Consider the following 71,838-nt stretch of genomic DNA (forward strand, 5'->3'; position numbering starts at 1 on the left):
ACCCGAATTGATGGAAGCTAACCCTGCATCTAATACACATAATCCGTCCGACTCTCTTTCGCCGTTAATAACTTGCAGCGAGAGCACTCCCGGCGCATCTCACTCTCTCATCACTTCGATCGATCAACTAAACATCTACTATCAAAAAGTATAAAGATTGCGCACAAAACTAGACGAGTTACGCCTCTCTGTCTATCTGAGCTTGATATGGATGTGTTTGCATCGTGCGTTAATCACTTCATTCCTACTGGTGTATCTCGTGAAAATGTTTCTCTGCTTGATGGAATGTCGGTAAACGGTTTGCCGCAATTATCTGGCATAAAAAATATACGCGGAAGTCAATTGGACCTTCTATTTGCCAATGCTGCCAATGCTATGCCTTCTTGGAGCGCTGCTCCCCCGTCATAGCTTCACCTGTTCCACTCGTCGCGCTAGACAATCATCATCCTGCTCATGAGACAAGTGTGCTCCTTACGCACTCTCGCCCTGCATCCTCTCAACGAATACCTACGGCTCGTATGTTCAATTTTAGGAAACTGGACTACCAAAAGCTTCATCATATTTTAGCCGGTACCGATTGGTGCTTTACTGATGATGACATAAATCAAGCTGTAGCAGCGTTTACTAATGTAATCACTTCCGCCTTCCCTTCCTGCTGTCCTCTCCTATCCTGTCTACCGATCCCGTCTTCGCTCCTTTTCCGTACCATAAACTCCTTCCTACTCCTTCGTGAATAATTGTATACTATAGTCAGTAAGCACTATTGCTGTAACCCAACGTGGCCGAGCAATTAATAAAATAAAACTAAATAAACTAAATAAATCTCTTTGTTCATTGTGCTATATTTGAAGGGCTTAAAACTGATAGATGACGATTCATGTTCATGAACTAGTAGTGGTCAAATGGTAATGGTGTAATGTTTGCACCATGGTCGACATGAGTTCAATTCCAGTTTTATTGTTTTCATCGATGATTTAAAGTTTTGATTTCTTTTTAAAACATGCAGCTCCAGTAACTTCAGGCCCCTTTACTCATTGTTAGAAATGCATGTTTAATAGTCAATCTATTATTTTTATTGTTTTATTTATTTCTTTTAATTCATTTAGTATCAGTACCCCTTCATACAACAAAACAAGCAAATAGCACGATCATGAATAATAATGTGGTGGCGCAACTGGCAAAGTGATTCGAAGTAGAATTAGCGATGTGGTTGGTAGCATCAAGGATGAAGCATGAGCATGAATTGGAATATGAGGGAAGGGAATGAATCCGAATGTTCATTTCTATTTTTAGCTCTTTTTTGCATGGGTTCATCCTTCACGTGTGTTCACTATCCTCGAAAATGATCTGTATTTCGCTGGTCTTGTATTCCCGAAAAGACCAGCGAAAACCAGCGTGGTCGGGAGCTTGGGTGGGCTGTCAAATCATCTGCGCCTCCGATCGCGCCTGCTGTTTCGCAGAGATACAGTATCGGACATTAAGATAGGACCCTGGTTTTTTCAACGCAGCGAGCACTTGTTTTACCACGTTACTTGTGTTTGTGTGTGTGTATGTGTGTGTGTGTGTGTGTGTGTGTGTGTGTGGGTGTGTGTGTGTGAGTGTGTGTAGTAGAAAGAGAGTGTGCTTTTCAATGTGTATTTGCAAGCGCGCGGGTTTGTGTCTGAAAAACGTAGCTTGCCATTATGTCATATTGCGTTGAAAGTATTCTGATAATGTGTGTTATCATGTGAAACAGCGTGCGTTTGCACTTGGATAAAAGCTAAAGTTTGCATCGACAGCAGCGCTTGTTCCTCGGACGAAAACGCCGGTGTGCTGATTGATGAATGTGCATGTGCAGCGATGCAAAATGGACACGCGCACAATAGCAATGAACTCGGCATTCCCTCACCCCAAGTGCCACAAAGCCACTAAACGACCACTAAACGGCTTCTAAACGACTCAAGCTCTCTACCTAAACGGAATATAGAAAGACTTCGTTTAGCAGACGGCAAACGACTCATGCATTCTAAAAATAGCAAAAAAGCTGGTGGCGCTCTCTGTTGGTGGGATACCCCAACCAGTGGAACTTCATCGCTTGGAGGAGAGCTTTCTCATTTCTTCTGTACTGTTGTATGGTTTCGCATTGAAGTTGTGCATCGCTAGAACTAGAACGGCGAAACGGCAAAAACACAGTGATCGCGAGGGCGGAGGTCATGCTTATTACATCAAAAACCTAACCCAAAACACAAAAAAACTACTAACAAATCTATCCAAAACGACATACTTGTGAAACAAACACACACACCAATACAAATTCAAACATGCATACACACACACATGTACACACACATATACACACATGCACACACACACAAACACAAACACACAAACCACACATAAACCTGTCCCAACGGGTGCATGCTGCGTTGAAAACACTAGGGTCCTATCATTCTGTCCGATACTGTGCCCTACTTCGGTATCCCTGAGATTTTCGCGGTAGTGCGAACCGATTGTTTTCACTTTTTCTGGTGAATTCGTTTGAAGAAACGTGTAGAGAAAAGAGTTTTGTACAGCAATTATCCGCAGTACGCGATACTCGATGTACGCGAATTCGCAGTACGCGATTCATCTACATTTGACAGCTCCATGTGTTTTTTTGCAAATATTTTTATTTTTTGAAATATTTAATGCTCTTTTCAAATTTCCTTAATGTTCTTAATGCATTTTGCATTAAATTTGTGCAAAAGATACATGTTTTATAACAAAAAACTTTTATGCAAAACTCTGTGGCGATATATTTCAACCCTCGAACCGGTAGTGTAAACCATTTTTCCATAGGAATCCGCTATACGCAAAAACTCGAGATACGCTATTGCACTCGGTCCCGTACGATAGCGTATATCGGATAATGACCGTAATTCATTTTGCATAAACTATGTGAAATAACCAATTTGATTCGCAAATTGATAAACAATATTTCTTCTTGGCACATTCAATCGTCACCAGACCTCGGATGGTTCCATACACGAACCGCGATTATCTCGCCTATCTGTCAGATCTTATAACAGAATTGACAGCTCAAGTCACCGTCCAAATATACATAGAGCGACAACGGCGCGACGAAAAATAGCTCAAAATTTCACTCGGTGTAGATCAAAGTAGCTCATTTGACTCTTCCACTTCTTCTTCTTCTTCTTGCTTTGCGAGGTTATATGCGGTTCGGCTTCAGAGTCCAGCTTCCTGGGCCCTCTTAAAACTAGTCCGCAACTGGTGGTTTTATTCACCAACCTCTATAAATAATAGGACCGGCAGCTTAGGCCATATGTCCTTTTTTCTGTCAATACAATTGTCTTACATGTAGGGTGTAATATTTCATCTTTTTCCTGTATTCGAATTCATCATTAGCTCATTGGCTTCTTATTATCCAATCACTTATTGCGTTGTTGCGTTATCTATTCTACAAAAATTCTCATTTTTTGTTATGCTTAAAGCTTTCCATGTGTATAATATCTAACCCAGATATTTTGATATGGAGATGCTCAAAATCCAAAAATTAATCCCAAGTGCCACAAATCCACTAAACGACCACTAAACGCCTTCTAAACGACTCAAGCTCTCTACCTAAACGGAATATAGAAAGACTTCGTTTAGCAGACGGCAAACGACTCATGCATTCTAAAAATAGCAAAAAAGCTGATGGCGCTATCTGTTGGTGGGATACCCCAACCAGTTGAGCTTCTTCGCTTGGAGGAGAGCTTTCTCATTTCTTCTGTACTGTTGTATGGTTTCGCATTGAAGTTATGCATCGCCAGAACTAGAACGGCGATACGATTGTTTAAATACTAAACTCAAATGGAAACCACCAGCACTGAAGCAAGTGAGATTTGAGTAATGGTCGTTGGTATTGATACCCAAGTATCTGACCACACGACCATTTATATTGATTTTTGCTCAGAAAGTTAGAAGGCTATATAGGTCATAATAAGAAGAAACTTGTCGAAACACATTTCAAGAAAAGGATAGCAATATAATGATGAGTTGTAATACGCCATCTATTGATCAAACCAATGAAGCTGTGGAGCTTTCATTTTTTTTCTATGGATATTCAATTTTCCAGTCGTTTAAGCTTAATCTGTGGCGCTTGGGATATGTGTCCAGTAATGAGTATTTTCACCTTGGCAAAGATACCCTACTATGCAGATTGTGTCTCGTTTATCTCGGATTTTTTCTGGTTATAATCTATTAATTATTATCACTTTTTTTTATTTTTTTTATTTTTTTTATATATATGTTTGCTCTCCTGGTGAAATCTATTTGAAGATTTGAAATTTATCATTCTCATCAGATTGATCAGATTCAGCATTTGTAATTATATATTCTTCCACAATTGTCGTGGCAAATTGTGGTGTCTCATTTGTATCTTGTACATAGATGGACTCGTTCCATCCGAACAGCTAGTTGGATACAGTGTCCATTTCGTGTATAATGTTGTTGTGGATAGATAAACACATAAACCTGTCCCACACACACACACACACACACACACACACACACACACACACACACACACACACACACACACACACACACACACACACACACACACACACACACACACACACACACACACACACACACACACACACACACACACACACACACACACACACACACACACACACACACACACACACACACACACACACACACACACACACACACACACACACACACACACACACACACACACACACACACACATACACACACACACACACACACACACACACACACACACACACACACACACACACACACACACACACACACACACACACACACACACTCTTCCACTTCTTCTTCTTCTTCTTGCTTTGCGAGGTTATATGCGGTTCGGCTTCAGAGTCCAGCTTCCTGGGCCCTCTTAAAACTAGTCCGCAACTGGTGGTTTTATTCACCAACCTCTATAAATAATAGGACCGGCAGCTTAGGCCATATGTCCTTTTTTCTGTCAATACAATTGTCTTACATGTAGGGTGTAATATTTCATCTTTTTCCTGTATTCGAATTCATCATTAGCTCATTGGCTTCTTATTATCCAATCACTTATTGCGTTGTTGCGTTATCTATTCTACAAAAATTCTCATTTTTTGTTATGCTTAAAGCTTTCCATGTGTATAATATCTAACCCAGATATTTTGATATGGAGATGCTCAAAATCCAAAAATTAATCCCAAGTGCCACAAATCCACTAAACGACCACTAAACGCCTTCTAAACGACTCAAGCTCTCTACCTAAACGGAATATAGAAAGACTTCGTTTAGCAGACGGCAAACGACTCATGCATTCTAAAAATAGCAAAAAAGCTGATGGCGCTATCTGTTGGTGGGATACCCCAACCAGTTGAGCTTCTTCGCTTGGAGGAGAGCTTTCTCATTTCTTCTGTACTGTTGTATGGTTTCGCATTGAAGTTATGCATCGCCAGAACTAGAACGGCGATACGATTGTTTAAATACTAAACTCAAATGGAAACCACCAGCACTGAAGCAAGTGAGATTTGAGTAATGGTCGTTGGTATTGATACCCAAGTATCTGACCACACGACCATTTATATTGATTTTTGCTCAGAAAGTTAGAAGGCTATATAGGTCATAATAAGAAGAAACTTGTCGAAACACATTTCAAGAAAAGGATAGCAATATAATGATGAGTTGTAATACGCCATCTATTGATCAAACCAATGAAGCTGTGGAGCTTTCATTTTTTTTCTATGGATATTCAATTTTCCAGTCGTTTAAGCTTAATCTGTGGCGCTTGGGATATGTGCCCAGTAATGAGTATTTTCACCTTGGCAAAGATACCCTACTATGCAGATTGTGTCTCGTTTATCTCGGATTTTTTCTGGTTATAATCTATTAATTATTATCACTTTTTTTTATTTTTTTTATTTTTTTTTATATATATGTTTGCTCTCCTGGTGAAATCTATTTGAAGATTTGAAATTTATCATTCTCATCAGATTGATCAGATTCAGCATTTGTAATTATATATTCTTCCACAATTGTCGTGGCAAATTGTGGTGTCTCATTTGTATCTTGTACATAGATGGACTCGTTCCATCCGAACAGCTAGTTGGATACAGTGTCCATTTCGTGTATAATGTTGTTGTGGATAGATAAACACATAAACCTGTCCCCCACACACACACACACACACACACACACACACACACACACACACACACACACACACACACACACACACACACACACACACACACACACACACACACACACACACACACACACACACACACACACACACACACACACACACACACACACACACACACACACACACACACACACACACACACACACACACACACACACACACACACACACACACACACACACACACACACACACACACACACACACACACACACACACACACACACACACACACACACACACACACACACACACACACACACACACACACACACACACACACACACACACACACACACACACACACACACACACACACACACACACACACACACACACACACACACACACACACACACACACACACACACACACACACACACACACACACACACACACACACACACACACACACATACACACACACACACACACATACACACACACACACACACACACACACACACACACACACACACACACACACACACACACACACACACACACACACACACACACACACACACACACACACACACACACACACACACACACACACACACACACACACACACACACACACACACACACACACACACACACACACACACACACACACACACACACACACACACACACACACACACACACACACACATAAACCTGTCCCAACAGGTGCATGCTGCGTTGAAAAAACCAGGGTCCTATCATTCTGTCCGATACTGTATTAACAGTTTACCGTCTTTCAGGCGATTTACCTGAGTCGGTTTACCGTTAATCGCATTGTCTAGTATTTTTGCTATCAGGAAAGGATTGACTCGGCTTAGGTCTTTGGTTGTTGCTTCCATTAGCAGGAATATTTCTTCTTCTGTGCATTCATTATCTAATGATATTATTTTGTTTCGTTTCCCTATTTTTCTCTTTGGTTCAGTCTCGAGTAACTCATAACAGTTTCCGTGGAGAATGCCCCCTCCTGGGTCATGGACTCCCATGTTCACGTTTTTTTCTCTCTCTCTGTCTTACTTATCACGACTTGTATCACTGGAACTCTATACAGGTGTCCCCCGAGATACGACTGTATTTGGGACCGAAAAAATGTCCCAAAGGAAGGCGTAACTCGAAATAGTCGTATGTCGAATATCTGTGAATATAAAGTTCATAACTGAAATTGAAGAGTCGGAATCTATGAAATCGTGTATTTTATTTAAAATAATGTACAATAATGTATTAGTTTCCACCAAAAGCCGTTTACACAATATAGATATTCAAGACCGGGGAGTTGCAGAATCTGTGGAAATGTATTTGTAACGATTATCAGCAAAGAAATTCAAAAAAAATACATCAATTTCGTCTCAATTACAACTTCTAAATGTCAAAATCAAAATCGTCGTATCTGCGAATCGTCGTAACTCGAGGGGGTCGTAACTCGGGGGACGACTGTATCCCACACACACACACGCTGAAATCGTCACTTTGAAAACCAAAAACACGTTGTTTCACCTCGGTGGTCGAACTTCGTATGCTCATTTGACTCAGTCAACCAACTTGTTTTTTATTTGAAACAACACAACAATAGGTTAAAATGTGTTCAAATCTAATTTTTTGTGTTTGGCATTAATCTGGCTTGTAAAAAAACTAGATAATTTGATTATTTCGGATGAAGCAAAATTGTCGCGCGCGACGAGTAGCTCTGTTTGCAAAATTGAGCTACTTTTTGCCGCGCGCGACGTTTTCACTGTATGTCTTTTTGGACGATCATACGCGATTTTCGCGATACCGCGACGATCTCGATTCGTCTATTTCCAGCCTTACAATCTGGTTGAAATGTTATTTTACTCTCTATTCAACACTTTGGCTTTTTTGTTTGTTTTGAATTGGCGGCCAACGCATTCCTTTGTTCCACTCCTTCTTTGTACACATATTATCTTTGTATCACGTTTTATGTTGTCCTTTAATTCTATTTTATTCAAATCATGCCAGCGATTGCGCCTTCCGTCGCATTTCGCAAGCACTCGTTGCATTTTCCTCGCAGTAGCACACCGAAAAAAGCTGTTTATTATGACGTTTCCCGTTTTTTTGACAACACCGAGCAGGCACACGAAAGGTTCAGCCCTGTTGTGAAGTTTGCAGGGCAAAAGTGTTTTCCCCCCGAAACACAGCGACAACACTGGCGCAGGCTGAACGCGAAGTTTATTTTGTATCAATATTTGGCTAGTCGATGCGACACATTTTTGTTGTTGTTTTCGTCTAGTGCTGGAAAGGCAGTGGAGGAAGACGGTGGGAAAATAGGGGTACCCTCCGGTCGCGCTTGCAAGCAAAATAAAGTCCATCCGGACGGATTCGTTACACGCAGCTGGTAAAAATAAGTTCCCTTGCTTCCAACAGCACAAGCAGCGACGAAAGTGAATCACCGAAGCGAACACACTCCGCCATTTTTCGGTGGGAAATCGCAGTGCAAAATCATAAGTATTGTTGGTTACGGCGTGATAAGCTGCGTGTATGTAAGAGTATTCAGTTCCTAGGGAGATCGAAGAGGCTTTTTTATTTTAGTTTTTGGTGTCCTAGTGGGGCCAGCGAAAATGGAGCACGGAGCTGTGTGTGCGTGTGTGTGTGGTGTATGTGTGTGTTTTCCCCCCGACTGTTGGCGCAAAACGCCCTGTTCCCAGCACACTATCAACGAAACATTTGAAATATAAAAAAATGTCCCAAAATACCGATCGTCAACCCCCTCCCAATCGGATCGTCAATCAAATATTTCCATCCGCATCAGGAGACATGAACGTGCGGACAGACTCTCTGTTCCTTCCGTGCCATTAGTGGCGCAATTTCCCTGCTGCCAATTCCGCATATTACCTCGATCAACGTAGGATAGACGCGTAGCAGCAATCCTTCTACGATATTTCGTTACATCACTCATCAACAAAGTGGCACAAGGGGCGGATGCAGCCTAACATTATGTTACACTGGCTGACGTTATAATCAAACAGCATTAACGCTCCTCCAATAAGCTAGAATAAAACGACCTCGGAAGTGTTGGGCCAATATTTAATAGTTTTTTTTCCTCTCTTCTTTTTGTAGATCTGTACCATCTGGAGGCTGGACCGTGCTGGTGTGGGCATTTTAGCTGAAATCGAACCAGAACTGTGTGCATCGGAACAGGTGGCCGCTGGACCAGCGCCCGTCAACGAGCAGTGGCGCACCGGGACCGGGAACCAATGTAAAGCGGATATCATCCCGCTCTGGAGCAAAGCATCTCGGCGCGGTACGGTTCGATGTGTATCGATTGGAGCAGCGAAAGAGAATGCTTCACCGGTGCCGTGGCAGATCGACGGTATCGTGGCCAAGGGCGCCCGTTGCGGCCATCTCTGCTGGACGCTGACACTCAATGACACGCACGCGCGCCTGTACTGCTGTTCGCGCGCCAAAGCATGTACGCATCCGGGAGCAGCAACTGCTTTGCGGATATAAGCAACTTCCAGGAGCTGCGCTTTACCGCGCCCGCCACCGTGCAGGAGCTTGACACGGTCGAGCTGAACGAGGCCGCCGATTCGCTGGCTGCCCATGTCTCCCTACATTTCTCCTCCCCGGGCACGTCCCCCAGGAGCAGCAGCACTAACCACACCAATGCCAATGCCAGCATCAACACGAGCGTCGCTCCAGCCAGCACCATCAACGGGTATCGGGTACCGGTGGACGATGTGGTGGCGGTTACCTGCTTACTGCCCGACAAGGCGATCGCGTACGAGCTGCCGAAATCACCGGATGACCAGCAGTACGAGCGGAGCTACACGCCGCCCGCCCACGACCTCGGGGCGTCGGACACCGGCGTCGGTCCGCCCGCGAAGCAGGCGAAAGGGCCGATCGGCCGCAAGCAGCACGGGGATGCACGAGTCTGCTGCTTTGCGCTGCCCGTCGCCGAGGAGCTGCTAGGCTCGGTCACCACCTTCTACCCGTCGGGCGATCCGGAGAACGGGCAGACGCTGCGCACGAGCGCCCGCGTCAAGTACAAGATGCGCATGGACTCGATACGCAGCAGCACGCCGCCGCTCGCCGAGCGGAAAGACCCGGCCAAGCCGCTCACCTCGACGCTCTCGAAAACACCCAGCCAGCCGAAGCAGATGCGCGTCGTGTGGAGCAACCACGACAAGAACCTGTTCTTCGAGGCGCTGAACGAGTACGGGAAGGACTTCGAGGCGATCCTGAACTATCTGAACACGAAGAAGCGCCGGAAGGATAATGGCGAGCAGCAGGTGTTCAAGTCGAAGGACGTCCGCAACCTGTACTACCAGTTCAACCAGAAGGTGATGAAGTACGTCCACTTCTCGGACGAGGTGCGGAAGGAGGTGCAGGAGCTGTACGCGCTGATCAACTACGGCGAGATGCGGCGGAAGGTGCCGTTCCAGAACAAGAAGTACTTCCACAAGCTGAAGGATCTGGTGTACAAAGGCTTCACGACGGTGCGCGAGAAGGGAAAGAACATACGCATCAAGACGCCGCCCTGTCGGGCGCTGCGCAAGCTGAACCAGCTAGAGGAGTGGCAGGAGGAGATCAAGCTGCCGGCGAAGGTGGACGTACTGCTGAAGCCCTCGTCGATGGAGGCGTGGGGCCGGGTGCAGTCACTCGCGCAGAATCCTCGCGTGCGCATCACCGTCACGATCCAGAAGCGGCTGTCCGCGTTGCTGCAGCTGTTTCAGCAGAAGTGGCGCGCCCAGGACGTCCGGCTGGTCGATCGGCTCGACGAGATGAAGCGGCTGTCCGGCACGGTGTCGTCCAAGATAATGCGTCAGCGGTTGCAGCACGAGATACAGCTGTTCTCGCAGGTGGAGATTGGTGCGGCCGGCGCACCGCTGTTACGCTTCGTGCCCGCCCAGAACGTCGTGATCCATCGGCCGATGATCAGCTTGACCGACTTCCAGAGCAACACCAGCATCTGTCTCAACTCGTACGAGCAGCGGATCGGCGTCGCGGTGCCGGGCGAGACACTCTGCACCGGGGAGAAGCTCGCGGGCGGGTGCAAGGAGCGGCTGCCGGCCACTGGACGGCGCCAGCGCACGGACAGCAGCTCGGAGAAGGTGGGCAACGAGAGCAAAAAGCTCAAGTACGATGACGGCGGGAAGGAGCCGGGCGACGAGAAGCCACCGTACGGGCTGGAGCTGCTGCCGCAGGACGGGCCGGCGTTTGCGGAGCACTTCAAGTCACCGAACGCTTCGAACGAGTCGACCGAAATGAAGGATTTCCTCGGGTACGATGGAGAACACTGCGGGCCGTCCCGGACGGCCGACTGTGACGTGCTGCTCGGGGCCGGGCGACAGAGCGACAACTCGAGCGATGGGTTCGCGCTGCTGGACGGGGAGCTGCTACCGGGCGCCCGCTACCACCAAGACACGGCGGAAAGCTCGGCTGGCGAGGAACCGGTAAAGATCTCGGTGGGTGAGGGTAGCGGGGCCGGCGGTACCGAGATGGGGAGCAGCAGCGGGCAGACGTGTGTTACGACTGTGACCGTCACCGCCACCACCACCACGACCGCAACCACCACCACTACTGTGACGCTGAAAAAGAAGAAAAAGTACCATCGGCGGAAGGGCGAGATGGGCAAGCCGAACGCCGCCACCCTGCCGTCGGCAAACCAGTTCCGGCCGCTCGTGTCGGAGGAACAGATGCAGCGGATACGGGACGGGTGGACGCTCGGGAGCGTGGGTGATTTGACGGTCGGCGATCTCTACATCATGTTCGGGGCGGAGATGAAGGTCGAGCTCGAGTACGACTGGGTGCGGGAGGAGACGGTCCAGCGGGCTGCTCCGGTGGTGCTGGGGCCGGAGATGAAGGAGTGTCTGGCATCGCAGGGCTTGTCGTCGGTCGAAGAGCGCGACTCGCCGAGGGAGCTGGTGGATGACAGTAAGCCCACGTGCGCACTAGCGGACCAGGAAGGCCGAGACCTTGAGCTCCCACCGAGCGCCGTGGACGAGGAGCTGCAAGAGGCGACGGTAAGTGTAAAGGAAGAGGTGAAGGAAACGCGAGGCTGCCCGGTCGACACGATCAGCCAGCGGCTGAAGCACCTGCTCTTTCTGGCCAGCCTGGCAAACAAGGACACAAAGAAGCGCACCGCCAACGGTGCAGCAGAGCGTAAACCAAAGGTACGTAACGGCTCGCGTGTTCGCAATCGTGCGCTGCAAGTTGCCACTGGAGCGGCGCAACGCTCGTTGCGACAAACTCGCCACGAGCAGCCTGCACTGTTTGGACTTTTGAGAGCGATTAATTAAAATTTCAATATCACTTACCAATTGCAGCGAGCGGAAGGCGACGGCGGCATCATATCGACGCAGGACGACTGTCTACAGTTCAAGCATCCGATGCTGCCCGTACGCAACCCCATCAACCATCTTGTGCCGGATCTTGTAAGTACTGTGTAGTTTCGCATCGACCGGCTTCCGCCTTGTGCTGCTCCGTCAGCATCTGACCGTTTTTTCCCCCGTTTTTCCCCTCGATTGCAGCACGTTCCACCCCGCTACAAGCAGTCGCGCTGGTGGCGTTCGCGCGTCAACCGCCAAACGCTTCACCCACTGCTACCGAACATGGTGCGAGTGACACCCTCCGCAACAGTTACCTCAGCATCCTCATCTTCGTCGGCGGCTGCTTCGCCGGGTAGTTCGCAGGCAGCGACCTCACATACAGCCTCGGTAGTTCCGGCTGCCCCGATAGTACCGGTTGACGCAGACGGAGTCGAAAGCAGCATTCCAGCTGAACCGTTGAAACAACAAGAGCAGCACCAGCAATGCGGGAAGCTGTCGCAGCAGCCTGCGCCGGAGCGCACCAACGTCGTCACCTTCGACGAGCTGACGCTACCGAACGACCTCACTAGCTACACGCATCCAACGTCTTCCATCACGCCAACCCCAGGCAGGAATTGTAGCAGCACCGTCCCACCAGACGGCGAACTAAACACCCCGGTCAAAAAGCTGACCGGCGAAGTGTTGCCGCCCGACCTAAGCCTCAGTCTGTTCGACCTCTCCCTACCCTCCACCTCCTGCTCGATGATGGCGAATCTGTTTCCCGATCTCGTGCCGTCGGGCAGTGGTGCTACCCCATCCGGAGAGGCCCTGGCCCCGGAGGCGGTCATTGACGAGAAAATGGTCGCGGCGAACCTGAGTGAACTGTCGCTGTCTGGGATATTCACCGGTCTCGAACCCTTCCCATCACCGGTTCGTCCACCAATCGATCCGGATGTAAGTTTTCAACTCGTCACGTGTGCGGGTTTGTGAGCAGCACTTGAATTACAGACCTCTCATGCTCCGTCTCTCTCTCTCTCTCTCTCTCTCTCTCTCCCTCTCTTCTCTCTCTCTCTCTCTCTCTCTCTCTCTCTCTCTCTCTCTCTCTCTCGCTCCCTCTCTCTATATCGCTCTCCCAGGTGGACATGACTATGATGAGCGAAAGTACCGTCGACTACATCGCACGCTTTCAGGATATTGCGGAAAAGTTTCGCACCGAGCAGCACCATCCCTAGTCTAGGGGGCGGAGGGTGGCAGTACATCGTGTGCGCGTATCGCCCATCAAGCATCTATTCCTCCCACTCAGCCGTGAATCTCACCGTGCAGTGATGCAGTGACCTGCGCGGGTGTGCGAAAATGCAGAAAACGAACAAAACGAAAAGCTGCCCCTATACATCCTACATGAAAAGGCCTGATTTAACGTAAACATGCCGGCACGAGGAGGCGTTTTGAAATCAGAGTAGCAGCGTGGAGGCTTCACCAGCGACATCGACAAAGTTTTGGGCCAAAAACGCAGCCAACAATTGCCTGTTTTTGTTTTTTTTTTATTTTATTTTGGTCTATCCTGAAAGCTTTATGTCTCATTTACTCTACAATTTTCAGATAGTATTGTGTGTTTAATTTTGCTTATTTAACACACTGGTTGGAAGGCCGAAGGATCCTAGGGTTGTTGCGCTATAAGCTACAGTGAAGGTCACCTAAAGTCGAACACCTCAATTTTCACCTTTTATATGACTTTGCGGCACCATGGACAGTTCTATAGACCACCGCCCAAACTAGTTGATGGACCTTTAATACCTGATATCAAATGGTTTAAGACCAATATGGTGGTCAATATTGGCATGCCACGTGGTCATTTTGCTATTAAATGAAGACTGTCCGGTTTTCAGTGGACCACATACATTTCATACCTTTTATCACATTTGTGAATAGTGTTACGAGATTTTAAAATATATTGGTCTGAGTTTTTGCATGTGCATAGCTCAAGAATGTCGTAAATGACGTGTGAAGAAAATTTTCGGATAAGTGGTCCAGGTGAATTGTGAAAACTTTGCGGCACAAGTCAGATAAAAGGTGAAAATATGAGGTGTCCGACTTTAGGTGGCCGCCACCGTATATGTTTTTATATTTCGTACCAAGCTTTATGTTGTCACCGTACTATTTGAACCATTGAAGGAAAGCAAAATCAAGATCGTAGTTATTAAGAGACATTAAGTCAACAAAAAAACTGTTTAGCACGATAATTAGTTGTAGAATTACGACCATAACGTTAGAAACAAATTAAGTTCTGTAGTATCGTATGTATAACCTTAATTTGCTTGATAGTGTTATTATCTTGTTGTTTAAAAGTTTTTTTTCCAATACGTTTCGGCTAGAAGAGAGGAACTTGTATATCACGAATTAGGATAGGGAGTAGGACTTTTGTGTAGCTAAAGGATTACCCAGCGCAGTCACGAATTCTTGCATTATTTAGCCATCATGTTTTTTTTTTTTGTTACATTTTTTGGTTTGTTTTTTCCCCTATTTTTCGGAAATAACGTTGGGTGAAAGAGACGACCTGTAGATCAGGACACAGGACAGAGAAATCGCACTATATACGTAGTTACACGATTGCTTAATACACAGTAACGAATTTAATACCAATGATATCTTCTTGAAGCGGTGGTGCGGGGAGGAATTGTGTCCCCCACCTGAAAGCTATACAAAAGTATTACCAATTAACAAAACAAACAAACAAACGTGGGACATTTCGAAACTGAGATGACCTAATTATATCAGGAGTGTGTAAAGCAATAGATTTAATAAGCTTTAACGGAATAACGGGGCGTCACACACATAAGTAGGCAACACGGGCAGTCGTGTACAACAGCGGAAGGCAGTTATTTGTTAGCTATCTACATTGGACGAAAACCCCTCAAACATTAAGCCATGTTATCTACGTTGTTGTATATTGAACAGAATGCAACAGAATGGCAACAGCTGCAGCACACACCTTGTTACCGTTTTGTCTTGTTCGCTTTATTTCGCCGGACGTCCAGTAGTTCAGCACACAGCGATAGAGGAAAGGGTTTGTCCCTTCTTTTTTTTCTTAAGAAGATAATTTATTTAACACGTTGACTGCGGCTCCCTCACTGCTTTGCAAGTACAATTTATAACATTGTTTGCAAGTATATTTCATTTGAAGAAGGAGAAAAAGCTAATTCAGACTGGTATTAGTATTGACTTATGAACCAAGGGTTAATGCATGAATCGGAACATGTATCATGTTGTCTCTGTGTCTATAAAATCTTAGAAGTGGAAAACCAAACCGTTTAGGTCATAATTGTGTTTATACGTGTCATCATGAGCATCTGAGCTTAAAATGAGTCAATTTTACGCTTCACTCATAAGCTGATAAGTTTCTCTAGTTGTGTGATATTGCTATCGATCGCTATGCTCACGGAAAATGTTGCTATCACAGAGGAATCCGGGGAGCATGTCGTTCAACGTGTTAAAGCTTCTGTCTTGAGTTTTCTTCATTGGGAGACTGTGTGTACAGCACGGTAAATTATTGACCTTGGTAGAGGATTCTTTTTCCTTCTGTTTTGACGATTAGATATGAGGAATAAGGACGGATTTATTTGTTTTATCACGATATAGGAAGGGTAATATACCCGGAACGAGATGGCAAAGATGTACAGAAAGATCCATTTAATGTGAACCGAATAAATACAACTTTAAAAAAATAATCCATTCCATCCTCTGATGCAACCAATCTGTTTGGCTGGTGAGTTGTAGTAGTGTTGGGTGAATCCGATTCAGATTTGTGAATCTCAATGAATCCTTGAAATGATTCACTAAATCTGAATCTCGGCTGCAAAGATTCATTAATTTCTAAACATTCATGAATCTCCAAAGATTAGTAAAACTTAAAAGAATGAACGAATCGTAAATCTCCAAAGATTCATAAACCTTAACCTTCTCATTATTTTTCTTCTTAGCGTAGCAACCTACGTAGTCATGCCAGCCTATACAGGCTTTCGACACTTCTTGCTCACATTTTGAAAAATTTGTCAGCATTTTGTCACTCCCATGGCCTTTCGCTTATACATCTCATGAATCCCTGGAAAGATATGAATTTTAATGAATTTAATCTTTGAAGATTCATTTATCTTTCGAGATTCGTGAGTCATTGGAGATTAATGAATCTTTCGAGATTGGTGAATCCTGGTAGATTCATGAATCTTTGAAGGGTCGGTCTAAATTCTAATTCACTGAAGATTCATATGAATGAAACTGAATGAAAGATTCAAGAAACCCAACACTAGTGAGTTGGGTTGGGCTGGTAATGGTGCATGGCGAATGGTCACTATAAAAGACGAAGAAGGAAATTGGGGTTTTTAAAAAGCATTTATAAGCATATTTAGCAAATGTTTTTTGTGTAATTTTTTTTTCCAGTTGGGAATGCTGTGTGAAGTTTTTTTCCCTCCTTCGTAAATTCGGGGAAATGAACTACAAAAAAAAAAACACTCACACCCTCGAGGCACGTTAACGACAGTATGTGTGTTGGTGATGGTTGCGCCGCGTAACGCGTACTATCTTATCGCCGCTATCTTTCCTATCGATATGTGTGTCTCGCTGCACTATCGTTCTCAAAAAAAAAAAACTAATACCACGATCCGCAAACCATTAAAAAAAAATGGCTGGAAGCGAGGAAGAGTGTCCAGGGGGGCGGTCGCACCGTATAGCGACACATATAGGACGGCGCGCGCGAGCACGAGACACATGTAGCGCAAAGAGCGCAAGCATGTGCGTGGGGCTTGCGTGTGTGCGCGAATGCGCGACCCTTCACGTACGTCGCGCATACACGGTGCCACGGACTGGTGTGGTGCGTGTGTTGGTCTGTGTGGTCGCCGGTCTCGATTTCTGCTCCGCTATTAGCGGCTTAGTGCTAACGGTGGTTCGTCTCGGTGTGGATCTCGGTACGGTCGGCTCGTGCAGCGTTTCTCGCCCTGGGGCAGGGGAGAGAGGGAGATGAAGGTCCCGATCACAACGGTGTACCACGGTTCGCGCAGTGCCCTATGAATCAACGCTTCACACCGCATCATCAATCAAACTTTTCCAAAACTCTTCCACTGTCGAGCGAATAGACTCTGCGTTGCAATCAAATGCTCCTGAGCGGCGGCGTAACGGCGCATCGTCCTGCAACGCACGCTTCTTCAGTATCCGTTCACCCCGACGCGCTAATCGAGCGATACAAGGTCCACGATGGTGAAGGACCGCCTGGCCGAGTTGAAAGGCGTAAGTGCAAAGAAAAAGCGAGAGCAGTGGGAGCGCCTGCAGTTTTGCGAACCGGTTCGTGTCCACCGTTCTACTCACCGGATGCATGCTCCCACTCCTCGTTACTGTTGAAACGTTTCTCAATTAGTGCCAATTAGTGTCCATCGGTCCCTGTGTGGTTCGCGACGGTGCGGTTTAGTTTGTTTTTTGTTTGTTTTTTTCCCCGCCATCTAGTTTACCGACAATTGAATCGCGAATGCTTCGAACGACGTTTTGTGCACTCCAGATATACACAGTTCAATCAGCTAATTTGCGGGTGGGCCTTGGGTTGTTCTCTGTTGTTTCATTTTAACACCGCAGAAAAGTAAGTACGCGAATCAAGGGCCGCAGGATTGGGCGTCCGAGGTGGCCATGCCGCTCACCAGGTCACAGGAGGAAATTTTTGAAAATCTGGAAAAGGTAGGCCTTACGCATAGCACCATCCCAACGGCGACGATGGAAGAAGAAAGTTACTAATCTTGTGAACTAATTGCTGTCACACACAGTTTGCACAGCTCACTGCCTGGATACAGACGATACGAGGCAACATTACAAAAATGCGGCAACAGATCGGGTCCTCCAAGTTCCACTACAACGACAAACGTAATAGTGATTGAAACGTGGCTTCAGAGCCATGCTTCACAAAAGACTAAAAATTGTCCCAATTCTCAACTATTTTTTCGGGGGTTTCTTTGCTACTTCCAACCCGCGCACGTACAGCCATCCGGGATCAGGTGGAGGAAAGACTGAAGGAAAACAATCAGCTCTGCCAGCGAATTTACACCACGATCCGACAGCTCGAGTCTGATCTCGGAGAGGACTGCATCCGAACCGGGGTGCTGTTTCGCATCAAGAACACACAGTTCCTGGTGATACGGGACGACTATCTCAGCGCGTACCGGGAGCACGAGGAGTTCGTGGCGTACTACGAGCAGCGCATCATGGCTCTGATGAAGCTGGAAGCAAAAGCAAGTAAGCATTCGTTTGCAACAGAGGGAGTGGAGCTATCAACCTTCATTGACCGACGGGCAATTCCAACTGTGTTATTGTAGTGAGCTACAACATCACGGACGATGAGGCGCTGGAGCAACTCACCGGCAATCAGATGTCGCCGTTCGTAGGCAATGTAAGCAGCAGACCTAGCATGTCCATTAGAGTATCCCTATTCAATTACTAGCAGTATCCGGTAAAGCATTCGATTTTTTGCTATCTCTTTTCTCAACCACTGCATCCAGCTGCTGGAGGAAACGGAACGGGAGCGGCAAAAGCTGCGCGACATCATGACCCGCCACAGCCAGCTGGAAGCGCTCGAGAAGTCCCTAGTGGAGGTGCGGGACATGTTCGTGCGTATCTCGAGCCTGGTGATGGAGCAAGGCAGCCTGGTGCAGGTGATCGAGTACCACGCGCAGCAGGCCACGCTCAACACCGATCACGGTGCGCACCAGCTGCAGAAGGCGCGCGAGTATAAGATTAAGGCGCTCAAAAAGCGCACCTGTCTGCTGATCTGGGTTAGTACCGCTCTCGCGGTGTTGCTGTTTTTGGTCATCGTTTTCTAGCCCAAAACCCGCCCGTCTGCCTTATTTACATGTCTACTTCTATAGTATCTTGCCCGATGGCATTGGTTTAGTCTTCTTTTCATCTCCACAGCTTTTGTGAGACAGAATTTATTCACAGTGGGACACAGTCACGTAGACAAACCCAGAGTTTTCCAAAAGCACATCGCAAACGCCAAACGAACGTGACGAACTGATTCCATTTTGACTTGCTGTGGTTGAACGTAGCACGAATTTAACGTGTGTGTTCTGCTTTACTTCTCCGATAGGGAATTCTCCGCCGAGGGGATGTTCTGCATTAAGGTGGTACAGATGAATTCAAAAAAGAAAAAAAAACGAGCGCATCTCGTTTTAACAGTCGTACTTTAATGTTACAATGAATGAACTATTTGATTCATTTTTCCTACTGTACATCATCTTCTATTTCAACATAAAAAACTCCCCAAAATTACATTGATCTTTAGATGCTTCATAAAAAATACAAAAAAAAAAAAAAAAAAAAAAAAAAAACAGAACAATCAGTCCTGCAATCCTCATTTTTTCGTAAAGTTGGAATCAAAAATAAACTATACACACTTTTGAGTACCGTATCGTAAAACGTGCGTCGCTAATACGCTTATGGTCCTTATGCACCCGAATCGCTCGACCAGTCAGCTTTGCGCGATCTTCCGCGACTAAACGTTCATCAGGTTTAAATCGGCCAGCGATACATCGGTCACAAGATTGCCGGCCGCGTCCTTCAGCTGGTCGGTTGCTTCGACCGACGACGAGGAGGACGGGTTATTGTTGAACATTTCGATCGGCAGCTCACCCTCCGGTATGACCTGCGGCACGATCTGGCGCGACTGCAGATGCCGCTCGAGCTCCTCCTTGGTGATCTCCATCGCTACCTCGTCAACCGACACGTCCAGGTCCGAGTTGGAGGTGGAGGTGGCCAACAGTTCGGTCGGCACCTGGGACATCATGGACAGCGGGAACTGGTACGCGCTGCTCGTCGCCGGCTGCTGCACGAACGAGGGCGACTGGAAAAGGATGTGCTGGGAGAGTTGCTGCAGCTCGAGCTGGTCGATCTGCTGCTGCCGGATCTGTTCCAGCGGGCTGTCGATGTACTGTTGGATCGGGCTGTAATTGTACTGCTGCTGTCCTTGCTGCTGTTGTTGCCCCTGCTGCTGTTGCTGCTGCTGTTGTTGTCCTTGTTGCTGTTGATGCTGCTGTTGCTGTCCTTGTTGCTGCTGCAGCTGTGGCTGCGGCTGTTGTAATAGTGGTTGTTGCTGTTGCATCAGCTGTAATTGTTGCTGTTGCTGAAGGATCTGCTGCTGCTGTGATTGCAGCAGCTGTTGTTGGGTTGGCATTAGCCCTTGCACTTGCACCTGCTGCTGCTGTGTCGTTTGCAATAGCTGCTGCGGCGGTTGCATCAACTGCTGGCGTTGGGTCTGCATTAGCGGTTGAGATTGTTGCAACGGCTGCTGCTGCTGGGCTGCCTGCAGCAGCTGCTGCGACTGTGGTATCTGTTTGATCAGATCCATGAGCTTGTCCTGCTGCATGTGCAACAGCAGCCGATCTTCTGGGGTTAGCTGGTCTAGCACATCCTGCGAACTTTGGGCGAGCTGTTGTGATTGCTGAAGCAGCTGTTGCTGTTGCAGCGGTTGCGGAAGGGACAACTGATGTGACAACTGCATCAGCTGCTGCTGCTGCTGCTGTTGTAGCTGCTGTTGCTGCAGTGCCAGCTGTTGTTGTAATTGCTGCTGATGTTGCTGCTGCTGCTGCTGCTGCTGCTGCTGCTGCTGCTGCTGCTGCTGTTGTTGTTGTTGTTGTTGCTGCTGCTGTTGCTGTTGCTGCTGTTGCTTTTTGGTAATCTTTTTGCCGCGACGCGCGGTAGTGACCGGTGGTTTCATTTGCGTGGACGTACTTTGCGAAGTGGACGGTTCGACCTTGCGCCGCTTGGGTTGTACCTCGACCCGGGCCGAGTCTTCCGACTCGACCGTTTCGTCGCTGTCGGACGATGACAGCACCTCCCGTTCGTACTCCGCCAGCCGGTCGAGCAGGAAGGACCGATCGCGCGTAATCTTCAGCAGCCGCTTCTGGTTGGCTCTCAGGTTGTTCTGAAAGAAAACATTCTCCTACGGACAGCGGTGAAGATGGGGGAAGGTAGCACATTCGATTAGTTCCCGTGTCTCGAGAAGCGCCATGTGCCTTCCGCTTACCTGTATCAGTATCTTCACTTTCTTCTTCAGGTCGCTGTACATCGTCCGGAAGTCGGTGACGAACGTGACTGACTCCTCGTCGTCGCTCTCGTCCTCGCCGCCGCTGCTCACGTCCACAGCCGAGGCCGATTCGGTAATCAGCGTGGGAAGCGGGCTGCCCCGCGGCGCCGCTGATTCCTCGCTCAGCATCGACATCAGCGGGTTCGGTGGCTGCGGTTCCTCGTTGAGCATCGACATGAGCGGGTTCCGTTGCTGTGCTTCCTCGTTCATCGTGCGGCAGTACCAGCCCTCCAACATACTAGCCGCAACTTCTCGAGCCAGGGGGGTAGGTAACAGTTAATATTGTTTATGTTATTGTTAATAACAGTTAATGTTCCGTCTTTTCCGGCCCGTAGCCAAAACAATGCGAACGATCTCTAGCACTGCTTTAACTGGGCATTTAGAAGCACTTTGCAATCGGAGTGAGTTAACCGATGCAGCTTTAGCGCGATTCAAATCGTTCTCGCTGCTGTTTTTTGCCTTACAATGCCCGGTGCTCGGGTGCGGGCCAATGACTGTGTCGGAACCAAAGTGGGTAGAAAGGAGGTGTCGTCATGTAGAACAATTGGGCATCGAGGCTTTAGAAAAAAGCACAAAACCAGGATCGACGGCAGTTGTCAAATGCGACGAATGTTGCTGGTATTTGGATATGATAAATGAATTGTTTTCGTTTGATAAACATTTGTTTAGCATTAAAAAAATGTATTTTGCATCCACACTCCATAAATCGGCATTTTACACGTTATATTGCAACTGCTGCCTGTAAGCAAATATCGACGGCTGTTGTCAAACTGAATCTCAAAATGGCAACATGCCCAAGGATAATGTATTTAGAAGGTTGATTTTTATCGCTTTTGCTGGACGACATTGTGGGGGACATCTGTCACTCTCTGCATACAAATTTCATTACCCCGCTCAAGGTGGATTAAAAATATCAGGTGGTGGATTAGGGCCTTTGAGGGGTCGCCATAGTTGAGGGACTTTACGTCATTTTAGAACCGTTGACCATTGGTTTCCGAACACAAAGCTTAGCAAATATAACAGATTTCTTTGTTATTATGTGCATTTTAGTGTGTCTATTGATTTTATCGAAAAAACGTAATATATTAACAAAAGATTTGATGATTTGTTTATGCACGAAATTTAAAATCATGCTAGCATGAGTTCTAATCTCAAGTAAATTGTCCATGCGACTCGTAGATAATGAGGAATTAATGTAAAAATTGAACAAAAATAATGATTTCTTAATTTTTATCATCAAAAATGTCGAAAACACAAAGAATTCTAGAATAAATTCACAGAATAACACAAAATAACACACTTTAATGTATGTTTCAATGTTAAATAAGAACTCACAAAGTCCAAAATATATTTTTAAAGAATATTTATTCGAAAAAATGGGGTAGATAAATTATATGAACAAATTTAATTAATGTAAACAAAGTTTGAATCCTGGGGACCTTACGTCAAGTGCCGAATTGTCAAAATGCACTAGAGTCCACCACCTGATATTTTTAAATCCACCTTGACCCCGCTCCAGCCCTCCCCGATTTTTATACCGGAGCCCCAGGAAGAGAAATGTCAAGTCGAGAAATGTCATTTTGCTCTGAACAACTTCACCTTGTCATTTATAACACCTTGAACATGCCAAACGCTAAGGCAGCGGTCTAATCTTGTTGCGCGCAACATTGTTGCTCGGCAACATATCGCTGAGGTGGTCTATGAATGTTGCTGGCAACATTTCGCTTTGACATTGTTTAGCGTAAAAAAATTGCCAATTAACAGCTCAGAGTTTATTTTTTATCATTCACTTATTGAATGAAGTTTTGAAAAAACAAAATATACACCAAAAAATGTATTATAAATGCTTAAAATCCAAATTTAGCGGATGTCAACAAAACGCACACTGCTGCTGTGTCATTTCATACACCCGATTACCATGGCCAAGGTAAATAGAAAATGTTGCCAGACAAAAATCAAATTGGTTTGATTTTGGCCGGCAACAAAGTTGCGCTAGCTGTCAAAATCCATACATTTTGCCAGCAACAATGTTGCGCGCAACAAGATTAGACCAGTGCCTAAGAAGACACCTCCTCTATATTCCACCAAGGTGGATTAAAAATATCAGGTGGTGGATTAGGGCCTTTGGGGGATCGCCATAGTTGAGGGACTTTACGTCATTTTAGAACCGTTAACCATTGGTTTCCGAACACAAAGCTTAGCAAATAGAACAGATTTCTTTATTATTATGTGCATTTTTGTGTGTCTATTGATTTTATCGAAAAAATGAGATATATTAACAAACGATTTGATGGTTTGTTTATGCACGAAATATAAAATCATGTGAGTATGAGTTCTAATCTCACGTAAATTGTCCATGCGGCTCGTAGATAAAAAGGAATCAATGTAAAAACCGTAATAAATAATTATTTCTTCATTTTTATCATCAAAAATGTTGAAGATACAATGAATTATAGAATAAATTCACGGAATAACACAAAATAACACACTTTAATCCATTTTTTAATGTAAAATAAGAACTCGCAAAGTCCAACATATATTTTTAAAGAATATTTAATCGAAAAAATGCGGTAGATAAATTATATGAACAAATTTAATAAATGTAAACAAAGTTTGAATCCTGGGGACCTTACGTCAAGTGACGAATTGTACACTACACGAATAAATACACTAGAGTCCACCACCTGATAATTTTAAATCCACCTTGCTTTTCCATCATTTGGTATTTTTAATCAACCTTGATGTCAAGTGACGAATTGTCAAAATGCTTTAACTTTCCCCACCTGATCTCCTTAATCCACCTTGGTAAGAACACACACGCGCACTGGCCTTGCGAGTTTCCCGCTGTAGTACGTATTTTTCACCGTTTTCATTTTCGCAAGTCTACCGATTAGTCATCAGTGGTGAAGCGTTGGGATAATAAAGAGAACCGATACAGAGCTCCCCCCCTCCCCGTCACATGTGTGAACATATCGTGAAATAGGGCAGGAACAGCGACACACAAGCAAAACGCACCCAAAACCGTGAACCTTAAAATCTTATCGATTTTTTTTTCTCCAATTCGTTTGACTTGCTTCTCCCGCTTCCACACTTCATCACCCTTACCATCTCATACCACATCCACACAGTGCATACGTCGGACGATAACCATTAGTGTGTACTGCTGGGCAACGGTGGCAACGACGGGAGTGCGCGCCTCGAGATCCCTTCATCGCATCATGCACTGTTCATTATTTCATAACATTGGCCACGATAACAATTACTCATCGCTGCTGCATTGTTGTGCGGAGGAGAAGGAGGTGCAGCTGATTCAATGTGTGGCCGAGCTCGTCAGCAGCGTGAACAGTTCGGTGGAGCTTGTTGCGAACCGTGTCGAAATCGACGACGCTAACCACTGTCTTATAAAAGGGAAGCGTTCCTGATCACGGCCACCCAATATAGAAACACTGGGGTGTTCCGGTTGCCAGCTCTAATAATAAGCGAGAGCGCGCGCACACGCTTCCTGTGCAAACCCACCCTCCCTCTCGAAACCATCCCCAGATCCTTTCCATAGCGTCCCCTTACTGGAGTTGGCGAGTGTTAGTTTCCGAATTGCTGAAACGAAGTGTGCGCTTGTGTGTGATTATTTGTAATTAATTCGCGTAAAAGGCTAAAACTCTGCCCAAGTCCATATCAGGGGAGAAAAATAAAAACGCTTTCCTCCGTATAGAGTGATATCAGTGAATTTGTGAATTTGTGTGTGTGTGTGTATGTTGTTTCCGGGAAAGCCTTTTTGTAGGTGGGTTAGAACACAGCTGCATCCGTTTTGCGGAAGGGTAGTTGAGTAGAGTATTCCGTTTTTCTCTCTTACCCCATCCCCAGCACTCCCGATCGTGGTTCCCCTTTGATGACACGTTTTTGTTTTCCCGTTGTGTGTCTTGTTTTGGCGCAGAATCAACCCCCTCCACATCTTCTTCCTTTGTTTTGCGGAAAATGCAATACCACCTTCCCACCTCCCTCTCAGCGCCCTTACTATCAACCTTTCACACATGAACTTTCATAGGACACGGCGAAGCACACACAGGTTTCCCGATTTTCCTCAACGTTCGTGCCCACGCTTGCTAACCTCAAATACTTGGCTCTGCTTGCCAATACCTTCTCTGTCTCTGCTTGCCAATTTCATGTGCCCCATATTCCCATCCGCAGCCCTAAAGAAAACTGAAGACGCGATTTGCACTTCTTCCAAGCCTTCCTTTCCCTTTTTGTCTTATGCTTCTGTTTCTCTCTTTGCGTTTCTTTTCCTCATCTCATCTGACGTATACGACGGGGTGTAATGAATTCCATGTGCCGCTTGAGCACTGTTTCTGCTACAACTTTGCCTAATGTTATGGTTTTCGTATTTATGTATCTTCTAGGAAAGCGAATAGGGAGTGATTTTCATCTTTCAAACTTAGACAGGAAGAAACTTCTCCATCTCAAGCTCTCGTCAATCAGCCACGAGTCGAGGAATTAAAATCACACCAGTACACGACAGACGTACGCAATCAACCATGCCACGAAATAAGAAAAAACACGCAGGTGTGTATTGGTTTCACAGCTCCCGATGTATTTGTAGTAGTTCTTTGTGAATTCACGAGGTCTCGCACACATTTACCAACGATGATGCTCCATTTCCCGCAAGGGTAGTGCGTGCGCTGCACCACCCCATACACATACTCACACGCACACACAGTCATACAACTGTGTCACTTCCAATGCGCGAAGAACGTTACGTCCTTGAGCACAAGCGTGATCCAGTGGTGGGAAGGTTTGTGGCTTACCTCGTTATGGAATGCAACCTAGTGACGTGCTCTTTGGAGCGCACCCACGACTCCGATCCGACTCCGGCTATTGTTAGTCCGATTTCGACTCCGGCAAAATCCGAACCTCTAGTTCTGCGCGGGGTCGGAGTCGTCCGGAGTCGCCCGGAGTTGTTCGCAGTCGTCCGCAGTCGTTTGGATGCGGAGTCGTCCGGAGTCGTCCGGAGTCGTTCAGAGTCGTTTGGAGTCGTCCGGAGTCGTTTAGTGTCGGAATCGTTCGGAGTCGTCCGGAGTCGCTCGGAGTTGTTTGGAGTCCGAGTCGTCCGGAGTAGCCTCCGACTCCAACATATTCTGGACGACTCCGAACGACTCCGGAAGAATCCGAATGATTCCGCATGACTCTGCGCGACTTCGGACAACTCCAGGTGACTCCGGAAAATGCTGGGCGGAATTATCTTGCGGAGTCGGTTCCGAAATTATCGGAGTCGGATCGGAGTCGACTCCGGATTTTTGAAAATTTTACCCATCACTAAATGCAAACCTTGCGAGGTGCTTGCGTGTGGATTTCGTGAGCTCCGCTTACTTCCTGACCGTTTAAAGCGCGATTTGAAAAGCGAGTTTTTTTTTTGTTTCAATGACCGCCAGTTACAAGAAACGTTACAAGAAACAAGTTAGATCAAGCAGGACTTTTTTTCCTTCAAAGCAGTATTTTTACCCCGAGAACAATACCGCTTGTCGTCCCAGAATATCGCATAACCAGAAAAAGCTTGAAAAAACCACAAATAAAAATATTTTCTCGTTGCCATAGCTCTACGCACACACCTGTTCTAATGGCGCATTAGTGTGTGTTGGTATGTGCAACATGGGGGGAGTTGTAACTACATAGCTGTTTTTCTATGCATCATTTCCCACTCTGGGAGAAGAGGGGGCCATTTTCGTACATCTGAGTTTATCCACTGTAAATAATTAAAAACAAAGAGAATGATTCTAATTTCGGAATCGCATGTCGTTTAGTTGAAGAAACGAAAAATTAAACCTATCATTCGTGATACACAGGCTTGTAACAGTTCGTTTGATTAGTTAAGATACAAGGTGATGTAATTTTTTAAATGATATGTATGAAGTATGAAAAAAGCATTCTTACATACTCAAATCAGAATCAAATGAAGTTTGTCTAAAAATATGAAAATTGTTGGGAATTGGGAGGGAAGAAAGGAATGGGTCACAAGGTGAGAGCGATGCAAGCAGTTTGCGTGATAAGATAAGTTCCGTACAACAGCTAAACACAGTGGCTGCGCACGCGCTTACAGTTGAAATTTAATACCTTCTACCTCTCTCTCTCTCTCTCTCTCTCTCTCTCTCTCTCTCTCTCTCTCTCTCTCTCTCTCTCTCTCTCTCTCTCTCTCTCTCTCTCTCTCTCTCTCTCTCTCTCTCACACACACACAAACTCTCTCTCTCTCTTTCTCTCTCTCTCTATCTATCTATCTATCTATATATCTCTCTCTCTCGCTTAATTTTCTTCCCCTTCATCTCAATAGCCGAGCAGAGCAATGATCTGTCCGACGACGAAACGTCGAACGATAATGCGAGTACGTACTCGTGCCATTCGGAGACGCAGCTAGGCGACGGTGGCGGTCCGAACGGTAGCGTCGAGTCTAGCGAACCGGGCGAATCGGCCGGTGTGGAGAAGTACGAGGAGAAGCTGCTGCAGGCGATCGAGAACGCGTCCGACAAGGCGCAGCAGACGCGCATCAATGCGTTCCAGACGATCAACGAGGTACTGGTGCACCACTACATCCCGGACTTTCTGGAGGACCGGAAGGTGACGGTGATGGACGCGGTGGAGAAGTCGCTCCGGCGCGGCAAGGGTGTGGAGCAGTCCTGGGCCGCCCGCATCATACCGCTGCTGGTGATCCAGATCGAGGCGCTCGAGGACATTGTCGAGCTGGTGACGGTGCTGAAGCCGGTCTTGCTGAGCACGGTCCAGGACGGGTCGGCGGCGTACGATGCGCGAGCCAAGTGCTGTGCGGCGCTCGGGCTGCTGTGCTTCGTCGGGGTGGACGATCTGGGTGAGATACTGCCATTGATGAAGGTGCTGCACAGCATTTTCGCTGGTAGCTTTCTGAAAGGCGACAACAGCCCGAGCGGTGCGAGCAGTGAGGCCGGTGCGCTGCACAGCGCAGCTCTGAGCGCGTGGTCGTTGCTGCTGACGCTGCTGCCGCCGGGCGAGTTTGTAGCACTGCTGGGCGGCAGTGCCGGTGCCGGTGTGGTACCGTCCGTCCGCCAGCTGGTCGGTATGATGCAGAGCCCGATATTGGAGGTACGCATGGTGGCCGGTGAAACGCTCGCGCTGATGTTCGAGCTCGGCCGGCATCATGACGACGAGTTCCTGGAGGAGGAGCTGCCCGACCTGATCGAGGCGACCCAGAAGCTGGCGACCGATGCCCACAAGTACCGGGCGAAGCGGGACCGCAAGGTGCAGCGAGCCACGTTCCGCGACGTACTACGGTATCTGGAGGAGGACATTTCGCCCGAAATCAGCATCAAGTTCGGGCGGCAGCTACTCGTGCTGGACACGTGGGCCATCCATCATCAGTACACTTGCCTGCGGACCGCGCTCGGGTTCGGCATGAATGTGCATCTGGCGGAAAACGCGTTCGTGCGCGAGGTGCTCCAGCTCGGCCCAAAGGTGGACGAACCGAGGCGCCCGTACCGGTCGGAGAAGGCGGAACAGCGGTTTATCAATGCGGCGGCGTTCAAGGCGCGCACGATTTCGCGCGGCAAGAATCGAGACAAGCGTTCGTTTGCACTTAACTAAAGCGGATAGCGCTGCGCTTGGACGTTTGCGCTGTTAAGGATTTTCTGGGAACGATTGCGCAGGATGTGCCACTTTAAAGCCGCACCTGTTGCTCTCTCTCTCTCCCTGCCTAATAATTGTCATAATTAACAGGGATTGGTGTTTGGAGGTAGCACACCGGGGATGGTCGTCCTCCGAAATGCCAACTCACCTAGATAATTGTTACGATGCCGTCACTGGACACACAATCAAGGGGTCGAACATTTGGCTTAGCTCGATTATTTTCTTTTAGTTTTTGCTATACTGTTGCAGGTAATAGGTTTAGTGGTTCATCTCGTCCCTCCTCATCCCGTCAGATTTACGAGTACCTTCGAACCCACGCGAAGGTGAAAAATAGCAAAGCTGTGAGCGGCGAGATTGTTAAGAAGGTGAAGTTGTGATTTTTGTTTTGTTAAAGATGTTTACCGATAGAAAAAAGGAAAAGCAACAGTGCTCATCGGTTGCCTACACCTTCGATGCGAATTGAAACATTTGCTCGTGGCCAAGTTGGCGGCTGTATATTTGCACTAAAAAAAAGAAAAAATAACTCCACCCTCCTCGTGGCTCCTTTCTGCATCACCAATCTCTTCCTCCACTAAACACTCCCGCACGCGTATGTGCTTTCCTTTGCCTCTTCACATATATTAGCCCGTTAAAGAAAATTAGCAAATTGACTAGATGCTAACACAGACGACTAGACGAGGCGATGTAGTTAGCGAGCGAGCGAAAACAAGAAGGTAACTTTTCCCACATCCGAATAAGCGTCCGTTGCAAGTTTTTCGTTAACGTGTGTGTGTGTTAGGAACAAAATGATAAAAATACAAGCAGCGACAGAAAGTGAGATGAAATATGTTCTCTAAAACATTTGTGTAAATAATCGATTCTAACGGTGGTAAATAGCAAAAAAAAAAAGAAAAAATAAAGATTATCAATGGCAGATGCGGGGCACTAGTCCAGGAGCAAAAGAAATGTGCACGCGCGTTTGTAGGACTCCTTGATAATTAAACAATTGAATCAATGCTAAAGCACGAAACGCTACAATAGGAAGAGAAGAGGGAACGACATTGCGAACCTACGATTTGAATATGTATCGGAAAATGCTCATTAAAATTTATCTTACGGGACGGATAAAAACCAAACCTTATTGTTTACATTGTAAATTTCTGTTGGAACAAAAAGAAACCGGAATGATGACCGTGAGAAGTTATAAAAAATCGTCTTAAAATGGTAATAAATTTGCCTAATGCTGCTGGCGGATGTGTTGCTCCGTCGCAGCGCCCAACGCCGGTGCTTTACACCGAGTCGGGTATATTTTTCCTTCGTCGACCGGAGAGTGCCTCCGACTATTAAGAAACGAGCGATTCTGAGGTTTGTGTTCGAATGCGCTTACTTTATTTAGGTTTTCATCTCTTATATGCTATTTAGTTGCTGACCGCATATAGGTCAGCTAACTATAACTATGACTATTTTGATAACAAGTTTTATTTATATTTAATGCGACATGTACATTGCGACATTGCGTAAGTTACTTCCTCGTTTGAACCGTGAGAATGGTTGACTACCTGTTTATGTTTGTTGCGTTTCTGAAGCGCGCGCTATTGCTTGAGGCGTGTTTTGCTTGAACTTTGTTTTAACTTGAGGTGTTTTATCTTGAAGTGTTTTACTTCGCTACATCCGCATATATGCTTTTACTTCATAATGAGGTCGTACGCAACATTGCCATTTAATCTTATTATTAAGATCTTATTATTTAATCTTATTATTTAACTAATTATGGCTATAACGAACACTATTTTTGCTCTAAAATAGACTATTTGCCTTCTTTAACCAAGGATTTTTTTTCAAACATGATTATTTGAAAACAGTTGTGCTTCATTAGTTCCGTGCTGGCCACTTCCGTTTATTAAACATCACTCTCTTAAAATGTGTTGCCAAGATGTTTGGTATCTCTTACCATTTTGCTAAGGGCAGCACAGTAGGATATTAGCGATTTTCAAGTACCTAACCATAATTTGATCTTAAAATCATCATTTTGGTGGAATACATTAGTTATTTAACGACTTCCCATCAAAATTCACCAACATTTCATCGAAATTATGCCTTTTTTTCGTAAGCCCATAATTGATACAGCTAACATTCGGTGCACCAAATATCGCAGTATACCATGGATGCTTTGTATACAACTGTCGTTTTGGCCGTAGTACGTAGTTTACAAGTGAACAAATCGGGTTTCTTGTTGTTATTTGCGCAATCTAAAGTGTTAATATGTGTTTTAAGCATCATTTTTTGTAAACTGTTATAAAATCGAATAAGTTTCATCAAAATAACGCAGTCTTGAATGACTTTCCTACGAAAAAAGTGCAATCTGAACGTCTCTCATGTTGTCATAATGCCAAGTGCGCTCTCGTTCTTCTCTGATCATTAATTAGGGCATTATTGGCCAGAAATATTCTCAAGATAGTTGGGAAATGGCTACGATTCTTCATTTAAACCAATTCAAACAGACACTGATTTGCGCTCTGTGTCTCGTGTCTCGAAACGGTAGCTGTCTTTGGTATAGCTTCCAAGCAGTGGCGGATCTAACGGTAGGCGGACTAGGCGGTCGCCTGGGGCCTCGCCGACTTAGGGGCCCCGTAGATCGCTAGTCTATAGTATAGGGCCCCCGGAAGGATGAACGTTGGGGCTCCGAGGCTGGCGAGTCATTTGCACACCCTCCCCCTCCGGCAGTAAAAAAAATTAGAGCTTGTGACGTATCGTAGGGGCCTCAAGTTTACTGTTCAATCTCCCAACCCAAGTGCCAGTACCACTCCCCCCAACAACATTTACAGGGGGCCTCAACTCCTCTTACCGCCTAGGGCCCCCGATACCCTTAATCCGCCACTGCTTCCAAGTGAAGCAATACGAAGGATTGTAAGGAGATATTAAATGTGTTTCAATACGGTATTACCAGTAGAATAAGATCCTAACATTTTAGGATTAGCCTCATCAATTGTTATTATTGTTTATTAATTCACTGGACAATATAAGTCCCGCAATTGTGCGATTAATTGAACGTGGATATCAATACAAAACGGAGATTTGAAATTGTTAATTTTACTTATTTAATTATGTTTGATCTATTTATTTGAAGTTAACTTATTACTACTTGATTTGAGTTAAAACAATGTCACAAATTGACTTTTCGTATAAATATCCATGAGATTTGGCTAACAACCACAATTGGTACAGCTATGGCGAATTGATAGGAACACTATACCCGTCCGGCAAAATGAGTGTATTTTTTGAGTGATTTGAGTACCGTCCCCCGTTAGCAGTTACTCTTGGAGGAATGAGTTACACCCTCGCGCGAGCCCTCCCCCTCCCCACCCGTAACGCACGGTGCGCTCTGCAGTTCTCAATGTGTTTGTGTTCTTTCGAGCCATGCTACCAACACATCAAAAGCTTGTTGTTTTTCGCTTTCTTTCATGCACTTATTCTAAAACTAAACACAAACACCGTCATTTTTTATTACATTAAACACTTTATTGAAACATAAAGTACACACTAAAGTACACATTTAGAATCCTTCATACTCACGAATGACGTCATACCGGGTCGAGCCAGGCTGCGGGAAACTTGTCGACAATCTGCGTTGACTCTGTTCAGCAAATTCTTACCTGTCTATCCACGCACTGCATGTGCGTCTGTGCACACTGTTTATTCACTTCACACTTTATCAAAACACACAGGCGCACGAAACTTTGAACGAAATGCGCACCAACGCACAAACACTGCGCGCGGGACTTAAAACAAAACACGCACAACCATCTCCGGCAAAGCGTCGCGCTGTACTGGTGGTGTTGTACGCGTAGGAAGGGGGGGACATACGGAGCGATGGTTCGATGCTGTAGTGTAAGCGAGACAACACGATGTGACGAGCAGATCCAAGTTGGTGAGCTCGCTGAAAGAAGACACACACACATTCACAGACGGCTCGTCAAAGCACGGTATTTGTATTGGTGTTAGTGAAGCGCGCGTGTAAAACAGAATGCGAACTCTCATCGCAGCGCGTTTCTCCTTGCTTCCTCAAGCTTCCTCATACCCCTCGGCCTGAATCACTCAAAATTTGGGGTCTCATTGTTTGCGTGGTAGCCATAGTTGGTAACCTGAGATGCAATTTTCAATCGAAATTTTCTATCATTTCGTTAAACACTGAGTCAAAATAAAAAAAAATAAAAATACTCTCGTGTTCGAAACATTATAGCCTTCAAGAAAATATATAAAGTTTAAAAATTTCACACAATACTTATTTTTACAGGAGTAACATCGGTATCTTGATGACATAATATAGCAGGGGCCTCCAAACTTTTCAGCTCGCGGGCCGCATTGCTTCAAAAATAACTATATTGAGGGCCATTGCCAAAGTCATCGTGGGCCGCATTATAAGCTCTTGTTGGCCGTAGTTTGGAGACCCCTGTAATATAGCAATAACTGGTACACTTACCCTAGTTAAAGTTTTGCTTTATCGAGTTTTTTTTTCTCTTTATGAGAATTCTGCTGTGGTGGATCGAGGGTAAAAGTTAAGATAAATCATCCTGACTTTCTACTTTTCTGTTGGTTGTCTTACTTTATTTTGCCATATTCAATTTTGATTTGCTTGCTCCGTGGTACAGTCGTTTACTAGCACGACTGTCCCGTAATGAGTCTAAGCCCCCATTCGTATAATATCCTACCATGGGTAATTGATAAGTTACTGATATCCTAGCCCAGCGGTCGGTAAACTTTTGAGGCTAAATTTAGTAAATGATCGAGATTGGAGGGTAAGAAGAATGCAGTTTTTGTTATTTTTGCACATAAATTATTACATTACGCAATTTTAGAAACATGGGGGCGGTCCTGTGACATAGTCGTCAACTCGAACGACACATTAATATGCCCGTCATGGGTTCAAGCCCCGACTGGGCAGTCCTCCCGTACTACGGACCCGTAGCAAGAATTGACTATCTGGCTGCGTGGTAATGAATTAAGTCTCGAAAGCCTCTATAGGCCGGCATGTCCGCGTAGGACGTTACGCCAAATAGACGAAGACGTAGAAGAAGAAATCAAATATGTAATTGAGTAATGATATCAAACAATGCGATGGATGATATTGATGTTTCATATCCAGTCCCTAGCCATGCCGCTTTTTAATTTTACATGATTGCATCATTGAGTACATCATCTAGAACCACTTAAAAAGACCACGAATGTCAAGATAAATAAACATTTTATATCGGCCAATACACCACCGAAAGCACTCTTAGTAGTTTTGTTTCAACCCGACTCCAAAGTAATTTAGATTATATTCCATTTTCCAGTGCATTGAAGTACACTGGAATCTATTGTATTTATAACTAACTCTTATCAACGCGAAAATAACAGTGTTTTATCATATTGTGCTCTATATTTCATTAAAACGGCTATTTAGTTCTGTCCGGAATTCGATGCAAAAGTTTTAAAATTGTTCTAAATTTCGGACATCCAAAGTAAATTGTTTTAGATTTCAAACCATTTTGTAAAAAAAGCAATTCGGGAAAGCCGCCATCCTTAATAAAATAAAACATTTTTTATAGTGAAATAACAAGAACAACGATACAGATAATAATAAAATAACGATATTTGAAGATAGATGTGACAAATACCTTGGTGACCACACGGAAAAGATCGGCAATTTCGGTCCAATGCATCTCCGAGTACAAGAAAAAACAGCACCCAAACCTCGTAAGTCCAACGTTCTGTTGTATGTGTGTGAAAGAGAGCATTTTTGACTAAATTTTAGGGCTGTCTGGAATTTGAATCAAAACGTGCGTAATGTGAAACATAACTGTTCGGAATATGAATCAAAATATTGTTGCAGTTTTTTTATGAGTTTTTGCAATGTTTCGAGTAAATTAATTGTATTTTTTTTCTTCAAATTAAGGAGGTTTGTGTCATTTATGTGAATTGAACATGGGTTTGGCTGATAAAATTTATATTATTTACATACCAAACATGTCTAAATTGTTGATTCATCATTCACCATCGATGATTCACCATTGGTTATGGTTATTTATAAAAACTAATTGTATTTTTATCATTTAAGGATCGGCAACAGAGAAGCAAAAGTGTGATCAGTCAAAAATAAAAAAGCAAGAACTATATCGCTTCTTGATTGTTGTGTCTTTGGCTTGCTCTCAGGTACTTTATTACATACAAAATTACAGTACACATAATAAGTATAAACTAACAAGCACAATACACATTAAAATACTCGGCCGCGCGCCAGCCGTACCGTGCCCTGCCGGGAGCCCTGCTCGACCGGCTGCTCGCAACACTTGCTTGTCCGAGCGCACAACACACACTAAGCGGCCCGCGCTTAGTGTGCGTACGACAGTGTGCGTGACACACTGTCGTCCCCTGGACATTGACCAGTGGCAGCACAACTACCACGGCAAGTCCAGGGGTCGGCACGGCTGCCCACAACATTGATGACCCTCCCTCGCAGCCAAAAATATTGCGGATATGTTCGTGTACAAAAGCCGGTAACTGAAAAATTACCGAGACATCAAAATGCCTTACGAACAAGTACAGTCTGCTTCCGAGTTACGCGGTTTGTGCGTTCCCGAGAAATCCGCGTAGCTCGAATATCAGCGTAAGTCGAATTTCGCGATTTTTGGCCACAATGGAATTGATAACTCGGTAATTTTTATTTAATTTAGTACTTTTATACACTTTATCACTAATTTGATACGATTCGTGCCGAACATTCTGATAGTTTTGGCTTTTAAGTGGATTAAATTTATTAACAAAAATTCAATTGATACTGCATTGGACAGTTCTTGAGGTAAATTATATTGATTTGTCGTTTGATCAGTCAAATTTAGAAAAGCGCGTATCTCCAAATCCGGGCAAGTCGAGAATCGCGTAACTCGAGAACAGCCTGTAATGTCATGTCAAATAAATTGATAAAATACCGCGTATCTCCAAATTCCGCGAATGTCGAATCTCGTAATTTCTTCCCGTTATTTCAAATAGTTTTTTCCCGTTTTTCATTTGATCCGCGAGCTGGACTTTGCCGACCGCTGTCCTAGCCCATTATTGATACAGGCAAGCTTTAACCCACAATGTTGTTACACAAAAAATCAGATTTTGAAATATTTATTCATAACATATTTCTTGAACATCTAAGTCTTTTATCAAAATGAGTGAAAAATAAGTAAAAACATTATATTGAATCACGGCGAATGGTAAAAGTATCTCGCCGTCTTGAGTTGAATCGCAAAACCCTCTGCAGCTCGAAACGCGTGTAAAGGGACTGTTACGGTACATATACGAACCCCTGGCAATATGCATTCCGCAACACACTAATTTTAAAAAATTGCTTCAAACCAGTGATGTCAAACTCATTTAAGGTCCCAGGCTGGATTACAGTTAAAAATACTCCCGCGGGTGGCGGTTGAGTGGAGCGTGGGGAAGAGGAAAGGGGGGAGGGGGGGGGGTTGGTTGCTCAGTTTTAGTATTCTAGTTTTCTAACAGATTTTAAGTTATCCGTATTAAACAAAACTTAACAGGAAGGATGCAGTGGTTGGGGATGTTTCTTTTATTTTTTAATATAAATAGATTTATATTTATTTTTATTTACTTTTATTTTTTATATATTTTTACTAAACACTGATAAAACAATACAAAGTAATAAATATGAACACAATCACAATTACACATTACAGTGCTTCTCTAGCCAGTTCAACCCTATAAGCGTTATTTCCTATCCGTAAAATCATAATTCAACATTGAGTTGTGTTGACCGTTCCGGCTCGAACCTAGTAAAAAAGTTCCGTTCTTTTTGTTGGCCGTTCCGTTTCGATCCTTTATATACAATCGTTCCGTTCCGTTCCGTTCATTCCGTGCAACCTGTTCTTTCCGTTCATTCCGTTCCGTTCCGTTCTTTTCGTTCTTTCCGTTCATTCCGTTCCGTTCATTTCGTGCTCTCTGTTCATTCCGCTCCGTTCCGTTTATTTCGTTCTTTCCGTTCATTCCGTTCCGTTCCGGTCTTTGCCGCTTCAATATTGTTAGCAAGGTGCTATCGTTCGTGCGTTGAGTTCTTTAAAAAAAACCCGGTTTGGTTCGGCTGTTACTTGCTGCATGCAAGATACGATGCAAGATTTGTGTTATTAATTTAGCTTTTTTTTAACTAGACAAATCACTATTATAACATTTAAATCTGTGCTGTTGAAAGAGATGTAATATAAAATGCGGGTATGAGCGACGAAAAATGAAATGTAGTTAGTTTTTATGCCAGGATATACACCTGATCTTGGCTCTGGGCATTATTGCAATATTTGGCCATTTGATTGGAAACATTCTGTTCCATGTGACAACCGTTTTAGTGCCGTGATCATGTGAACGATTTGTGTGAAAAAAAAACAATTTGTTTCAAATAATAAGTAAAATTCAAATAATTAGTCGGTCTCGTGATACAATCGTCAACTCGTACCACTCAATAACATCGTCATGATTTAAAGCCTCGAATGAACCGTGCCCCCCCCCCCCCCCCCCCCCCCCATACGCAGGACTGATTACAGGGTTTCGAATCTTCTATTTGGCGTAACGTCCTACGCGGAAATGCCGTCCTATAAGGCTTTCAAGACTATATTCATTACCAACGCAGCCGGATCTTTGCTACGGGGGGACGGTCCATTCGGGGCTTGAACCCATAGCTGGCATGATATTGAGTTGTTCGAGTTGACGACTGTACCATAGGTCCACCCCCGGAAGGGGTTTCAAATAATATAAGGGAATGGTTCAATCACTAAGGGCAATGTTTCTAATCGGTAGGGGAATGTTGGAATTGCTGTGGAAGTTTGCAGTCATATAGGGGAGTGTTGCATTCGACTAGGGGAATGTTGCAAGCATACTGGGCAGCTGTCATCAGGTCCTTATTGAGTATAGGTTGAACCCATCTAGATTTTGTAACAGATGGATTTAGTTACCCAAAATCCACAAGCTCCCCCCCCCCCCTCCGGATGACACTTTGGCTTCTAATCTCTGTTTTGGTTCTTTTGCATCCTAGGTACACGTTCCGTTTTTTTTTAATGAACTAGTTCCGTCACGTTCCTTTTTTAAACGGAATTCCTAACACTAGTACCGAGCAACTAATGACAGATCATTCGAGTTTCGATTGTTATTGTTAATTGTATTTTACGGGATTGAAGTGTTCGCTTCCGATGATGATCAGACTAAGCGGCCTGCGCTTAGTGTGCGTACGACAGTGTGCGTGACACATGATATTTATTCGTAGGGGAATTTGGGGCAAGTGTGCCATACGGGGCAAGAGTGCCACCAAACATTTTCCCTTAAAAACTTTAGTGTAATGATCAATTGTGTATACAGTTGGTTGCTTTCCAATTTTGAAGCGTTTTCAAGGTATACTGAGCCGAATTTCATATAGACCAATCGATATTTCCCATTGTTTTGAACTGATTTGTGTTGAGTTTCAAAATTGAGCAGAATACTATAATTTTTTATTCCAACCAAATAAGCTCTCAAAAATTATGCGAACAATCAACCGAGAAAATATTTACACTACCGTAGAGCTGAGAAAACGTGAATTTTTTTGTAGGGTTAGTTGAAAAAAACTTTCTTTTTGTCACTGAAACATTCAATTTCAAAAAAGTTACAACTTTTGGGGCAAAAGAGCCATCTCTATTTGGGGCAAGTGTGCCACCATCTTTCATAGGCGCGAGCTGTCAAAAATGTAAACATTGTTGTAGCGTTCAGCGGTATGGTGCGCTATTGTGAGCGGGTTCTACCCGAGAAAAACAGAACAGTAACAAACCATACTGTTGTACAGTTGATGGTCAAAAAGGGTTCATTGGTGACTCAAGACATGTAGGAATACATACACTAGTGGTACAAACGTAATAATTTCCAATTATCTAAGAAATACGGTTATTTTAACCAGGTGGCCGTCTTGCCCTATACGAGTGGCACTCTTGCCCCATAGCCCAAAAATCAACGTCTTTTTGGACCCTTTTTAAAACGCTTCAAAAACTGTTTTATTTGCACTTTTTTCAAGCGAAACTCATTCATAAGTGAGGAAATAGATGTAAAATGGTTATGAGATTTAAATCGGCTTTTGAAAAACACGTTTTAGCGAGTTATAACATGAAATGCTTAAGGTGGCACACTTGCCCCAAATTCCGCTACCTTTAGTGGCGGTCGCCCCTTCAGAGGCTTCATGAATGGTTCTTTTATCCTCATATATCGTCTTCACACATCGATTGCAATACTATTCGGCTCTGCGAGTGCTAAATATCAGACCAGTATCTAAAAACACTCATTGAAAACTAATAAGCGCTCTATTGATTTACAAAACTTGCGCTCTAATTTAAGGTAGTTTAAAAGTTTAATAGTAATAGTTAATAAACATAGGGTAAACGTACCTATAGTGGTGCTAGTACCAATAGTGGTGGTATTGCACTAAAATGCGTCTCATACGATAAATTAACAGTAGTTAAGTTATTTATGATAGTGTGAAATGTTCTCTAGCCTATTACAAAGGATTTAAAAGTGAAATGGGACCATTTCGTTTCTTAGTGACCGAAAAATCCGTTATTTTGTGAAAGGTATCAACATTTTTCCAAAATCCTTAGGATTTCATAACGATACTCATATTGTTGTTAACGTTCTAAATGACCACATAACAATGCAATTATTAGTTTTTTAACATAATTGTTATCAAATGACATTGTTTTATTCAAATTCATTGGCTTTTGACCATATTTACGTATTTTTAGGTGTTGTTTACGATAGTGCCATTATAGGTACACCAAACAGGCATGTTCCTATAGTGGTCCTAGTTCTAAAATCAATAAAAACAGCTAATTTTAGATTTTTTTCGACGACATTTTTGACATGTCGTACTGTTTTCGTTAAAATAAGCAACAAAAATTAGTTTTCTGTAAGTAATTTATGAAACAAAGGCCAAAATTCGCTTATCTGGCTGAGTGAAAAATCGACTTAAAATCAAGCAAACTCTTCTGAGTATGGATTGACGACAGGTGTTATTCAGTACTTCAGTCAATATTTTCATCAACCAAATTCATACATTTTTTACGATCAAATTACGAAAGATATCATTATTATGGCATTAATCCATGCTATTCATACGAAAACAGCTTCAAAAATAAGTTATATTGATATTATACACTGTTTTGAGGCATCTTTGTTTACCACCACTATAGGAACACAATACGACGACTATAGGAACCATACCACCATTATAGGTACAACGAAGCAATCACAAAAATATGTATTTTTTCGTAAATTCGATGTATTTTATGGTAAAAATGGTTGTGATTGCGAAGATAAAACATATTCCAACTGTTATGTGTTGACATATTCAGAAATTGTCGTTTCTGACACTTTAAATCCATTAAAATACATCTGTACCACCACAAATTGCACCACTATTGGTACATTTACCCTATATGCTACAAATGTTCTTTATTTGGAAGCGCTCAGATAGTTCGTGACTGTGCATAGTTTCCTGTATTTTCAACACACTGTCCTCTATAACACCATTTCATGCGTTGTTTATTGTGATGATGAACAAATTGTTTACCCAACGCTGATCGAAACTGCACTTCGTCGTGATAAGGCTCGATTTTCAAAACAGACCATTTGGTTCAGGAAGAGAAACACTCTTTTTCTCGCGTAAGGTGAATTCTGACACCTTTGCTAACGAATCACGAGTGTCACACTCAGATTAATCCTCAAAACATAGATAAACCCGTAACAGACACACACACACACACGTACATATTTTGCCAGGATATGCTCCTAGACATCCGATACGACGACACGCGTTAATAGGGGTGTAATGTTTACCGAACGAGGCAAAACATAATCTACCACTGTGCACTGCGCGGAGAGGCGTTTTCTCCTCCCCCGGATGGATAAAAGCGCATCAAGCCACCCTACCCAACTCAGATGGTCTAGGAACTTTATCGAGACGGGGTTTGGGTTGGTTCGTGTTTCCATTGTTTGTGGTACAAATTATACGTCATCGCGCGCAAAAAAGGGAAAGGGTCCATAATCCAACCGACCGACAGACCGACCCGAGCTATAGCAGCTCGTGAAGAGCTCCCGTGGGACGTACGATTAGGGCGGATGAAGGGAATGCGAAAAACTTGAAAGGGGGGCATGGGGAAATAGGGTAGGCAAAGTGTGTTTCATTTTACCATTTGGCCAGCTCGCCAAAAGTGAATTACAGATGGCTTTTCGCTTCACTGCTTATGTTTTTCATTGTTTCTTGTTTCTTCCTCTCCCATACAGCCTCTCCCAAGGGTCGTTGTGAAATTTCCAATTTTCCGACCGATACTGGTGGTAGACGGATTGTTTGGGTTTGCTGAAAATCCCTTCGTTAGGATTTTCCTTCCCATGTGTGTGCTTGGGGGGAAAACAACCAGTCAACCGAACATCGCTTTGGTTGGTTTTCGGGAGTTAATGTTTTTCTTGTTTGGTTATTGTTTTGCTTTCGTTTTCCGTTTTCCTTATTATTAGTCAAAATCTCGACCTTTTATGCTTTCTTTGTTAGTAAGTTTTTGTTTAAGTTTTTTGCCTAAGTTTTGTAGTCCATTCCTACTGTTGTACTCAACCCTCTTTCGGTACACGTGACACGATGGCTGCTGCCGAAAACGATATCTCTTCATTATGTCGACTCAATCGAATTACACCGGCTTGTGATTTATTATTGTGCCGGGGGTCCTGTTTGGCCGGAAGGTTGCTGGTACCATTTCTTAATTTAATTACTTTCTAATTATTTTAGATGCACTTGGGCCACTCTTTGCTGGCGGACTGGCGAAAATCCTAATTCCATTATAACCCTCTTGAGTGCCAAGATATGACTAGATCACCCCATGCTGGTCTGAAGCAGTTTTTCGGAACAATGTACATACCGGTAGGGTCATTGTTTCTCTATCGTTTGGGAGGGATGAGATGTCTTTGTTTACTTGGTGAGGATATGTGTTTAGTCACGTCACCGGCAATGGCTAGTGAGGCTAAAAGGTTCAACGAGTGTTGTGTTGCGTGGATTGCAGTGCCGCATTATCTCCTGAGATGGAAAACAAAAATAAAAAATAAAAACAATTTGCAACTAGTGATGGGCACATTAGATAAAAGAACATTTCGCATTCCGGTGTATCATTTTCTAGCGTTTTTTATTTACCGGGTGTTGTTTCTCGTAGTGCAAAATTAGAAGAGAGGGTTCGATCCGAAATCGTAGGATTGAGCAGTACTTTATTTGCAAAACAAAATTCCGACAAAAGTAGCAAGTGAGCAAGCAGTTCGAGAAGGATAAGGATAATGAGTCTATATTAGCGAAATTTGAGGCATGTAAGCATTTCATAACTCTCTAAAACGTGTTTATCAAAAGCTGATTTAAATCTCATAACCATTTTACATATATATCCTCACTTATAAATAAGCTTCGCTTGAAAAAAAGTGCAAACAAAACTATTTTTGAAGCGGTTTAAAAAGTCGAAACAGTCGTAGTTTTTTGGGCTATGGGACAAGAGTACCACTCGTATGGGGCTAGACGGCAACCTGGTTAAATTAAACGTATTGCTTTGATAATTGGAAATTGTTACATTTGTGGCACTGGCGTATGTATTCCTACATGTCTTGAGTCACCAATGAACCCTTTTTGACCACCAACTGTACAACAGTATGGTTTGTTACTGTTCTGTTTTTCCGGAGTAGAATCCGCTGTTAAAAGCGCACCATACCGCTGAACGCTACAACAGATTGAGCATTGCAGATAATAAAACATCAATATACTAGTTGATACAGGAGCATCAATACCTTTATTTAAAGCATGCAAGCTAAAGAAAAATCATGAGCCAATACGTTCAGACTCAAAATCATTAACAGGGATATCTAACACACCAATTTATTCAAAAGGATGTACAACATACACTATTTATTTCAACAATCTAGAATAAGAGCACAATTTTGTATTAGTTCCAGATGAATTCAATATAGGAGTAGATGTTTTACTAGGTAGAAACTTTTACAAACTTTAAAGATGGCCAATTAATTATGATCAGAAGAATTATTATCAGAAGCGAAATAGAACGAAAAAAATACCTTCCTAACATAACAGAGGATACCATAGTATTTGCTCTAGAAATCCAACCAGGAGTATTTTGTGGTAGTAGAATAATTTCTCTGAATAATCACGTTATTCAATTCAGTAACAAACGATAAATAAATGTCTTAATAACACATCAGAATTCAAGCCTATTATAGAACCGTTATCAAACTATATCAAACTATATTCACTTGTCACTTGTCACTCAAAGCGGCTGGTTGTGCTCTCTCACTAACCTATTTCCAAGTTGATTTTTTACCGCGATTTTCTTGTTGATTAAGGCTTGAATTGTTTTAGTTCGGTTAATTTACACTCGCGCGTTCACGTATCACAAATTTGTGCGGCACCTGTGAATTGTACGGTTCAACATATAAACATTGCAATCCGCCTGCGGTTGTTGTGATCACTCACTGTTCAGTCGAACTTTGGTCTATTTTGCGATGGCGTCTGTGATCTGTAAGAAATGTGAAGGTGCTATTAGCAACGATCCAATTCCGTGCTTCGGTCTTTGTGAACACTATTACCACGATAAGTGCATTGGACTTTCAACCCCGCTCCTGCGTGATTTTAAGAAGTCACAAAATTTATTCTGGGCTTGCGCGGATTGTGCTCAGCGTTTGCGGGCCGTTGACACTTTACTCTTCTCGCACGGCCTTTCTCGTGACGCTGCCTACCTGTTGGAATCGTTGCAGTCCGATTTCCGCGATTCCTCACGTTCTGTGCAGGCGGCATCAGCTGGCTTGCGACTTGAACTTTCCTCTTCACTGGATTGTTTTAGAAACGAGATAGCTTTGATGAAACAGGAATCAGCATCGTCAATTCGTTCCGTGAAAGATTTCATCGACTCACTTACTGCTTCTCACTCAATGGAACGCAACTACTCACAGGCTCCACTACTCACAACGCTTGATGAAGTTAAGCATGGCATTAAGGAGCTTGATCTCATGCACCGTGAGCGTCTCACTTCCTTCAACTCACTTATGAACAAGCTCAACTCTCATCTTGCCACGCATACCACTACATCGAGTGCTCACCATTCTGCGATTCCTGCTACGCACTCAACGACCATGATTCCAGTTGCGGCCTCTAAGCTCACCCATCAAGCTGTTGGTGAGAATCCTTCTAAACGTCGATTGTTGGATCGCTCTCCCGACCCATCGCCTACCAATACCGTTACACGCGCTATGCTTTCATCGGGCACAGGGTTGTCCTGCAATAATATTACGACCGTTCCTGAACGCCCACCCCGTACCTGGGTCTTTATCTCCCGTATTGCTCCTGATACTCCGATTGAAGCGATCCGCGAAATGGCCTGTTCGCCACCATTTCACTATTTCGCCAGATCATGGCCCTATGAGCTTGCCTTATACGCAGTACTTTCAGCAAGCGTAAACCGGCTGATCCGGCTGAAGATTCTCATGAACTACCGACTTTACCCGAATTGATGGAAGCTAACCCTGCATCTAATACACATAATCCGTCCGACTCTCTTTCGCCGTTAATAACTTGCAGCGAGAGCACTCCCGGCGCATCTCGCTCTCTCATCCCTTCGATCGATCAACTAAACATCTACTATCAAAAAGTATGAGGATTGCGCACAAAACTAGACGAGTTACGCCTCTCTGTCTATCTGAGCTTGATATGGATGTGTTTGCATCGTGCGTTAATCACTTCATTCCTACTGGTGTATCTCGTGAAAATGTTTCTCTGCTTGATGGAATGTCGGTAAACGGTTTGCCGCAATTATCTGGCATAAAAAATATACGCGGAAGTCAATTGGACCTTCTATTTGCCAATGCTGCCAATGCTATGCCTTTTTGGAGCGCTGCTCCCCCGTCATAGCTTCACCTGTTCCACTCGTCGCGCTAGACAATCATCATCCTGCTCATGAGACAAGTGTGCTCCTTACGCACTCTCGCCCTGCATCCTCTCAACGAATACCTACGGCTCGTATGTTCAATTTTAGGAAACTGGACTACCAAAAGCTTCATCATATTTTAGCCGGTACCGATTGGTGCTTTACTGATGATGACATAAATCAAGCTGTAGCAGCGTTTACTAATGTAATCACTTCCGCCTTCCCTTCCTGCTGTCCTCTCCTATCCTGTCTACCGATCCCGTCTTCGCTCCTTTTCCGTACCATAAACTCCTTCCTACTCCTTCGTGAATAATTGTATACTATAGTCAGTAAGCACTATTGCTGTAACCCAACGTGGCCGAGCAATTAATAAAATAAAAATAAATAAATAAAATAAATATAGCTAAACAAGTAAACAACAAAGCTGGAGAAATTAACTATGATAAATTACATAAGCTTTTACAGAAAATCAAAATATAGAAAATTACCATCTCATAAATTAATAATTTACAAAAATCGTTACAGAATACAGAGCGACCCCTCTTAACGAGTTAAACCGTCATCTCTATAATCAAACCCCGGGTAGGTCAAATACTTTGTATGGGAGTTTGCTCATTCCCAAAATTAAACGCGTACCGGTATTCCCCGATATACGCCATACTCGATGTACGCTATTTTCTAAATTTGACTTTTCTTGGAGCAAAATGTACTGTTTTGATACATCAAATGTTAAATGCAGCCTCCCATCCATGCAAACACTCGATCTCCGACAAGTCTCACTTCACTTGCTCCCCTGCGCCTTATGCCGAACTGGGGATTGCTGTCAAATACCTTCTTGGTAGAGCATGAGTCCGACATCCTCATGACATGCCCCAGTCATGGTATCCTACCAGCCTTCGCCACCGTCAGGATGCTCGGTCCGCCGTACAGCTCATCAAGCTCGTGGTTCATCCTTCTCCTCCACGCTCCATGTTTGAACACACCACCAAAGACGGTCCGGAGTTTGCGTCGCTCAAACATGTCTAGAGCGTTTGCATTTTTCGCTCGAGTGGTCCACGACTCGTGTCCATCGTGGGGTCTCGAAGACTTTTGGATCGCCTACCAGGGTAGGCGATGCCTACCAGACAAGATAGTCCGTCACCTTACCTCAACCCCTGTGAGATTCGAACGATTCTGACATCAAATTCGATACACTCACTTTGCACTGCACGCCGTTCAAGGTGGCCTCTAACACCCGGACCAACATTCCAGGAAAATGGTTTCGTTGCATGATGTTCCATAGCTCATTCCGGTATACGGTGCCGCAGGCCGCCTTGTAGTCGACGAATGTTCATGTGCTTTTTTTTGTTCCCAAGGTGCGGACTGTGCACATTAATAATGCTCAGGTTGAAGAATCTTTCACGAATCTTCAACCTGCACATTCGTTGACCGGCCACCACCCAATCACTCGCTGCTGCATCGTACCTAGCACCATGAACACCGAGCTCGCGCGTCTCTCCACCGCTCTGGTAGATTGTGTAGTTGCGACTGTACTGACGCACCTCCTGAAGTGCTACTACCTCGAATCCACGGGCCCAGACCTCATTGAACAGGTTACGGGTATTCCCATTCGATGAGAGAGATCTGCAGTTCCACGCTCCGAGCTTGCAATGGTGAGTCCTTTGTCCTCGCAGGGGTCTAATTCGGTTGGTCCGATACGGCTCTTCTATTCGAGACCTGCAGCGAGCCAAGACGCGAGTAACCAGCGCAGCCCTTCAGGAAGGGACATATGCTCGAGGAAAGCCGATCCTAACATGGAGAACAGACGCTCGCAAGTAGAGTCATAAAGAACAATCATCTACCACCCCCGCACCTACCCCCCTCACAATTTGGCAATGCATTCCATCCACCCAAGGAATTGGGTTTCCCCGTATTTAACTGCCGGCTCGATGTCACAGTTATTCGAGTAAGCACGTACTCAATTAAACATTTAGGACCTACCCAAAGATACATTTTGGACCTGGCTTGAACAAAAACTCGGCTGTCTTGCTTAAGCTTCCAAACCGCTCCTCTAGCAATCAGACGCGAGCGTTGCAATATACTCTCCCGATTTCATGTTCTCGCGAATTGCCTGCTGTTGTAAGAATGTATGTTTGAATGAACGTTTTTCGTTGAGCTTCCCCTTCTCCCCATCTTTCGTACTCTCTTCTTCCATTGATTCGATGTGCGATTCCTCCGATTCGACTTCGCTGTAGCAATGAGATGCAGTACGTAGATATACACGCAGTTATCATTTAGAATCCGTGGCCAATACGGCAGATAAATCAAACACCACCGTTCAATAACGAATTCTCGATAGGACGGTGAATCCCCCTCGCATTAATGTTAACTCTAGAACACTCGCTGCATCTCCTCCCCTCCCCTCTCTCATAAATCACTTTCATGTAGTCGATGAGAGAAGAAGGGAGGAGAGTGATGAGCTTTAGGTTTTTGCTCTCTCTAAACAAAATAAGTCCAACATTGTCTACCTATGGGTAACAGTATGGGTAATGAGATAGGGCCCCATCTCAGGTCCATAGTTTTACCCATTTATCCCGTTTTGGTCGTTTGGGGTTAGATGAAGTGAGAGGCGTATGGTGGGTAGAAAGGGAGCATCATTTTCTCATTTGAAATAACGCTTCAGAGCTTTATCTTTGCCTGAATAACAATGATGTATAGAACAATAAGTGTGGTGCAGACACAACCGTCGAATTATAGCGAAAATAAACTGATATAACTGGTGTTAGGTTATACAATTCATTTCCAGACTCGACCCCAAAGATGCGAACCTATCGGAATTGATTCCAACTTGGATCTAGGGATTGTGCTGCATACACGGGTCGGAATCAAGTCCGACCCGTAAATGAAACGTGTTTAAATGGACCTGAAGGATTCGTAGGTGCATACATGTAAGCATAAAGCATAACCTATTTCATTTCTTTACTACAGTCAGATCAGGTCGGAATCGGATAAAAAAGGTTCATTGCGATTTGTGTATGAAACGACTTTGAATATCCCCGTAGGGCGAGTAACAGTAATACAGGGTTTACCAGCATAATAAACAACTGTCCACTTGTTTAAAACAATAGTCGTTTTGAATAGACACCGCTGTCTACCACTTGCTCACACGTCAGATGGTGTAAGCTACTCTGTCCAATTCAATAACACAATTTTCGCCTTCGATTGCACAACGGTCGGATTCGGCACGGTTTCTTGTGGTTGTTGTATAATTAACAAAATTAATGTTTTGATTTATTGAAATGTATGGTTTATACAGCATATTTCTTGAATAAAAGAAAAGTGTTTGAAAATGTTTTGTTTTTGCAAAATTTGTCAAAACAAAACAAACAATGCCGAATCTGACAGTTGCTACTCGAAGGCGAAAATTGTGTTATTGAATTGGACAGAGTAGCTTACACCATCTGACGTTAGATCAAGTGGTAGACAGCGGTGTCTATTCAAAACGACTATTGTTATAAACAAGTGGACAGTTGTTTATTATGCTGGTAAACCCTGTAAAGCATTAGCGACCTCTTGACCTGCTTACCGTGCGATTTGGTTTCGGAATTAGTCCAGAGAAGGTTCAGTGGAATCACCAGGTGCAACAATTCCGGTTGGTATGGCAAGTTTAGGTCGTGATAGCTTTCTTGCACTGAACTTACGGACAGACCTGAATTCGTTATAGCAACGGGTCGTAGTAACTTCTACTTCATGGCACCTAACGGAAACATTGCCCCTACTGAACGGGTTGACCCGAACGACTCTGGTTCGCTTAGAGGTGAGAGCTTGGAATCGAACCTACCCGATTCCGATTCCGTGTTCGGAATCAATTCCGGAGCCGATTATGGAGTCGATTCCGGAGCCGATTCCGGAGTTGACTCCGGAGCCGTTTCCAGAGTTGACTCCAGAGCGAAATCAGTCCAGGAATCTCCATGAGAATGGTTCTTTAACAAGTAAATTATGATTTTTTGCGGTTATCGATACGTAGTATGATTGGACCCAAACGCCTATTTTTATGGCGATGCTGAAACTGACTCCGTTTGGATGCCTGTTTTAATTTAGAAGCTAATTCCGATTCCGATTCCGGAGTCAATTCCGGAGCCGATCCCCGAATCAATTCTTGTGCCGATTCCGTAGCCGATTCCGGAAACGATTTCGGAAACTGATTTCGGACTTTCTATCCGGAATTGGTTCCAGAAAACTGCGGAGCTAGCCGGGATCGATTCCGACAAAAAAATCATTTTTCCCATCACTACTATGTAATGATTGTTTATTGATTATTCAGTAAAAATGTTTGAATGTTTTTTATGTGATGTTTTAGGGTTTCCTGTTTGAATATGTTTTATAAACCAATTTGTATCTGTGATTTCTACGACTGTACATTTATAAGCTGGAGCTACCTTCCTTCTTTTTTAGTTTGTTAAACAGACATAATCACTTTCATGTAGTCGATGAGAGAAGAAGGGAGGAGAGTGATGAGCTTTAGGTTTTTGCTCTCTCTAAACAAAATAAGTCCAACATTGTCTACCTATGGGTAACAGTATGGGTATTGAGATAGGGCCCCTTGCCCCTTGCATTTGTGGCTTGCAGTTACCATGCGTTTAAATTGGTAATGCCCTGATCCGGTTGGAAAAGCTGTAAATTTTCTTGAATCACTTTCAAGATATTTGATGGAATCCTGTTATGCGATCAAGGGTGCTTAAGTATTTTCGCTCTTCGTATTTGATTATTTTATTGAATCGATTCTTGGTAATGGACATTTATCTGGTATAACCTTTTTTTCAATTGCCTGAAATTTACAACAAGTTTCCATTTTTTAATACCATCTGTTGATTTCTTTGGAACAAGGAAAATTTATGAGTTATACGGTGAAACAGAATGTTCAAATATATGGGTTCAAATCATATAATCGAACATTTCAATCACTTGGTGCAATGTTTCAACTGGCTAGTGAAATTGTGCAAGCCACCACATAAGGTTTGCAATCACATAATAGAATTTTGAAATCGGTATATAAAGGAATACAATGGCACTATGGCATGTTGCAATCCGCTGTGGATTTTGGATTCAGGCTTTTGCTCATCCCTGCAAATGTGAAATTGTAAAATTTCAACATAGCGTTTGTTTACTTTGCGTCCAAACCGGTTTACAACCAAAAATAAGGTAATTATTTAATTTTCCACCGATTTCAAAAGATTTCCTCCGATTATTGCCTAATTATGTTTCATAATTAGGCCGGTCTGGTGGTACAGTCGTCAGCTCGTACCACGTAACAACATGCCCGTCATGGGTTCAAGCCCTGAATAGACCGTGCCCCCATACGTAGGACTGACTATCCTGCTATGGTAACAATAAGTCACTGAAAGCCAAGCTCACTTCACTAGTGACCGACAGCGGTTGTTGTGCCAAAGAAGAAGAAGAAGATGTTTCATAATATCTGCCCTTAGATTCATTTAAAAGGACATTTGACTCGAGCAATTTGTATTAAAACAACATGCCACAGGCCAGGACAGAATATGGTCAAAATATAATTGGACCAGTATAGGATGACAGATATTTCAAAGATCATGAACATCCAAACTGTTTCTCAGATTATAAGAAAATATTTAAAATACAGCGAGGTTTGCAGTAATTCGTAAAAAGGAGGCCCACAAAACTAGTGATGGGAAAAATGAAATTTTAGTCCGAATCGATTCCGGCTAGCTCAGCCGTTTTCTGGAATCGATTCCGGATAGTAGGTCCGGTATCAGTTTTCGGAATCTTTTCCTAAATTAAAATCGGCATCCAAACGGAGTCAGTTTCGGCATCGCCATAAAAATAGGCGTTTGGGTCCAATCATACTACGTATCGATAATCGCAAAAAAATCATAATTTACTTGTAAAAGATCCATTCTCATGGAGATTCCTGGACTGATTTCGCTCCGGAGTCAACTCCGGAATCGGCTCCGGAATCGGTTCCGGAATCGGCTATGAAATCGGACCTGGAATCGACTCGGGAATCGGAATCGATTCTAGCATCGGAATCGGCTCCGAAATTGATTCCGAACACGGAATCGGAATCGGGTAGGTCCGATTCCGAGCTCCCACCACTAGTACATAGCAAACTTATCTCACACCTTGCCAATTAATATTTGGGAGGGAAGCTAACTTACCACAAGAATACAAAACAAATGTAGAGCCAGTGTAGAACATAGAACAACATTACAATAAAATGAAGTCTAAATAAAAAAAAAACACATGAAATATCAAGGAAAAACCTTATGATAGCAAATCTATAACGAAAAATGAAATTATATGAAAATGTAAGCAGACTAACATACGAATAGGAGACTCATGGGGCCCTATCTCAATACCCATACTGTTACCCATAGGTAGACAATGTTGGACTTATTTTGTTTAGAGAGAGCAAAAACATAAAGCTCATCACTCTCCTCCCTTCTTCTCTCATCGACTACATGAAAGTGATTATGTCTGTTTAACAAACTAAAAAAGAAGGAAGGTAGATCCAGCTTATAAATGTACAGTCGTAGAAATCACAGATACAAATTGGTTTATAAAACATATTTAAACAGGAAAACCTAAAACATCACATAAAAAACATTTAAACATTTTTAGTGAATAATACACTCTTTCGTATAAAATCAATCGTACATCATTCAAAAAAGGTGGAGGTGTAGCATATCTATTACAGCGCTATAACTACCATAACCATCTACCATAACTATATGAGCAGCCGTTTTTCGCGATTTGCTTATAAAATATGTTTATTATATTTTTGGATGATTATTAAATACATTAGTAAGTTCTAAAACCATTTTTGAAATGTTTTAATAGTTATGAGGCTTCAACGACCCTAATTTCGTCTTTTCGTTAAAAGTTGTGTAATAATGGATTCAAAATTTAAAAAATATATATATACAAAGATGTGAAATAGTATTTTGTACAATTCAAATATTTACTGTTTTTATCTGCCTCTTCCAAATTTTCCGCAAAAAGGCGAATAAATGGCTAGAATAACGAAAAAATGTAGTAGAATAACATTGTAACACATTTTGGAAAGTAAAATCACACCCTTCTTCTTCTTCCTGTTTGGCTTGACAACCGTAGTCGGTCAAGGCCTGCCTGTACCACTTGTGAGGTTGGTTTTGGCTTAATTGATTTCCCCTCATAGCAGGATAGTCAGTTCTACGTATGACGGCACTGTCCATTTGGGGATTGAACCCATGACGGACATGTTGTTAAGTCATATGAGTTGACGACTGTATTACGAGACCAGCACAACAAAATCACACCATTGCAACACATTAAATACAAAGTACTCAGCAAATCACATTACACCATAGGAACACACCCCAAAGAACCATTCATCTGGTATGTATATACATATTCTAACACGCCTAGAAAAATTTAGCAATTGCATAGAAACTCGCTTGGTAACGAGACGGTGGTCTCTCTCTCTCTCTCTCTCTCTCTCTCTCTCTCTCTCTCTCTCTCTCTCTCTGTCTTGTTGGCCTGCTCACGATAGGGCACGTCGATGTGACATGGCCCGGTCAACAATTATTCTCCAGGATGCTCGGTCCCTGGCTGCAGCCTCCCATCCATGCCCGATCTCCGTTAGGTCCCGCTTCACCTGCTCCAGCCAACGAGTTCGCTGTTCTCCCCTGCGCCTTATGCCGAACTGGGGGTTGCTGTCGATTACCTTCTTGGTGAGACATGAGTCCCATCCTCATGACATGCCCCAGCCATCGTATCCTACCAGCCTTCGCCACCGTCAGGATACTCGGTCTGCCGTACAGCTCAGCAAGCTCGTGGCTCATCTCATGGATTCAAGCCCCGTATGGATCAGGCTTCTCAAACGTACGACTAACATTCATGCTATGGGCACTCTAATTTGATACCAGATAGTCAAGGCTAAAACAGGCCTAAACCATCAACGTTGGTGGTTCTGTTGCTCCAAGTAAGAAGAAGACATATATCGGTCATAATTGGCCATTACGTCTGATAAGGATGGATAAGAAGTGGGACAGCCAGAATCCTGAAACCTGTTATACTATATTTAGGATATTACTATATTTGGAGCAAAAACTGAACTTTTCATTGGGGTCAGAATCAGGATATGATCAACTACCAGGAAATGAAACATGTCACTTTAGACATTATGAAAAAAGATCCTATGGATTCAGGGGCTCCTTGAAAATCAGGACTGTCAATATTTTCGTGAAATTGACCCAAAAGTTACAGGTCAAAAATCAAACCAACTATAAGTTATGAGATTTTACACGAGGTGATATCTACTGCGTTAAAATGAAAACAGGGGCTAAAACTGAGTATGAGTATGAGAAAAAAAGAGACATAATTTCAATCTTGATACAGTTCAACGACCCAAATGAAGGCAAGGCGCCATGGGTTCTTCTTCTACTATTTGCAAGCAATCTACGTAGTCTTGTCAGCCTAAACACAGATTTTCGAGACTCAATAAGTACCACGAATACTCATTTCTTACTACGGGGTAACGATTTATTTGACGCTTGAACCTATGATGGGCATTTTAAAAGTCGAACGCGTTTACGGGTATACCGAGGGACCACCTCCATGTATTTGGGATATATGTAAATATGGGATCTTCACAAACAAATCTAAAAGATTTTATAAGCTCGGGTTAAGTATTACAACTATTTTCCTGTCCCAATAACAATTTGTCAAACACACGTAGCACATTCTGTCATAGCTGTGAAAGTGAATGATCTGATGAACGTGATCTCGGTTCTTTTTTTAGCAAGTTTTTTTTCTAAACGATCATTACTGAATGCACGCATTTATTTATATTAATTTTTATTTCAATTTATTAAAAGAACAATAGCGTTCTATTCATGTGCACCGGTTCATTCATATTTTCACATGAACTGAATAAACCGTTAGGTTCTGGTAAGTTCCCTAAGATCTGTTGAATAGTTTAGTAACCGGGTCAATTTAACTAGTACCACACAATTGAGACACACGATCATTAAAGAAAAGTAGGTGAATCGAGAACGGATAGTATCTTATCGCCAAAAACAAAAAAGGATTGATAAAACACTTAACAATTAGAATAGTTTATTTATAATAACCCAAATTATGAATATTACATACATTGTATTAATTCATTATTACACAGTATTACAACCTAAAATAACTATGTATATATATTACAACAAGAGCTATCGTTATTGTCAACAAAAGTCAAACGGAATTAACTTGATTAAAACAATAACTTTCAAACACACAACGCGGAACCTAATGTACGCAACCCATAACTGCTTTTGAGTATAAATAAAACCTAATCCGACCATGGCAAGTCAGATTCGTTCTGACAGTCCGAACTATGCCCTTCCTCTCTTGCCCGGATGAGACTATGCCCTTTATATATCTTTCGACTTCTCATTTAAAGAATTTAGTGATGTCCCCATACCCAAGGTAAGATCTCTGAACTCCAACGTTTCCAGTAAGGGAACCCTCTTAAATATTTCTATGATCGCCTGGACAATCAAGTTTCGATGAGTCCGCTTCGAATAAAGTTTATTTCTACTTCGGCTCATAGCCGCGAAATGTGACGACCTACTACAACGTGTACGTAAGATCATCAAATAACGTGAATCGGACTCGGAGTAGCAATCGGAAGCGGTTCAGAACCGTGAATGCGATTCCGAGAACCCATCCCTACTTGCAACCCTGCTAATGCTCCCAATTCTGACGTATGTGACGACATTCTAACATAAACGCAACAATCGCAACCGTGAGTGCCATTACTGTACGTTTGTGTGTCTGTCTATGTTTTTGTGCACAAGCGGATTGTGAGCACAATTAACGGAAATAGCCGAACGGATGCACTCCGCTCCGCTGACTGATTATGACTGACAAACATATTGGAATGATTAAGAAACACTCCCGTGTACAGCGCGCACACGACGACGGCTAGTTTTCCGTTCGGCTGGAAAATCATTCCCCCTTATGCAACCAGTAGCGCATCCCGCAGCGTAATAAATTTTGAGCAACACTCACAGCGGCTGGCGCATCGTCTGCATGCAATTAGAAGAAAAGGTGGTGAAAGTGTATCTTGCCCGCGCTACCGCTTTTTTCACGATCCTCCTCCTTCTCCGTGTGCCGACAAGATTTTCCACACGGAATGCAGAACCGATGAACCGTAGCGTGGTACACAAAAAAGGGAACGGAACCGCTTTGGTCGTGTTGTCGCAATGAATAAATTATAATTAAAGCTGAAATCACAATTTTAGACCTGTCAGGCGGTGTACAGGCATTTACGCGGTTCTGTGTTCTTTTGGCGCTAGCCGCCGTTGTTACTTGCTGCTGTCAGTAAAAGTTAGTGTGTGTGTGTGTGTGTGTGTGTGTGTGTGTGTGTGTATTTATGTGTCTGCCTATTTGTGTATTACCATGCCTATAGAAGCATGCTCATGATCGAAGCGTTTACGTGTTGCAAAACCATGGATCAATTTGTTCTACATTCGCAAGCAATCAGTATCATTACAGTGAGTCAGTGTACTTTTAGTACTTTGTTCATTAAAAAAGAAGAAGCCTGCTGATTTCGATCTGGATGACAGCATTTAACAAATAAATGCGTCACGGAACTCACGCAAGGATAAATATAAGAAAGAAGAAAAAATAAAACTCAACGGTCTTTCGCTTTGAACTATAAATGTGTGTTGCAAGTAACACACATCTAAACCTCGAAGCAAAAGCTCATTGTATTTTTTTATTGGTCCTTCGGGCCCGATTGTGAGACACACGCTCCGCAAGTTTGCAAGCGTGCTGTGTCAGCGGCGCAATGCACAGTTTTGCGTTCCACTGTGCATCACCTGGCTGCGTTGCTTTGAGGATTTATGAGGCCCGACCTAGCTGACAGTTGGCCGGTGGACAGATCGGCTACGACTGATAAACGGATCAGACGGGACAGGGCACGATGTGCGTGCCTGGGATACAAAATATAGATCCGACGAGCGCGCACGGGCCAGAATGTCAATGCAGCCTCGTTCTTCCCGGTCTCTCATGATGATGTGCCGCTGATGAGACTTCACTAAGGCGGCGCTCTAGTAGCCATCGAACAAGACATCTCAATCTGACGGCCCGTGTCGATTTTTTATGCGGCCCGCGAGAATATTTTTAAAATTGATAAAAGCATTGCAAACCGAAAAAAGTCAATTAAAATTTGTTTGTGAGTGAATTAAATTTGACAGAGAAAAACAATCATTAGTCACAATATGTTTTGAAACTAACATTTTTGTACCCATAATATCTAACAAAATTGTTCTACACGTACGTATAGAGCAAACGAGACCCTTAGGAAACATTAAATCGAGCAAACTCAGTCCTATTAGATTTCGATTAAATACTGAATTCTAGCACAATTTTGTGTAGACTCGATTACACATTGTATATAGAAAAACAGATTTGCGACAACTGTCTAGAAACCACCAGAATGGGCTCCTATCGGTTCTACCGATTTTGACGATCTCAATGTGAACTGAAACTTTCACGGAGTAAAGGTTTCAGTCGGCTCTAGATTACTTCCAACGGTCCCGAACGGCTGTGGTATAGCTTTATGTCGCTCAAGTTTTGTCTTTGTGGATATTTTTGATGCGGCTACGAGCAAAGTTCTTTTCTGCAGGTGACAAGTAGTTTTGACAAAGTTGACCATTTTTTTAAATATTTTGTCAATCCCGTGGCCATGCGTCATTAGAATTATTAGCTGCGATTTCACAGCGCATATTGTGGTAAATAATATGTCAAACGCACTTTTCCACTGAGCACAGGGTAGTCAGCAGCCTTTGGAGAATCTTTTTCGAGTAAGGTATCCATCGCTAGATGTTTAACCAGAATTATTTATTGCAATCTTTTGGCAGGCTGGCGAAAGCGAAATACTGTTTTTTTAAACATATTTTTAAGATTGTTTCAATCCTCGAAGTGTACTAAGTGTACATTGTACATTTCTTAGAAGAAGAATCCGTATTGTACGAATTATTTTGATAAATTACAATAGCTGTATCTCACAATGATCCGTGGTGTATAAACGCAAAAAATTAACGAATCTTTTGGCCTGCGAATCACTCAAAATTTGTACTCTGATGAAATGAGTTCTAAACAGCAGGTATGGTGCTATACGGAGATGCACTTCCAGACACTCTCGAACAAACAACCTCGTATGATGTGCGCTTGAAAGCTACAGAAGGAAGAATTAAATTCGGGTCATTTCCAAGTTTGTGTACGTAGTTAGTTTATTTTTCTTTATAAAAATGCTTGTAAAATATTTATTACTTCGACAAATACTTAATTGACACTTTGAGTGGCGTATATGATAGTCAGTTATGTTTCCTGGGTGCCATTGCTATCATACATGATAGCCAGGGATAACTGAATTTAAATCTTAATATCTTATCCAATGTATGGCGTATTATAACCAAAAACAGCCGGTCTCATAGTACAGTCGTCAACTCGTACGACTTAACAACATGCCCGTCATGGGTTCAATCCCCAAATAGACCGCGCCGCCATACGTAGGACTGACTATCCTGCTATGGGGGGGGAATCAATTAGTCACTGAAAGCCAAGCCCACAAGTGGGTACAGGCAGGCTTTGACCGACATCGGTTGTTGAGCCAAAGAAGAGAAGAGAAGAGAACCAAAAACACAATGATAATTAAATTTGTAATGTACATGTTTTTTTGCAAATAAAATGTGTTTTTTAAATATAATAATTCATTGATACCCAGAAATGGTAAAAAAATCGATAATATAAATGCAAAATAACGAATCTTTCGATCAATATAATGTAGTCATATATATTTTATTTATAAAGTCTGTTTTCAAAACGGCCAATAAATAGCTAATATTATTTAAAATATTATCTAAATGTCAACATGTGTCATTTACATGATCGCTTTTCAATGAAGCATCTTGACCTCCAGCGAAATATAAACAAACATAGTTTGGCACTCAAAGTGTTAATGTAAAACCTCACAATCAATTAAAATGTAAAATATATTAGTTATAATAAGAACATTAGTATTAAAATATAATGTTTACATAATGCATGTTTATGCACTGTGTGTGTTTTGTCATGGACATTTGTTCAAAATTTTCGTTATTAAATTAGAATGATTTGATCATATGATTATTTGATCATTATTTGTGAATTGCTAACAAATAATTTGTTGAATATTTCCCCTATAGATAAATATTTATCTAAACTGTGCAATTATATCAATTTTCCTGTTGAAGAAATTGCTGTTTTGAAGTGCATCATGACAGGTCTATGAGATATGGAACAGAGTACTTATCGAATAGGGTCGTGTTTGTTTGTTTGTCTCGTTCGATGGCTGCCAGAGCGCCGCCTAAAGCAGGACGAACAACGGAGCTGCACAAATTTCCGTCACCCTTTCGGTACTTTTAACGGAAGGCGCTTCGATGAGGCCGTTCAATCACGCTCACCTGTGTTCCTCTTATGCATCCCTCTAATTGACCTTTAGCCTCTCTCGCCATGTACCAGTAGCGAAGCGCTTTGACGGCAATCAGGTTCCTAATTTTATTAGCGCATTAAAATATTATTCTTCCAATCCCAACCGTAATCAAATTGCCTGTTACGTGGTTTCATGATTTCCACACTAACATACATCGTGCCCTTTTTGTCTAAAGAAGCTGTAAATGGGCTGTAGATAATTAAAAAAAAACACGGCAGGTGGTGCAACGTCAAGTCGAACTCATTTATTATAATACATTTTCAAATCAATTTCTTTTTTTTTCTCTCTCTCTCTCTCTCTCTCTCTATCCCTCTCTCTTTCTATATATCTCAATCTCTCTTCTCTCTCTACATCTTGTGTGTATCGGAACGATTGTTTGTCCTCTGTAAGCCGCTAGAAAGAGGGATATTTTGGTGCTTGCTTCGGTTATCTCCCGCCTAACTGGCTTTAATGTGCGCTAATGTACCCACCAGCTCAAACGAGACGGGGCCGTTCTGGATAGTGCCGGGCCACCGAGCCAGCGAGCCACCGAAAAGGAACGCAAAACATTAGACATTGAATTTTATGAGGGTTTTTTCGTTATCTTTTTTCATTTCTGTGTGACAAGTGTTATAGGACACACTTGGGGGAGTAGGAGTAGTATCGCAATGGCACACGCCATATGCAGCAAGGCATTTTCGAATGGGAATAAGGTTGGTTAAAAAAATGTCGTAAGTAGTAGCTATTTTTAGAGGTTTTTTTTATTAATTGACAGCTGGCAATTATTCAGGTACGTATATGAGAAGATATTGCGATAACAATTGTTTGAAATTACGCTCAATTAATTAAAACTCTCTTTTAGCCAGCTAAAACTGTTGTATGTCTGTTGCATTAACAAATTATCGAAACATCCTTCTCGGACCGTTCCTCCTGCATTAAAAAAAATATCAAAACACTATTTCAAAACAAATTTTAGCATTTTCCATTGTAGCAGATCCAAATTTCGATACTTCATTCCCATGAACATACATATAGAAATGAACTTTTACTGTAACCACGCCCACTTTCTCGCGGCAATATATGTCCATGAGTACATGTCCCCGCTTGCGGAATGAATCGCATGAAAACAACACAGCGCGCATGTTAGATGCAAGTGGCCGATATAACGATTTTTCGACAGGAATTAAGGCTGTAGGGTCGGACTTCCGGATTTCCGATGGTGGTGGTGGTAGTAGAAGATGATGGACTGACAAAGAGTGTTTACATTAGATTTGCTTGCTGCTGTGAGAGAAAGAGTTGTTGACTAACCTACAAAAGCAGCCATCGGATTTTTATCGTTAGAAGATCTACCAAACGTATCCTTTTTTGGTGTTGTCTTTCCCAAAAGCCGCTTCTTTGGCTGTGTGAATTCCAAGATGGTGGGGATAAGGCTCCCCTCGTTTCACGAACTCCCATTCGCTCGCCATCGGTGCCAGATCGCGAGGTGGGGGTAGTGAGAGATTCCAGTAGCAGGCGCACGAGATCGCATCAGCTCGGCGCCATTGTCGGCAGTAGCTACGGGCGTGAGTGAGATGCCCCTACACTGCCACTAGCAGTGTGTGATTTTTACTGACACTACACACACACACACACATACACACACACACACACACACACACACACACACACACACACACACACACACACAAATACTGCGACACCTTTGGACAGCCTAGAAGGATTATTTGTTGGAGCTGCTAGATCTGCAGGACATGCTGGGTATGACGTGATTGTTTAGTATGGTTTAAAAAAAGAAACAAACAACAACAATCGGTTTAATGTCAGACCGGTGCACTGGAAAACCACCACTGGAAAACGTAAAAAGGGTGACTACGCCCCCGAACTAACCCCGAACGATCGCAAGGATTGATGACCTACACCTCCCTTCTCCCCCAACTCCCTCCACACCAGTCCCATGTTGTGTACTATGTGTCGCCATCGTTTTAAACAGCGCATTCGTGCCCTTTGCTCCGGTTCTAGTAGTGGTGATGGGTCGGCACCATAGGGGAAGGGGGTAAGATTCGCGCGTGCGTATGTGTTTGAGCGGATGCAGCGTTGGCAGCGGCGAGCCAAACGTCCCAGCACACAGTATCACGGCGGCAGCGTGGTTGAGATATATCGTGTCGTATGTGCTGTTCCCGCGGGTCATCGTCAGCATCATCATACAGTGTACACTCGCCGAAAAGTGTTTCTTCCGCGCGGAACCGCGACAAACTCACACAGATAACTTCGGTCCAATGAAGTGCGCTTACTCCGCATTCATGTCCCCGTAAAAATCACACTAATCAGTCGTCAGTTGTCTTCCGGTAAGCCTTTCCGAAACGTCATCCTTCTGGCCAATAACGGCTTGGATGGAACCGGTACTGCCGTAGGCAGCTTAAGGCAGGTAAAGGTCAGCCACGCCACGCCGGAACAATGCTAGTGCCGCAGGACATGGTAACCGTGCAGTCGAAGACGATCTTCCAAATCAACAAGTACTACGCGGAGAAGGTACAGGTGCGCATGGGCAACATCGCCCTAGTGCTGCGCGAGATCTGCAAGATCGTTCAGGAGGTGCTGCGTGAGGTGGAGGTACAGGAGCCTAGATTTATCTCTAGCCTGGTCGAATGCAATGGAAGGTAAGTTGAAGAGCTTGTCACTTCTTGTCTCGGAAGTCCTAGATTGGGAGATGGCTTTAAAGCTGACGCAAAATATGGACATAACCCTACTTTTTCAGATACGAAGGTCTGGAAGTAATCTCGCCGACGGCATTCGAGGTAGTACTCTACCTGAACCAGATGGGAGTATTCAACTTTGTGGACGATGGGTCACTGCCAGGCGCAGCAGTGCTAAAGCTTAGCGACGGTCGCAAACGCTCCATGTCGTTGTGGGTCGAGTTCATCACCGCGTCCGGCTATTTGTCCGCCCGGAAGATCCGGTCCCGGTTTCACACGCTTGTCGCCCAAGCAGTTGAGAAGTGCCCTTACCGGGACATGGTGAAGCTGGTGCCCGACACGACGGAGGTGAAGCTGCGCATCCGCGAACGGTACACCGTCCAGATTACACCCGCCTTCAAGTGTACCGGCATCTGGCCGAGGTCGGCTGCCCATTGGCCCATTCTCAACATACCTTGGCCCCACCCGGCCCTGGTTGCGGAGGTCAAGACGGAGGGGTTCGATTTGCTTTCGAAGGAGAGCGTTATCCTGCAGGGCAAGAACGCGAACGTTGAGGGTGACGCCTGGCTGCTACACTTTACCGAGGCGGAGAATCGGTTGCTGCAGGGCGGATACCGGAAGCGGTGCCTCAGCATCCTGAAGACGCTGTGCGACCGGCATCTAGAATTGCCCGGTGTACCAATCGGGTATTACCATCTTAAGACGCTGTTGTTGTACGAGTGTGAGAAGCACCCGCGCGAAACGGAGTGGGATGCAGGCTGCGTCGCCGATCGGTTGAATGGGATCTTCCTACAGCTCATCTCTTGTCTGCAATGTCGCCGTTGCCCGCACTACTTTCTGCCCAGTCTTGACCTGTTCAAGGGCAAATCGCCGTCGGTTTTGGATAATGCTTCCAAACACGTGTGGCGGCTCTGTCGGGACATTCTGACAAGCAGTAAAGCTTTCGATCGACTGTAATCGCCAGCAGAAAGTGGTGGACGACCAAAGGATCAGAGACCATATCAGAGCATGAATTGACAAGATTCAATAGCTAAATCAAACCAAGTTTGAATGATCTTGTCAGAGAGCAAACGTGTATATGAACGGTATACGAATGATGATATAGAGACGAGCTCGGCGGATGGTTGTAATCGACTAATCGTTGAGCAATAGAGATGACATCGTTTGCTTGATTTAGTTTGTTCTAAGAATTATGTCAACATTATTCTTTAGTCAATGGTCTAAAGTTAAATTTGAAACAAAGCTGCGGTCACCATACAACTGGCAAGCAACTGCATTAGATCACGGCCTAAGTGCACGGGGTGTAGAAGACGTAGTCCAGTGAACGCAGTGTATGATTCGTTTCGCTTTGCTTAGTCCCATCTTTTCTGTGACATCTTTGTTAGAGGGTGCTGTTTCTATTTCTAATCCGAAATAAACGTATAAACAATTCGTGACATTCGTGTGTGTGATATTTGCAAGCATCATGTTATTAATGTTGCTGTGTTTGCGATTGTTAGTCAGCTTTTTATGCTAGAAGACACAGAACAAGTGCTTTAATTATTTGCTTAAAAAAATTGCTTTATATATATATATATATATATATATATATATATATATATATATATATTATATATATATATATATATATATATATATATATATATATATATATATATATATATATATATATATATATATATATATATATATATATATATATATATATATATATATATATATATATATATATATATATATATATATATATATATATATATATATATATATATATATATATATATATATATATATATATATATATATATTTTTTTTTTTTTTTTTTTTATTGTATTGAACAACAAAAAGCTATGAAAACCAAAACAAAAGGAACAAACATGAATAAACATTGGCTCTCTTAAGCTTTATTTATAAATAATAGGGAGAGGGGCGAAAACAAAACATGAACCTGTAAAATAGAGTAGAGGTTATAGGTAAATTAAATAGTGTTGATTATTATAATTAGTGTGGGTTCGGGCCACCATAAAAAATATTGCTTTGAAGTTTATACACGATTTGTAATATTTTATTATGATGACACAGGGTGTGCAAACTGCAAAAGAAATTTACATATTTTATTAAAAGTTCCTCCTCCGACGTGACATTACACAGATTATGTATATCTATTCGGATATAGCGGTCGATATAGATTTAAACCAGCTTCGAAATTTTATATATATATATATTTTATATATATATATATAAAAAAGCGATATATATATTTTATATATATATATTTAAAGCATTACGATGACAGCTCCACAGCATGCTTGCAAAATTCCTCAGAACGAACAGAATAGAACGATTGCAACATTCCCTCAACCCTGGTGTGAAACAATCCCTGGGTTCGGCAAACGTTTTGACTAGCAGAGCAAATTTCTACAAAAAAGTTCATAGAGTTTTACGTCAAGAGCCAATTAGATAAAACAATAGTATTTTTTTAAAGTTCTATGAAACATACGAACGGCAAAGAACCGCAATTTTGACAGCAAAGAACCGCATGCGGCTCGCGAGCTGCACTTTGCCGATTGAGCTATTCCATTATATGACTCGAAACACTGTAAGTGAAATCGCTCGGAAAACTCAACAACCACAGAAACACTCACAGAATCAGCATAAACCTACCCTATTTGTAACGCTGTACGGCACCTGTTTGAGTTCCAAAAACTCAACTAGCAGGACGAGCTTGTTGTGAAAACAACATTAAAATTGGCGCAAAAAAATTAACTAGCTACAATATTTTTTACTGACATCACGCAACAAACTTTAACTAAGCTAAATGTGTTGTGCGTTCTCAAATGTATTTTTGGGCTCTTTATGTATTATATATGGCTTGACTTAAGTGATAGGGTAATATTAATACTATATGTTATGACGACTATGCTTGGTCAACTACAATTGCATTAAACAATATAACCGTAATACAATAACTAACTGATATTTTTTGACGAGAACCATTTTTTTGGAGTTATATGTGATTGAAAAATAAAATAAAATATTTTTATTTAATCTTTAAAGTAGTTCACGAAGTGTGCAACTACCGTGTTTGGTTCGTGCGATTTTCCTGTTTGTATCTATCCTCGTATTGTTTTCGTATGTCTCGAATAAAATTCTGATGCAAAGAATAAGTGCTTCATCCACAAAGGACTGAACACCCTAAAGCTGGCCAATTTTCTCTATACAAACATTCAATTATCTCGACCTCCCGCCGTGATGGCCCGTACTTAATCGTATTAATTAATGCCACATTCCAGCACAAATAATGATATCAAGTGGGCACGCGGGCTCTGCTTTTAAAACGAACCGAGCATGTTAACCTATAACAAAAAAACAAAAAATGACACCCTTGCTATGTGTGTTTTTGGTTGTGGAATAACTGGACGTTTAATTGCTGTTTTGTATTAAATTACAGGGTTTTCCAAGCTACTTCAATGTTGAAACTGAAAATTTCAACCACGTTAAACGAATGCTGATGGCTGCACGGGTGATTTCAAGTCTGAAAAGCCAGTTCAATACAAAAAGTTTTGTTTTCAAAATCGTTATACTATTTTTCAATATCGGTATAAGCCATTTCAATCTGTCAGTTTGGCGGGCTCTCTTGTTGATAAGGTAAGGTGAGAGCGAGAAGGGATGTAAATCGATGAAGAAAGAGAAAGAAGATAAACTATATAAAAGAAAAGACAACACACCCACATAAAAATTTAACTGCCACCCTTGTTTCGGGCCCGGTTGACCGCACAGGCTACGGACCCCCCCCCCCCCCCCACACACACACACACACACACACACAAACACACTTGTGTCACATGTCCATCATAAAAAACATACACAATGGTTTAACTACGAGTTGATGGTATTTTTCAGTTTGTTGCAGAAAAACTATAATTAAACACTCATACAAACCAGCGTTAAAAATGGATAAATAATGAAAAATTGAAATACCTCAACGGAATAGGGCGACGGAATAAATAAAATAACAAAATCATTACAAAAAAGCTTTGTATCTGCATTTTGGTAGGAAATGTATAGTGGTTTGTGACCTGCATTGAGAATTAAGCCAGCGAGGACTTTTGCAATCTAAATGACGGAGTGGCTTTTATTACAAGCTTTCATAGTTGCAGGTAACCCATGCGAGAAGTCTCAGATGCAAACTTTGCGCAGTCATAAATTTGCTCTTTCTTGTTTGCCTAACGACCCTCACTGATTCATTAAATATTTATCCGTCTGTTCTCCTTATTAGTAAATTTATTCAAGTATTCTGAATATTTTTAATCCCTTTAAGTTCCATTTCACAAGCAACAATAGTCAACTTCTTCTTCTAACACAGAATATGAGTGCCGAGCAAAGAGGCCACTGAGACAGGCAGAATGCTTGAAGCACTACCTAGCCGACGTGCCTGCCTCGAAAGTCATTCGTCCCATTGCTGTTGCTTGTCTGGCAATATTCATCATACGCCTCAGGCGTATGACTTTGTATGCGACTGGGCAGGCGCAAGTTATCACATTTTAATCGACCCTACTGACATACCACACGCACTTGGGGAGCGCCTGCGACAACTCTCTGGAGGCACGCTCGCATCAACAAGTTTGCGCGCGTACCATGTCGGGTCCGTTACATTTAATAATGTTATTGATATCCTGACGACGCGTTTTGCATACGCGGGTAGCGCGATGGTCGATGATAAACTGCTTTTGTTACAAATTAAATATGTGCATGGAAGTATTATATCAATAAGAATAACTTAAGTAATATTTCTGAAATTGCAAAAAACGAAGGAATAAGACAAATAACAAGAGATCTTTGAAAACTGCATACATTGTCAATAAATAAGCAAATGCCAACAGATACATATAGTACATAAGCTAAAAAACTAAGGTAAAGTAAACGTCTTCAAAAATGTAAGAAACATAGACTTAACATAGAGCTAAGCATTAACCTCATCAAAGCTTAAGTGTGGTAGCGAAAATGAATACAGGCGACCCTCGAGATTCGAATGACTCGAGTTACGAGGATTCGTAGATATGGCGATTTCGATGTTGACAGTTTACAGTTGTCATTTAGATGAAATTGATCTTCTTTTTCTTCTTCTTTGGCACAACAACCGCTGTCGGTCAAGGCCTGCCTAGTACCCCCTCTGGTGAAGTGAGCTTGGTTTTCAGTGACTTATTGTTACCATAGCAGGATAGTCAGTCCTACGTATGGGGGCATGGTCTATTCAAGACTTGAACCCATGGCGGGCATGTTGTTACGTCGTACGAGTTGACGACTGTACTACCACACCGGCCCCCAGACCCCAGATGAAATTGATACATTATATTAATTTCTTACCGATAAACGTCACACATTTATGAAGATTCCCCAACTTCATAATAGTAAGGAAGTAGATTAAATTAGAAAAGACGAAATCCGCGAAAGCGTGAATGAAATATAAATTGATAAATAAATGTTTTAGTCACTTGTTGTGTAAACCTCACTTGTCGTCACCAGCTTTGATGATGATGATGATTTTAGCTTTTTTTTTTGCTTTTATCTCTTTCTATAGCATATAGCATTGAGACACGCGCGCGAAAAATAGTATATATAATTTGATAACTTTCCTGGGGGTAGTGGTCTGGTCCAATGCAACCCGAAACGTGAATCGTCATAAATTGTACAGTAACGGAATAAGGAAAAAGTACGCTGTGAGATAGTTTTGAAAGTGGTTCTCTATCGCCATTAGTTGGTTGTAGGTTGAACCGGCTATACAAGAGAAACGAAAGCAGGTACCATGTATTGAGACCGACCATGACTGCTTCATAAAGAGGAGAAGAAAGAAGTTTTGTAGCCACCACGTTCTTGAAATACTTACTTGCCTTATGATTTGATTATTTGCATAATTACTAATTTACAACAACACAATTATCGATAAGATACAATCGTTCCTCTCAATACTATATCGGGGTAAGAGGTGGGACTCATCATCATAAAAAAACTACCCTAACTTGAAAATTTATGTAGTGTAAACAACTTTTGTAATAAAATTAACACATTATCGAAAACTGTTTTAGTTAAAACACACAATATCTTAGGATACGGTTATAAAATATGTATTTACAGTTATTCAACATACGAGCTTTTCGCCTTGCACCCTTGCATTGAGACCTTTTTTCAGTCTCAAATATAGTCATGTCTCGGGAATTTCTTGTATATAAATATAGAATTGCGATAAAAAATACTAAAGCAATATTTAAAGAACATACAAAAATTACAAGATTTAATTCAAACCCTCAATGCACAGTTAGGAAAAAATAGGAAAAGATGCCGGGATAAAACTGTGCGGCTCGGGTACTCATCAAATGAAATATGAAATCGCGTAAACATGTGGTTATTGTTTAAATTCGGCATGTTATTGTTTTTCCTATACATTGTTTAAATCATTTAAATCGCGAAAATAGTGTATTTTTTCCTTATAAAAAAGCAATACGTCATAACTTCCGTGGTCGCGCTCGGGCGCACTTAGTTTTTGCGCCAACTAACACGTAATGGTATAGATTACAATGTATAGAACATAGAACCTTGGAAGCTCTTGAGACTTTTTTTTGGAACAGGTTTAAATATAAAAAAAAGATAATTCTGGCTGTTTTTCGTTAAGAATTTTTTTAAGAAATTTTAGATAGCTCGAGATAAATCTATGTTTCCCATACCCATAACAAAATTGGTTATAGAAATGATGCTTTAGTTTATTAATAAAAGCATATAATAGAAAATCCAATGTTGGGGCCCTTTCCGTTATAAGTTCGTAGACTGAAATTTCAGCCTGTCAGCTCTTTGCCATGTATAGCAGTTTTCGAGCAGCTATCTAAGTGGGTATAATATAGAGGTGGGCTTATCCCAAGTAGTATAATTTAGAAAGCTGAGTTTCATTCCTTCTGTTTCTGAATGAAGATTTTAAGAGTGTTTTATGTATTCGTCAAACCTCCAGAATGCTTGTTTGAACAAAAATTTTCACCCATCCTGTCAAATAATGATATTCAAATTTGGTTATAAAAAATATGCTATGAGACCACATGGACTACATACGCTTTGATTCCAGAATCCATCGCCTGATCTCTTTAATGCACCTTGGAATAAATGTAAACACCACCTTGTTTTGCCATTTTTTCGAGCAGTTACTCGAATCTAATTCTAGCTTTGAAGCTAGAATAATCTAGGCTGAAAATCGCAGGCTAGTTTTATGTGGTTTTTGTATTTCAGCCTGTCAAACTCCATACAAAAAGCTGAGTAGAATCGTGAAGGGCCCCATTGACAATAACATATGCATATTTTTAATGATGTAAAACTTTGATGATTTCTAACTTCTTTATTATCGATTTGAAAATTGTAAAAACATTATCTTAGTTTAGTCCTCAGGTATCGAAAAAAAAGTTTTACTAAATCATGATTTGTTAGGTTTTATCTCGGTAAATGTCCGCTATGCAATACGAGACCCTGCGCCACGTGATACAATTTCGCCCCGTACGACCAAAATCTAAGAGAGAGAGAGAGAGAGAGAGAGAGAGAGAGAGAGAGAGAGAGAGAGAGAGAGAGAGAGAGAGAGAGCTCGGGCTTCTTTAGTATGCTTAGCGAACTACCTAATAGTGATGAGAATAGTTCCGAAAATTGAGGAACGGAACGAACCTGCCAATCTGGAGAAAAAGAACGGAACGCGGAACGCAGGTTCAAGGGAACGCAGGATGACCTGCCATGGTTACGCTTTTTTCAGTTGCTCACTTTATATATGGTTAACTTGTAAGAATTCTTTGAATATTGTGTATTATAATTTTGGTGCAGTAATCACACAGTTTCAATGAAAACAAAGCTAAATAATAGTTTACTGAATGTGTAAAACTATTCTTCTACTAAAATATAAACGCTTAACTTAAGTAGCCCGCTATACAGTTCCTTTTTCATTAAAAGGTTAAGGCATTTTGTTGTATTTGTTTTTACTAAAATTAATCATTATTCCCTTTTCATACTTCTAACTAAAGAAGTAAATCAGAAATCTGTTGCAACACAAATGAAATTTTGATGCAAAATCACAAAGCTTACAAGTTTAATCGGGTTTTTAAATTTCGTATGGATTAAATTACACTACACTGATTGAATTAATATTTCTTAATAGAAGCAGATAGCATCGAATAACTTTGGTTTATATGAAATACATAGACTGTTAAGTTGTTTCTGTAGGGTTGACATTATACTGTACGGTCGACTACCGGTGTGAAAGTGTCCTGTAGTGCACTTCAATTGTCTATAAGAATAGCGCTGTTTCACGGGGCGATAAACGGCGTTAAATAAAATATTGCAGAAGGCTAAACGTGTCATGCACCCTAAATATTTAGTTGCACAAAGAAGATCTCTGGTAAAAATTCAAACGAGTTCATTGGAAATGCATGCGCAACGAAGCAGCTCAGCACCCAACACATAGCAATTGATTGACTACCACAATCCAGACCAAATAACGCACCTATACTGATAACATCCATATGGCAGAAGAGAAACAATTCATTCATTGCGCTTACCGCTAGTGCAGGATTGTCTCTTTAAATTTTGGCGATTAGCTTTCCACCAATCACAAATCTCTATCCTTCTCTGGCTTCACGGTTCAGGTGTAGTACCGTTATCTCTTTGACTGAGAGAGTGTGGCTTGCGCTGTTATCGCTCACATAGTCAGAATGTGTGTGTGTGTCCATACTAGAAAGAAGCAAAAAAGGAGAGAACGCCGTTCCTTACCGGAACGAAAAGAACGCTGAGAGAAACTGGTTCAGATTTTACCTGCTTTCTTTGTACGTACCAAATCGGCACCTCGTATGAAAGAGAGCAGATGATCGTGCGTTCCAGACAGGATCGAAAAGAACGCTGAGAGAAACAGATTTAAATTGAACCGGCAAACCGGCTCATCAATACAAAGAGAGTAGAATGTCATGCGTTCTAGGCCGGATCGCAATAAGCACTGAGAGCAACCGGCCTAGCACAGATCGCCGAGAACGCTGATAGCAGCCGGTTCAGATCGGATCGATAAGATCGTTGATAACAGTCGGTTCAGGTCGGATCGCAAAGAACGGTGGGAGCAACAGGTTCAGTTTGAACCTGCTTGGGTTAAAAATAAGGATCGCGGTCCGGATGCTTGCATGCTGGAACGGATCGCACGTGGCAGGTTCGGAACGCAACGCGCATCACTACTACCTAATGACACAACGTTAAACATGACATCGCGCGGACCGTAATGTGTGCGCGCATCACCTTTGTCCGTTTATGTGAAAAAGCATCCGTAAAGTGGGAAGTGTGCAAGGTGTGCAATTAGAAAACGCGGCGGAACGCGCGAAGAAATGACTGTTTTGTCGTCTTGCAACATCATAATTAGGCATCGCACAGCGGAAAGATGATAATGCTATTCCAAGAAAAGAGAGAGACGAATCGAAAACAGAGAAAGAGAGTGAGAGAGCGTGTGTGTGTGTGTGTGTGTGAGAGAGAGAGAGAGAGAGAGAGAGAGAGAGAGAGAGAGAGAGAGAGAGAGAGGGAAAGAGGATGGGCTGCTGATCTGTACCACCACAGTTTTTGTTTTGTTTTGTTTTGTTTTGCTTAGTTTTTTAGAGTGTTGAGGGCCTTAAGCGGTAAAACCAGTGGAAGCTCCATGTTGAGCGGAGCGCGGCGGGGGAGGGTATATCTTGGCTCCTATCGTCTATCAGTCTGTTACCTTAGTCCGCTTCCCGTTAAACCTGCTACTGGCTATCGTATACACTGCGTTTCATAATAATAGCCTCACCTAGTAGTTGTCAAGAAATTTAAAATATCACACAGTAAATAACTAGCATTATAATACAGCTGGACCGCCGTGTAGCAAATTAAACTTAAGATTAACTTTTTTTAATTCACCAAAAATGTTCACTAGGTGCTTTAACAAAAATTGTATCATGAACAGTAAATCGTGGGGTAAAAATGAGGGATAAGCAATCAACAGAAACAGAAAAATCATATGATTTAATTATTAAAGGATTATCTTACTAAAACCACGTTCATTATGTTTTCCTTTACAAGCGCATTCCATATTGTTCATGTCTTAAAACAAGGTACCGAGTAACCGATTGATCATGCGGGCTACATGACAATGATTCTCGACACGCTGTCATGAAGAACTTTAAGCATTGGATTTTTAAACATATACTGACACTACCTACGAATGCTCATACAATTGCGTAAGCGCTTTCTGTTAGACGTGATAGTACTGATATTTTCTATGTTATTTATTTAAGATTTCTTCTACTCGGATCACCTAAAATCACCATCCGTGATTGATGACATCTTCACCTTCATCTTAATTTTTTTTGTATACCGTTACACAGTGATTTACCCCAGAGCAATGGGTGGA

The 71,838-nt window shown here is 42.8% G+C and overlaps 5 protein-coding genes across 13 annotated transcripts; 4 read left to right on the top strand and 1 right to left on the bottom strand.

The window, feature by feature from the left end:
- The first annotated feature begins 8,040 nt into the window (after window positions 1-8,040).
- Window positions 8,041-16,207, top strand: LOC1270520 (protein cramped). 5 transcript variants are annotated; one of them, XM_061652264.1, is made up of 5 exons: window positions 8,041-8,125; window positions 9,292-12,347; window positions 12,501-12,608; window positions 12,705-13,436; window positions 13,619-16,207. In XM_061652264.1, exons 2-5 carry the CDS (start codon window positions 9,642-9,644, stop codon window positions 13,712-13,714), a joined length of 3,642 nt encoding a protein of 1,213 aa, XP_061508248.1. In that variant the 5' UTR covers window positions 8,041-8,125; window positions 9,292-9,641; the 3' UTR covers window positions 13,715-16,207. The 5 variants fall into 5 exon arrangements, with proteins under 5 accessions (XP_061508248.1, XP_061508227.1, XP_061508245.1 ...); XM_061652243.1 differs by lacking the exon at window positions 8,041-8,125 and adding an exon at window positions 8,137-8,569; XM_061652261.1 differs by lacking the exon at window positions 8,041-8,125 and adding an exon at window positions 8,324-8,714.
- A 714-nt stretch (window positions 16,208-16,921) lies between these two features.
- Window positions 16,922-19,928, top strand: LOC1270521 (syntaxin-4). The gene is made up of 6 exons (XM_309226.6): window positions 16,922-17,759; window positions 18,099-18,197; window positions 18,284-18,380; window positions 18,498-18,749; window positions 18,830-18,903; window positions 19,013-19,928. The coding sequence occupies exons 1-6, from the start codon at window positions 17,727-17,729 to the stop codon at window positions 19,331-19,333; spliced, it is 876 nt and encodes a 291-aa protein (XP_309226.4). The 5' UTR covers window positions 16,922-17,726; the 3' UTR covers window positions 19,334-19,928.
- Window positions 19,724-22,502, bottom strand: LOC5666810 (transcription factor SPT20 homolog). Its single transcript, XM_061652270.1, has 2 exons — window positions 21,535-22,502; window positions 19,724-21,450 (listed from the first exon to the last, which is right to left on the bottom strand). The coding sequence occupies exons 1-2, from the start codon at window positions 21,829-21,831 to the stop codon at window positions 20,005-20,007; spliced, it is 1,743 nt and encodes a 580-aa protein (XP_061508254.1). The 5' UTR covers window positions 21,832-22,502; the 3' UTR covers window positions 19,724-20,004.
- A 1,822-nt stretch (window positions 22,503-24,324) lies between these two features.
- Window positions 24,325-30,347, top strand: LOC1270523 (interferon-related developmental regulator 2). Of its 5 annotated transcripts, none has more exons than XM_309229.5 (3): window positions 24,325-24,443; window positions 25,989-26,151; window positions 27,911-30,347. In XM_309229.5, exons 2-3 carry the CDS (start codon window positions 26,124-26,126, stop codon window positions 29,188-29,190), a joined length of 1,308 nt encoding a protein of 435 aa, XP_309229.4. In that variant the 5' UTR covers window positions 24,325-24,443; window positions 25,989-26,123; the 3' UTR covers window positions 29,191-30,347. The 5 variants fall into 5 exon arrangements, with proteins under 5 accessions (XP_309229.4, XP_061508280.1, XP_061508286.1 ...); XM_061652296.1 differs by having other exon boundaries at window positions 24,330-24,399; XM_061652302.1 differs by having other exon boundaries at window positions 24,383-25,372.
- Window positions 30,348-59,186: 28,839 nt separating this feature from the next.
- Window positions 59,187-62,848, top strand: LOC1270524 (protein mab-21-like). Its single transcript, XM_309230.5, has 2 exons — window positions 59,187-61,376; window positions 61,475-62,848. Exons 1-2 carry the CDS (start codon window positions 61,174-61,176, stop codon window positions 62,367-62,369), a joined length of 1,098 nt encoding a protein of 365 aa, XP_309230.4. The 5' UTR covers window positions 59,187-61,173; the 3' UTR covers window positions 62,370-62,848.
- Window positions 62,849-71,838: the final 8,990 nt, after the last annotated feature.

This window comes from Anopheles gambiae, chromosome X (assembly GCF_943734735.2).
Source record: "Anopheles gambiae chromosome X, idAnoGambNW_F1_1, whole genome shotgun sequence".
In the NCBI taxonomy this organism is placed as follows: domain Eukaryota; kingdom Metazoa; phylum Arthropoda; class Insecta; order Diptera; family Culicidae; genus Anopheles; species Anopheles gambiae.

Bases quoted from the DNA above. Each gene is read 5' to 3' on its own strand.
- LOC1270520 (XM_061652264.1), top strand. From the start codon at position 9,642: ATGTACGCATCCGGGAGCAGCAACTGCTTTGCGGATATAAGCAACTTC. The intron at 12,348-12,500 runs GTACGTAACGGC...TACCAATTGCAG, and splicing joins CAGCAGAGCGTAAACCAAAG to CGAGCGGAAGGCGACGGCGG. The intron at 12,609-12,704 runs GTAAGTACTGTG...CCTCGATTGCAG, and splicing joins ACCATCTTGTGCCGGATCTT to CACGTTCCACCCCGCTACAA.
- LOC1270521 (XM_309226.6), top strand. From the start codon at position 17,727: ATGGTGAAGGACCGCCTGGCCGAGTTGAAAGGC. The intron at 17,760-18,098 runs GTAAGTGCAAAG...TTAACACCGCAG, and splicing joins GCCTGGCCGAGTTGAAAGGC to AAAAGTAAGTACGCGAATCA. The intron at 18,904-19,012 runs GTAAGCAGCAGA...CACTGCATCCAG, and splicing joins TGTCGCCGTTCGTAGGCAAT to CTGCTGGAGGAAACGGAACG.
- LOC5666810 (XM_061652270.1), bottom strand. From the start codon at position 21,831: ATGTTGGAGGGCTGGTACTGCCGCACGATGAACGAGGAAGCACAGCAA. The intron at 21,451-21,534 runs GTAAGCGGAAGG...CGCTGTCCGTAG, and splicing joins AAGTGAAGATACTGATACAG to GAGAATGTTTTCTTTCAGAA.
- LOC1270523 (XM_309229.5), top strand. From the start codon at position 26,124: ATGCCACGAAATAAGAAAAAACACGCAG. The intron at 26,152-27,910 runs GTGTGTATTGGT...TCATCTCAATAG, and splicing joins AAATAAGAAAAAACACGCAG to CCGAGCAGAGCAATGATCTG.
- LOC1270524 (XM_309230.5), top strand. From the start codon at position 61,174: ATGCTAGTGCCGCAGGACATGGTAACCGTGCAGTCGAAGACGATCTTC. The intron at 61,377-61,474 runs GTAAGTTGAAGA...CTACTTTTTCAG, and splicing joins CTGGTCGAATGCAATGGAAG to ATACGAAGGTCTGGAAGTAA.